The sequence below is a fragment of the Camarhynchus parvulus genome, chromosome Z (genome assembly GCF_901933205.1).
Source record: "Camarhynchus parvulus chromosome Z, STF_HiC, whole genome shotgun sequence".
NCBI classification, from domain to species: Eukaryota; Metazoa; Chordata; class Aves; order Passeriformes; family Thraupidae; genus Camarhynchus; species Camarhynchus parvulus.
In genome coordinates, this window is record NC_044601.1 from 12,081,245 (window position 1) to 12,146,991 (window position 65,747).

Sequence of the window (65,747 nt, forward strand, 5' to 3'; positions counted from 1 at the left end):
ACCCTGGGGAAACCTCATAGCACCTTCCACTATCTAAAGGAGGCCTACAGGAAAACTGGAGAGGGACTTTTGACAAGAGCCATGTGCTGGGACAAATGACAATGATTAAAGTGAAGAAAGGTGGATTTACGTCAGGTATTTGGAAGAAATTCCTGTGAGGGTGGTGAAGCACAGGCACAGGTTGCCCAGAGAACCTGTGGATGCCCCATCCCTGGATGTGTTCAAAGCCAGGCTGGATGGGTCTATGAACAATCAGCGGGGAGAAGAGATGACCTTTAAGGTCCTTTCCGACGCCAGCTATGCGGTGCTGCCGCTAGAGCGCACTGCCGGCCGCGCCGGGCGCACGGAGCGGGGCAGGCACCGCTGGGAACGGGGATCGGCCGGGTCGGGGCGGGCGCCGCTGGGAACGCGGATCGCTGGGAACGCGGATCGGCCGGCCCGGGCCCTGCGGGCGGAGTGGGGCTCGTCCTGCACAGAGAACGGTGCCCAGCTCCAAAGGCACGCACGAGAATTGCCCCTTCAGCCCGCTGTCCGAGTCTGGGCGAGCAAGCGGCCGTGCCCAGGGCCATGTGGTTAATACTGCACCGAAGCTCCGTTCTAGCGCTTTCGTGAGTTCCCAGGGAGAGGTCCGTAGCGGAGAGAGTTGACAAAAGTGTCATTATAAGGACTGCAAAGCGCAGATCGCGCTGTTTTCCACGCAAGCCTGGTTTCTTCATGTTTTCTGTGTCCTGTCAGTGAAAACCTCAGACTGTCTGAGGGAGACAGGCACAGCTCATGCTCAGCACCCCAAGTCCCTCTGGAGGCACTGAATTTCTGGGGGGCTTTGGTGAGTGGCTATTCCCCCTGCCTTATGTGAGCCCACAGCAGGAATACTGGATCCAGCTAGGGTAACCCAGTGCAAGAAAGTCATTCTTATATTGGAGCTCAGCTGAGGCCATCAAGGCAGGGAGCAGGACACAAGAGACAGGCTGAAGGAATGGGGGTTGTTCTCATAGAGAGCAGGTGAGCATGGGGTCTAACTTGCAGTCTGAAAGGGGGTTACAGAGAAGATGGAGCTGGGGTCTTCTCTGAAGGGCAGTAAGACAGAGAAGGAGACAAGGAGCTAAAGCTGTGCTGAGAGAAAGCCTGGTGGGAGATAAAGGAAAAACATTCTTTCCTTGAAAGTGGGGCAGCCCTGGAATGAGGACAAGAGGGGAATCATCTCATGTCTTGGAGAAGGTCAGCGCTTGACTAGGGAAAGCCCGAAGCAGTCTGGTCAGATTTAGCCATGTTCTGAGTAGGGGTTGGATTCAAGATCTCCAGGTGTCTCTCCTCACTTGACTTTTTCTACAGTTACATGATTTCCTGGCAGAACAGGAGAGTCAGGCCAGGTGGTGGAGCACTGATGAGCCTAGCTGGACACACAGCTCCGGTCTGTGGCGGCCCTGGCAGCATTATAAAAGTATTTATTTAAGCAGTGAACACAGGATGGGAAGGAGCGGAGCTAACAAGCCCTAAGCAGGAAGTGGTGGCCAGAGAGGGAGTGGGTATTTGCTGTCTCCAGGATTTAGTGCTTAAAGTCAATATTAGTAAATTAATTAGCAAATTTTTCTTATCGTGCAAGACCAGGCACTTATGGGATGGAATGGCTTTCGCTGACCTGTGGTGGCTTCTGGCTCTAAGTTCCTTGCCGACTTCTTTCTGCTGAGGCTTAGCTACGACTTCTTCTAAGGACAGGAAGATCCTTCCGGTTCAAAGCATCACCAATGAGCAACAGCCTGCCACAGATCACCCCTGACTTTCAGCAAATGTGGGGAGCCCCATATATTAGGAGTAATTTGAGAAGTGGAAAGCCAGGATGCACAAACCAAACTTCCCTTGTCCCATAGAGCTGGAAGCATATTTCCTGAAAGGATACTGAAAGGTAATCAGCATGTACAGAGGAGAGTCTGGCTCTCCAGGATATGATGTTAGGTTTCCTCTCTTTAGCGCTCATGTCATGGCTGTCAGCACTCAGGATGGCTTCCCGTGCTCTGCAGGAGGGGGTCAGGACCTGCAGCCCTGAGAAAAGCTCACAGGAGCATGTTCAGTCCAGCCCAGTTGACATTAACCGATTTCCTGCTGAATCTCACTAGCGAGTTCTTATGTCCACCATGTACCACAACACACCTTCATCTGTGTGCCACAAGGAGCAGGTCAGAGCATCCTGGAGGAGCCTCAGGCAGCCCTGCCAGTTTACAGCACAGCAAGATCACTGTGTCAGGCACTTACCTGGCTCCCTATGCTGGCCCCATAGCTCAGAAGCTATTTCCCTGCCCCCATATCCTTCTATTTGCCAGTAAGGAGGCTGCAGTCAGTTAAAGGTCTCTGGCCCCCCTCAGACTTCCCCTTCATGTCAGACCCAGACTATAGCTGTCATCATCCAGTTTTCACCCAGAGCGTGAAAATTTACTTTATTGGACTCTCTGTCAAGGCCATGGGTAAAGACATCTATCTTGGACTCAGGAAGGAGGGAAGAGAGGGAGAAGGTGACTTGTTGCACCTGCAAAACAGCAGCCTCCCTGTCCTAGATACAGCTGCCCTTGCCAGGCTGCCCCCAGCTCCATTCAGGCAGCAGAGCCTACCTCAGGGGTACACATGGACCACCACGAGTCCAGCCTCACACCTGAGCCCCTTCTGTATAAACAAGAGCTCTGTTATCTGTCCTCTCAACAGAGAAAGAACCAATGCATGGCCAGTTAAAGTGTTGATTAGGAGGGCTTTATCTTTCTCTTGTTCAGTTTGTGATAAGATTTGTTGTTTGCACAGGCACACCTTTCTTACTGTCTGCCAAAGATGACAAAGAGCAGCTCTAAGAGAGTGCGCAGTACCTGGGATGACTCCAGGACTTCCGAGCCACCAAAGGCATCTCCACAGGGATGGACAGAGGTGCTGGCTCTGGTTCCTGCACATCTCTACCTTCAGGGAGCTCTCCCAGCCCTCCCAGTGCAAAGGTAAGCACTGCTGCCCATGTGAGTTTCAAGAGTGAGTGTTGTCCCACGTTCATGGACACCTCACTCTGCCAGGTCTTCACCACCTCCTACAGCTCCACTTCACAATGAAGAAGGTGGAATGTGGTTGTGCTGTGCTCTCCTTGATTGATGTAAGCTGTAAGATGAGTCTAAAGCCCCCTAGAAGTTTCTTCTCCCCAAAATCTAAAGGGCTTTGGAAGCCAGGAGAGCCTAAATGTCTGCAGATGTAGAGTGGGCAGCTTGGCTGATTCCCCCTCCCTGTCAGCACTACAGAGGATTGGAGAGCGGGGAAGGGCCACTGGCTCATGCTGGTTTCTGCCATGGCACATATGGGGCTCCAGCAGGTGAAGGGTCTCCTGGCCTGCCTGGCAGCAGCCACAGCCCAGCCTTTCTGCAACACGGTGTGAGCACCACACTTGCAGGAGGGCCCCAGCACAGCTGTTGTGATGTTGCTCATCCACAACATGACCTCCAGCCTCTGGCTCCACTTCAGGCCAGTGCAGCCTCGGCTGCCTTCTCCAAGAGGCTTGGTTTAAGAGCAAACCTTAGAGACAGAAGTTCCTTCCATGCTGCAGGGGTTCCACAAGGCCTTCTTGTGGTATGTTAGATATTTGGGGTTGTGGGTGAGGTTTGAGTGGTTCATGGCAGAAGCTGAGAGATCTTGTTCAGCTGACACTGGTATCAGTGGCTCAAGGGGAGAGCAAAACCTCGAGTTAGCTGATATGCCTTTGGAGAACAAAACAGTGTCAGGATACCTGACAAGGGAAACCCATCCCTCCAGGAGCTGCCCTGGAAGGGGGAATGGAGATGGATTTGCTTTGGTATGGTGCTGCTGAATGCTTTCTGCTTTGACACCCACCAGGTGCTTTAGAGCTTCTGGCAGTGTATCTGTGGAGGTCAGGACTTCAGCACAGGGAGGCTGTGGAAGAGCTGGCAAGCACTTGCTCCTCATGTGATGTCCCTGGTACCAAAGCAGGGGTGGGATGTCAAGGGTGTCCATCGTGTCACTGCAGAGACTCTTACTGGTGTCACCAGTTAGATGTCACACAAGCTGTGACACAGAGCCTCGAGGGCTCTGGGACAGCAGCAGCAACATGTCCAGAGCCATAAGAAAATCCCCCAAATCAGGGGTGCTTGCAGGATCTGGCCAGCCTTGTGCTCTGGGAGACAGGCCCTTGGGAAGTCAGACAATGGCAATATGACCTCCACTTCTCCTCAAGAGGAGAAGGATCCCTTGTGTCAGGACATTACAGGAATATAAGAGAGCCTCTTCCCTTGCTGTGCACAGGAACAAGGATCACAAGACCCAAAACATGGGGAGAGACACAGGGCACCCAATTACCTCTGGCTTCAGGAGAAATCCTGTGTGAAGACTGGGGAGACAGGGAGACAATGACGGTGCAGAGTGTCTCCTGTCTTTGCCCCAAATGGCATTTTCTTGACAAAAGTGTGTAATTCAGCCAAGTTCCAGCCCAATGCACTCAGCTGTTTTCAACCTCTTTTGTTTGTCTTACAAGGTCAGAGTGAAGTTGCCCAGAAATTAAAAACAACAAATATTTCCAGCTTTAGGAAAGCAAGATGTTTATTGCAGATGAAAACAGGCTATGAGAAAAACTTTCAGACTAAAAATAATAGCTCAAAGGGTGGTGGGGTTTGTGAGGTGCAGTAAAAAAGCCCAAGCTGAGCTTCTCCAGCCAGCTAAAAATCACAATGAGTGTTAGCTTTGCAATGCCACTCACATTTATGCAAATAAGAAATTACTTTCAGAAACACAGGTGGATGCTGAACTGTACGACTGAAGTGTAATGTGGCAGAGCACTGGGAAGCCTTCCATGGGCCCAAGCAGAAGAGCCTGTTTGAAGAGAGAGCAGGAGGCTCATAAGCCACAGGCAACTCCCTAGGGGCTGCCTCTCTAGCCTGGAAGAAGCATAGAAAGCAGAGTGACAAGGAGAGTATGGGCTTTATGGCTCCCAAGAAAGCAGCTGCTCAAAATCACTGTGCCATACTTATTAAGTTTGTGAGGTAAGAGTAAAAATAAAAAATATCCCCAAATGATCAGAAAGTTAATACAGAATGCGTGGAATGTATTCGTTATCCTGGTGGTCATTTTCCAGAGGAGTATTCAACTCTTCTGCTATATCTGCTTCTGCTGGTTTCAGCACATCCTCTTCACCTGCAAGGCATGTAAGGGACAGATCATTTAGTACTGGGGGGCTCCCCTGTTACCCCTCTGTCCCATGTTAGAGCCTCTTTGGCCAGTCTCCTGCAATTGCCCAGAGACGGCATTAGGTGGATTGCCTGCTTTCCAAGGGCAGTCCCAGGTGTGGAGGGGAGTTGGAGAAGGTAAGGCACTGGTGGGTTTAAAGCCAGAGGCAATAACCACAACCCTGATGGTTGCCCATTTCAAGACCTCAGGGCTGGAGGCTGGACACCCACCCCAGAGCCCAGGATGCAGAATAGCTGTTTTCCAAGGCATGGTGGCATGACATGCCTTGCATCAACAGGCCTTTTCTTCCCCCCTGCACAGACATTGCTGGAAACGCCATAGCTGAGGGCCAGAAGCTTTAAATCTCCTCTGAAGCAGAAAATCCTTAGTTTTCCTGGTTTTGAAGCAACCTGCATCCTTGACCCAATGACTGCTAAAGTGAATGTACTCTACTCTTCCCATGCCAGATCTGGGAGCAACTCCTGCTGCAGTATCTGTAAATGGATTTTCTGAGCCCAGACACCAGCCTGCCATTCTGACCAGCTTAGTGCCCTCCATGCCTCAGTCCTGGCAGGTTTCAAAGGTGTAGTTGCCTGCAGACACCCACCCATTGTCCCAGTGCCCACTTTGCTCTCCCACCATCCCAGTGTCATCCCGGAAACTGGATGGACTGTGGACAGAGCATATCTTGACTTGGGCTCCCCCAACAAGCTCTGACCACAAAAAACCTCATCTTCTCTCCACAGAGAAGAGATCTTCACAGAGATATATCCCCCTGTGCTAATATGGCTCTTGGCAGAGCCACAGAAGTGTTCTTAGGACAAGGAGTTAGAAAGAACCAGGTCCCCATCCCAATGACTGACTAACTTGTTATCACTCCCCTGGACTCTGAGAGAGCTGTCTGTCCCGGCAGTCCCACAATCTCCCCACCCTTTCTCAGCTACCCAAGTTTTTGGGGTAGGGACCCATGCCCTGGAGATGCTGTAGGACTGTTGTTGATAAGGCGGGCACCCTTGGCCGACAGTCCTCAAGAGGCAGCACCGCAGTGCCCCCAGGCCAGCACGGGGCTGGCAGCTCTGCGGCAACTCACCAGCAGGGTCCAAGCTCCTGTCTGCCAGCTCCCCTTCCACTTCCACTGGTGGCATCCCACCGACCATGTTCTGGATGGTCAGCATAGGTGGCTGCTGTTGAAAGCCTGCTTCAGACAGTGCTGGCTCCAAGGGCACTGGCTCCGAGTGCACTGGCTCAGCCTTCTCCTCTGGGTCTGGCTGGGGCTCCACTGCCGGCTCTGACTCCAGGACATTCTTCACCACTGTCTGATGGCCCCGTCCTCTTTTGGCTCTTCTGGCTCTCCTTTGCTGTTCATTCTTATAGTCTCTGCCAGGGGATTTCACAGGGATGAATAGGACGAAGGACTTTCCCTTCTGCCCTAAGGCAGTTTGCTGGGTCCTGTGTTGTGAATGTGACCCAGTTCATCCTGCAGATGCTGCAATTCTTCAGCCCCTCCTCCTGAGCCCTGCACAGCAGCCTTCTGCAGCTGCACCAGTGGGCAGGAGCTTGGGCAGCAAATTCTTCCTCAGCCTCACATTATGATTGAGGTTGGCTTGCTACCCCCCACCCATCTCTCCCCCCAGTGCCTGTGTAGACCTTGAGCAGCTACTGGCTGCAGGTCACCTTTCCTCATTGAAGACTGATGGCTCTGTCCTTGGGTGAAGATGGAGGGGCTGGGCCATATCTGGGCTCAGGTTAAGTGCACCACAAAAGCACTATGACAGAAAAAGCAAGATTTACCTCATAACCCACTGAGCTGAATCTTTCTCCAGGGCTTCTGCTTTTCTTTTCCTGAGCAACTCCCGGTCTCTCAAGCGACGGGTTATGATGACATCTACAAGGATAAAACGAGTGCCAGTGTGACATTCTGATCCCTCCCTGCCTGGTACTAGAGCACTGATGCGAGAGACCATGCTCTTTTTTTGTCCCAAAGGGGTCTTAATGTGAAACCCCTTGAGCACTGTACTTCCAGCACAGCCTCAGTGGGGAGGATTTGATGACACAGCACCCAAAACTCCCAGGGTCCTAGTCTGACAATTACTCTAGATTTCCAGTTACAATTCCTTGGGGTGACCCATGTCCAATCTACTCCCCTACTGTAGGGATCTGGAGTGTGGTGCATTTGATCAGGCATCAGTACAGACTGCAAGATAATTCTTCATGTTTTCTCCATTGTTACGTTTTGTCCTAGAGAGCTGGAACTGTCACCACAGACATTAAGATGTTTATCTAAAAACCTAGGAGAAAGCCTTGACCCACAGAACAGACAGTCCTTCAAAACAGGAACAGCTCTGTCGGGGCAAGGATGAGCCAGAGGGCACAGCCTTACCCACACAGATGCTCATGTGCATTGGGCTGAGACCTCGTGGGGAGATGGTGATGCAACCAGAGACCAAGACAGGGCTAGTACACACTGCTGGGGTTGAGAAAAATGGTCCCAAACACCACACAAACAGCCTCAAGCTGGTCTGCAGCTGTGAGGAAGACCATGGCAGGGCCTAAGAAAGACTAACTGATTTGAGAAAGCTCCAATGCTGGCTTTATTATTTGGGCAAGATGTGCAGGTTGCATAGAGCCAGCAGCAGAGAGGAGCACTCCCCAGATCCCAGTCACCACGCCTTCCTTGGCCAAGGTAAGCGGTGTCCATTTCACTGGTTGCAAAGGGCTCCAAATGGCTTCCTGAGGCAAAGACCAGCCTAAAAAATGGTCTGAACTTCACTTCTCCACGTCTTTGTCCTAAAAGACAGCAATCCCTGATGATTTCTAGTGCAGACTAGCTGCGGTAGTAAAAACTTGTCTCAAATCAAGCAGCATGCTACCCGATTCCAGAAGACACAGGGAGCAACACTACTGCCCTGAGGCCTTGAGGGAGAGGGAATTCTTCCCAAAGGTACACTGAAGAGAACAAAAGAACTGATTTTCGTAGTTTCAACAAAACCCACACAAGTGGAAAAGCAAGACTATGACCTGTGCTCCTTCCAGATGTTATCGGATCTAGCTCCTTTCACAAAAAGCCTTGGCTGACACTAAAGTAGTGAAATCAGTGAAAAATTGTCATTTTGTCATTCTCTTGATCAGATGGTAAAAGTGTCAATGTGAGAAAGACCTCTGAGGCTGAACTGGGATTACAGGTCTTTTATCCCAGGTATTTATTTAATGCCAGAAAAACTGTAGTCCAGGACAGGACAATGTGAAACTGACAGCAGAAGCCAGTCTCTGCCCAAAGTAGGCTTTTACACATGACACGTCTGATAATTAATAATAATCTTACAGAAATTCATCTTGGAGAGTATTTATGTTGGTCTATGCTTCAATGTCCTCACCAAAGCACAGTCAACTTTAAAATTACATCTGACTGCCCAGGACACTGTCCAAGGAAGCTGAGAATAACTCCAAGACAAGTGGGAGGTTGTTCCCTGATATGAGGCAGTAACACAGACAGTAGGGCTCAGCCAGCAGGAGATGACTCTGCCATCCACTTAGAAAAAGGCAGTAAACTCCCTGGGAAGATCAGGTTACAAGTTGCAGTAGCAGGATCTGCACAGGGCCTTGGTTCAGCTACTGAAGTACATAATCCCTTGCACATCCCATCTGCAGCCAAGGCAATTTTATTTTCCTTTCAAAATATCTTGTGAGCTGTAAAAGCAATTTTAGCTGCTTGCAGTCAGTCTCCTTCCCAGTCCATTCTAAGAAAACACCCCAAATTTACTTCTAACTGGTCCATGAAAGCACTCCCACAACAGCTCCAAAGCTGTCACCTGCCAGCCCCAAGTAGGGAAGACCACAGTAAAACATATGCATCCTGATGAAAATATATTTACTAGAGGGCACAAATAAACAGAAATTAAATTAAAAGAGAAAAGAAAATCAAGCTATAAGAACAATGAGGCAGTACTGCCAGTCTGTAAAGAGAAAATCTACTGATGCTCTCTGAAGGACTTTATTTGAAAAGCCTTTTGTCATGGTTTGACACTGGCACAATGCCAGTGCCCCATGAAAATATACTTTTTTGGTGTTTGCTGTGAGATGTGACTAGGAAATAAGCAAAGCAGGCCTCTAGCTTAGAAAAAAAAAGGTTTATTAACTAAACTACAAAAGGAAAAAAAAAACCACACACACACACACACACACACACACACACACACACACACTTGGAAAATGAAAACTCTACAAAAACATTTCTTCTTCTCCCTACTACATTTCTAATACATCTTCTAAATTTCAAGTCTCCATCTATCACTCTGTAAATACTCAATTCCAGTCCATCAAGAGGAGAGGAGTCTTTCTTGGGGCCATGGTGACCTCTTCCTTGCATGCCCAGCGCTCTCACTACTGTGCATGGATCAGAGCTGCTTCGAGGGTTATCCTTTTAAGGGTGCTTTGACCAGTTCCAAAAAAAGCACAGTTTTCTCTCACTCTCGGGACCTCTTGTCCCCCCCATACTTGTCTACCCCCTGGGGCCGGGGGGTCTCCAAACTGAACCCTCTCAGTTCTGCGCCATCACCTCCCCCCTGGATGCAGCCTCTGTGTCGCGAGGAAGCACGGTTCTGTCCATGGCTGTACCAAAAAGAGTCCAGCAACCAGCTACTCCATCATCTCCTTCCAGCCTCTTCTTTACTCTCCCAGCCTCACTCACTGCTCCGACTGTCATTCACTTGCCCATTTCCTCTTTATCATTCACTCCATCTCCCCTCCAGGAAAGGTCCAAATGCTCTGTGAGGTCTTCATCATCCAGAAAGGGGTTAACAAACTCCTGCACTCGGCCAGGCTCCTTCCCTGCTGCACTCCCCCGTTCCCACTCCTTCTTCGCAGCCGATATCACTTCAAGGCCACAGGCCCGTACCGGCTTTCTCTCTCTCGTCTTCTGGCTGGGGGGGGGGCTGCCCAAATCCTCTCGGGGCCTCTCTCCCTCTGTCTCTCCTGGGGGGGGCTGCCCAACGCCTCCTGGTGCCCCCACCACCCTTCCATCTTGAGGGGTCAGGCCTACCTCTGCCGGGCCGCAGGTTTCTTCTCCCCCGCCCAGCTCGAAGCCGGGCAGGGGAGGCCTTGCCTCTTTGCTGGCCGGAAATCAAAGAGAGAGCCCAAGGGAGTGCTCTGCTTCTAACCCCTGTGTTCTCAGAGCCGCATCCACCCTCAGTGGCCAAGCCTGGTGTCAGTTTTAGAATCTGAACACCTATTAGCCTCTGGCCACTCCATTCCCAGAAAACCTGCTTCCTGTAAACCCACAACACCTTTATATGTGCTTTGGGATCTGGGATAACATGTAAAAAGACACGCATTCGCAGTTAAATGTGCATCCTCTACCCCCAAGCATAGACTAATAATTATTAGTTCCTTTCTGAGAAACATTTGGTAACAAAAATCATGCTCTCCTCTCTCCAAAAACTGAGGTTAGAAATGTTGTCATCATTACCTGGCACAGCATACTCCACACAGGCTGCAGAGGGTGGCAGGGAAGAGTCCGAAGAAGCATGGTCTTTGCCTAAACTCTCCATTGCTCTTTGCAGTTTTAATTAGAAAGCAGCTTAGTTCCCTGGAAACAGCATCTGGAGATACTGGTGCAGCATAAGGAGAGCTTGAAAAAAATGCAGACTGCCCGCCCCAAACCTCTTATCTGGCCAGGCCACTAGGAGCGTAATAATATTCTCCTTATCGGAGTGCAAAGGTGTGTGAGTCTCTGTCCGGAATCTACTGTGTGGATTGCAAAATATGTTAGTGCTTTTATACTGCAAATTATTCCACTTCAGATAGGAAATTTACACTCACTGCTGCTAAACTGGGACTCCAAAGCTCTCCTTTGTAGTGGACATGGCAGGGCAGGATGTGGCACTGCCTCACTGCTGCTTTCCAGAATGAGATGCAGGGATGTGTTGTTAGTCCTTAGGGACCCCTTGAGAAATGGGATACATGCTGTCTGAAGGTGTTTGCATAGGATGCTTGCAGTGCTGCTAGGAAGGCACATCCTCCAGCTCCCCTCACAGCAGGACTGGTTGCTTCACAAGGTCAGGATGGCTGTGTTGTCATATTCTTTGGAAACCCCTAAGGATGGAGACTGTCACAGTCATGTTACCTGTCCAAGAGCTGCACCAGCTTCCTGGGATCCAGACAGAATAATAAATCCGTGCCAGCCTGGCTGTGCATGTTGAGAACTTCCTAATGGTTGTTTGGCCCAGTCCCTGGTGGATCAGGACTATGAACAAACCACTTACTTCACTGATGAAGCAGGATGGCAATGGGCAGCCCCAGTAAAACCAATGGGAAGACCCAGCTGTTCCCTTGCCCCCATAGGATGATTTCCTTGAGTGGCTGTTCCTAGCTGCTGGTAGCCCCTTGCAGCCCCAGCCCTGCCTGGCCTGCAGGCTCCTGCAGGGACATCTGCAGGGCCAGCATTGCTGCAAAGGGGGAGCTGCTGCCTGCTACAACGGCTTCAATGCTGAGAACCTGTTCTTTGCTCTGTGGGAATGGCCAGGCCCCTAGATCAGTGCGTGTGAGATGAGGGGGTAATCTTGGCCTTTCCTGAAAACTGTCTTCATAGTTTCTTATGCCAGGGTAGCACAGAAAAGCTCAAGCTTATATTGTGTGTAACAACTCTGATGGACTAGAGATACCTCTTTAGCCAGTTTCTAGTGCACTCAGCTGCTATCAGCACTTTTGTCCATGAGACACTCAACCACTTACACGCTGGTTAGGTGCTAGTGCCCCTAATCCCTTCCCTCCCTGCCCACCATGAATTCAGAAGTGGTTCAAAGGCTGGTAGAAGGACTCGACGATGTGTCTACCCCCAGGTCCTCTGGGACCCGGCTGCCTTTCATGGCAGGGATGATCCCACCTCCTCAAGCAGTCTGAGGACTTGTCCTGAGTAAAGCAGCTCCTCAGGGATGAGCAGATCTGGCTGCCTCCAATCTTCGCCAGCCTCTTTTATTTTTAGTGTACATCGTGTACTCTCAGCAGGATCTCTCTCTAGGTCCCTGGAAGCTCCAGAGCTTGAAACTTCATGCATATAGATTTCTTAAGATGTAACCTTGGAGGTCTGTGGTCATCTCTGCTGCCATTCTTCTTATCCCCTGAGTTACCACTTTAGGGCTCCTGCCCTGTGTCCACTGCAGATTACATGGTACCTCCAGAGAGGTGGGGTAGTCTAACAGCCCCAAAAGAAGCAACAGGGTGGTGGCAGCAGAGCAGATATGGGAAGGCTCTGATATGGGAGGGTGGGCCAGGAGCATGGATGGCATAAAGAGATGTGGGGCTACCAAGTCATTCACAGAATAGTTTCTTGTAGCTCAGTCATAAATGAAGACAAGGTGTGCCAAGCTGGTGAGGGTGTCCATGTTCCAGCACTGTCTGAAGATGCAAAGCACTAGAGACACCCTGGTCATGCAGACATCTGGGAACTGTACCCTGGCAGGACACTTCACTATGCAAAGGCATTGCTTTTTGAGGGGCAAACATATCAGACCTTGAACACTGTTTCTGGTTTTGTGTCCCTCATTACAAAAAACACATTATCACAGAACCACACAATATGCTAAGCTGGAAAGGACACAGCAGGATCATTGAGTACAACTCTTGTTCCTGCTCAGAGCACCACAAAGTCACACCATGCACCTGAGAGCATTGTCCAAATGCTTCTTGAACTCTGACACAGCACACTTGGTGCTGTGACCACTTCCTTGGGGAGCCTGTTTCAGTGCCCAAACACCCTCAGGGTGGAGAACCTTTTCCTGATATCCAGCCTAAACCTCCCCTGACTCAGCTTCAGGCCATTCCATCAGATCCTGGCCACAAGAGTGAAGAGATCAGTGCCTGCTGCTCCTCTTCCCCTCACAAGGAAGCTGTTACTGCAGTGAGGTCTCCCCTCAGTCTCCTCCAGGCTGAACAGACAAAGTGACTTCAGCCGCTCCTCATACGGCTTCACCTCAAGGCCCTGCACCATCTTTGTTGTCCTCCTTTGAAACTTTCTAAGAGCTCAATGTCTTTCTTATACCCAAAACTGCATTCAGAACTGCCCCCAGCACTCAAGTTGAGGCTGCCCCAGAGCAGAGCAGAGCAGGACAATCCCCTCCCTTGCCTGGCTGTGATGCGGTGCCTGATGCACTCCAGGACACGGGTGGCCCTCCTGCCAGCCAGGGCACTGCTGACTCGTGTTCAACTTGCCACTGACCAGGTCCTTTTCCGCAGAGCTGCTCTCTAGCCTCTCATTCCCCAGACTATACACACATCCAGGGCTGCCCCATCCCAGGTGGAGAAACTGAAGTGCTTGGAGCATGTTCAAAGAAGAGCAAAGAAGCTGGCAAAGAGTCTAGAAAACAAGTCCTCTGAGGAGTGACTGAAGGAGTGAGGGTGTTGAGCTTGAAGAAAAGGAACCTGAGGGGACACTTTATTGCTCTCTACAGCTTCCTAATAGGAGATTATAGATGGTAGGGGTCCATCTCTTCTCCCACGTAACAAGTAATAGGACAAGAGGAAATGATCCCAAATTGCTCTGGGGTAGGTTTAGGTTGGATGTCAGGCTGCCCAGGGCAGTGGTGGAGTCACTGTTCGTGGAGGTATTTAAAAGATGTATAGGCATGGTACTTAGGGACATGGTTTCCTGCAGGACATGGCAGTTAATGGTCGAATTCCATGGTCTTAAGGGTCTTTTTCAAACTAAATAATGCTATGACTCTGTATTCTGGGCTGCCTGCAGCTGGTGTGAAGCATGGAAGGAAGGGTGGAAATCCCAGTGTGTTTCAGTGCTTTGCAGGAACTGGGCGCATGCTCAGGCTGTGGCTAACTCAGCTTCTCACACCAACCATCTACGTGGTCACCCTAAAGCCTGGTGAGGGCTGATAAGTGACTCTTGACTCAGCAAAACATTACCATAAGGCACTGCAGAGCCAGTACTGCAACTGTTCCTCCATTTCGTCTCTCCATTTTTTGAAGGGAGCATTTGTGAAAGAAAGAGTCACTGTGCCCCCAGGTTCTTCAGAGGTGTTTAATGGAATAGATGGACTTCAAAATCTTACAGAGCTGGCACTTGCATGTCTCAGGAGGGAAATCTCTACAAGACACTTGTCCCTTGAGTGTAAATTGCTTTAAATGCCAAGGAAGCAATTTCAGTATCCCACAGAAAAGTTTGGTAATGGTTAGCAATGTGGAAATTCGAGGCCCCACCACCTACTTTCAAGTTGTCTGTGCTCTAAAATAGAGGGACTGAGATGTGGCCAAAGCTGCACCCCCTTTCCTGCAGAGCAATTTGTGCAAGTGGGTTAAATTTTATGGCCAGTCTTGGTTACATGAACTGTTACAACTGAACACTTTACAGTGCGCCAAGTGCTACTTCCCTCTCCTTTCTCTCCACATTTCAGTTCAGCTAGCCCTGGGCCATTTTCACTGGTGTGTCCAGCTTTCTCAGTTCCTGAGTCCCTGGAAGACTTCAACTGAGTGTTCAGCAACCTCAGCATCGCCAGTGTCACAGACTCCTCCAATGCCATTGGAGCTGCTCAGAAGGGAAACATCACCAGCCTTGGGTACATCTCACCATGCCGCCACACAGCTTTCAACACAAAATATCCTGGGAGAGTTCTGTCCAAGGGACTCCTAGGGCTGGATCCTGCCATTGGCTGGACTGCTTTCACTGTAGACACCACACCAGGCTTTGGATCTATGTGTAAGTCAAAGGTCTTTGTGAGCCTCAAGGGTATCTGTTTGCCCTGTCTGGCAAGGCTACTGCAAAGCACTGTCCAGATACCTACATATCCCTCCCTGCAGTCATAGATGCAGCCCTGGTCAACATGGGCAGCTGGGGGAGCTGTGCTGCTGCCACTTTTACAGGGTGTCAGGGCACTTCTTCCAGTTTTGTCCCACAGGACAATGACAGAGAAGCAACTTGCAGGCTTGTCCTTCACTCCCTGACTTGAGGAAACTTGTCTGGTTGCAACACACTGCTCTGGGAGCACTGTGGGCTTCTCATTGCTCTGTGTGACAAACTATGGAGCCTGTGAAAGAAGATAATCCCTTTCTTTCTCTGCCTTGACTGAAGCATGAAAAGATGAGAAACAGACAGATAAATTGAATGGGAAAAGCGTATGCAAAAGTGCAAATTCATATGCATACTCTCTGGCACAGCTCAGGGCATTGCAGGCATCTGTCCACCAGCTGCCTCCTGAGTCTCACCTGACCTTGGCAGATGCAGATCTGTTGGGTTTTATAGTCAGGTTCTCTGCACCAGGCTGGTTTTGCACAGGCCCTGAGGTCTGTGGCAGTGTTCCATCACTGCCTTCACCTTTCCCGTGGTCTGCCACTTGTTTTTGAGCCATGTGAAATAAACAGCCAAATCCACAAGCCCCTGGGGAGGACAAGTATCTCTGAATTTGCTGTGTGTAGAATCAACACTGACCCTGTCCTGTGGCTGCCCATGCTTTGACCTTGCAGGTCTGGCCTATTAGTCTGTACTTTAGTTCTGCAATTTCTGAATAAGCACTCCACTTTGTGCTAGAGGCATGTGGTTTCCCTCTTCAGAAGAGCTTCCGGATAGTCTATGTTGTTTTTTCCTAGCCTCTGCACATAAATAGTCATGGCTCTCAGGGCATACACAGGGCTGCAGCCACTCTGCTGGTACAGCTCAAGCCATGGTGTGGGGCTGAGATCCTGCCCACCCCAGGGGAGAATGAGCCCCAGTTATGCTAAGCTGGGCATAGCCTTCCATCAGCCCTGGCAGAAAACTGGGATAGAGCTGCCCAAATAAATCCTGCCTGTGGCTGACTTGGCAGCAGCAGGAGCAGAAAACCTCAGGACTGAAGTGAGGAAGAGATCTGTGCTGCTCACTGTGGATGTGTTTTAGCCCTACCAAAGCCTTTCCCTATGGTGCAGAGGAGACAACAAGGTCTGCAGAGAACTGGCAACACAGAGTAGCACACAGCCAGACCACCTCTTCCATGCTATTTGGGGACTGGAATGGGACAAACAGCCTTGCAGAGCCTTGGGACAAATGAACAGGTAATAGCAGCAGCCACGGATAGGTGTCCCGTCCTCTGCAGAAGTAGAAAGGATTCAGGAAAGGAAAACAGGGAAAATCAAAGCTCTGGACAACCCGGAACAATTAGCAAGGCTAGAACTTTTCAGCCTGGGAGAGAACTTTCTAAAGAGAATAAAGATTTTGATGATAGCAGCTGCCTCTGGGACAGAAAATAGTGGATACAATCCGACTGAGCACAGCTGTTTTATGCTCCTCAATACTATTTCCAGCTGCAGCATTAAATCTGTCAGCAATGGCTTTGTTGTGCATTGTGGTGCTTTGGGTGTCCCACCTGGTGGCTCCGGCAAGGTGCAGAACTGGGTGAGAGGGTGAATTCCAGCTGACCAAGCACAATAGTCATAGTAGACACTGGCACATCTCCCAGACTCTGAGGATGGTCACTGACTTTGGGGAGCTCACTTGACCACATGGTAGACCCCAGACTCCTATCAGATGCCTGCAAATGAAAGCTGTATGGGATACTAGTATAGCAGCAAGTCAGAGCAACAAGACCTCCTATGGGTGAGCACAGACCTGTCCTTGGAAGGTTTCAACTCACCCTGAAACACTCTTCAAAGCTGATTCAGAAATCTCGGCTGGTAATTCTGTACAAATACAACATCTTGTGCGGGACTGAAATGACCTCAGGAGGCAAGCCCTGCATCAGCCCTCTGATCTCTGCCACTGTAAGCAAAGGGGGCCCTTGCCTGCCCAAGTTGGATGGCCTTGTTGCAGGTTTTTTACGTGCCAGGTGCTAGAAGTGGGAGATGAAAGAGCAGAGGAAGCCCCAAGGCCTGCTGATTCACGCTGACACTATTACCTTGGTGGGACTGAGCCCTGCCACAATCTCAAAGACGGCCCTGACACCAGGAGCCACCTACACCTGAAAATTCTTCATTTTGGGGTTTTTCTCAAGTGCTGGAGCAGACATCTGGGATCCCTGGTGTTCACCATCTCTTCTCAGGCTCTTTCCGTGCTCCCATGTGTTATCTGAGCTGATTGCTCTATGGAAGGCCTTAGATAAAAAGCAGAATAACATCTAACATGAGAAGTGCAGATGTTACTATTTTCAATTTACATCAGCTCTGGAACCAGTGAAACATTTTACTAGGGAGCCATGAAGTCATCTTCTCCCATGCCAGAGAAACTTTATTTTCCCTTCACTAAATTGACTCCTACAGAGAAAACACTGTGCTTGTTCAGCATCTTCTTCATCAGGATGGGTGCATTTCTTGCTACTCCCCATGACCTTTCTTGCAGGAGTGTGGGTGAGATAATACTCTGTGCAGTGCATCCCAGTTTCTTATGTGGATTTGAAATTTTTGTTTTGACTGTGCACTTTTAGTAGCCCTTGGTGGGAACTGGCTTATGCTGTTTTCCTCCAGCCATGCATAAAAAAAGTGCTGTTGAAATAAGATTGTGCATGCCATTTTATTATTCACCATAGTGCACACTTAAGTGTGCAATTTGCACAGAGCACACAGGATCAATTAATCACCTGTTTTTAGGCTCAGAAAAGTTATCAGAAAGCTCAGGTATCTTGACACTCCCCATCTTTCAAAATCCGGATGTCTTGCCTGGTTTTCCTAGAGTAATATAGGAAAAAAGAGTAAGAGCTCAAAATAAAACATTCCATGAGTCACACTTTGGCTGCATTTCATCAAATGGAATGGAGCTGACTATTACAAAATTGACCTGCTAATTCTCCTGTCTAAAGAGCTGAGGTGACTGCAACATCCTGGCTCATGGATGTGCCCTCCCAGGGCCTGTGGTACTGGTGGTGCACCTGCAGCTTGACCTGCTCACAGCAGGGCTGTCCCTAGCATGAGGTTATGGTGGCCATGGCTCTATCTGAGCCCCAGCCACCATCCCCAAGAATGGAGACCCCCCTCACAACCCTGTAGTGCACCACCAATTGGCTGGTGCCTGTGTCAAATTTTCACCCTCCTGGGGCTGCTGTTTGCCCCATGTTGTATTGCCTGCGCCAAGACGACTGCGAGTCCATCCCGTCTGCAACTGTAGACTGCTGCTGGATACCCCCAGGCATCCCCTTCCTCAGTCTGGCTGGGTACAGCTCCTGTGCACTTCCTTGCAGCTTCTCTTGATGAGCTGGCCATCCCTCCCCTCCTGCAGCCCAGCACACGGTTTGTTACTTGCCATGCAAGTGCAGCCTGCCATGGCTTTTCCCAGGCTCTGGGGAGCCTGAATGACTGTACTTCACAAGCACCTAGTTTCAGACAGCCAAAATTAGACCCAGGAGGTCCCTGCCAAGGGCATGAGCTTACATTTTTTCCACACAGAGCTGGCATTCATTGGCATAGGTGTTGCCATCGGTCCCACAGATGGGCAAGTACAGGAGGGGGCAGGCCTGCAGGTGAGCCAGGTCTTCACACACCGGCTGGAAAGGAGAAACCACAGCACACATTTCAGTGCCAGCAGCACCCATTTCTTCCCCCCAGAACACTCAGGCAGCAGCAAGTGCCACTGGCAACCTGATTCCCTCTGTCTCAGAGTAGTGCATGCCCACAGAGGAGCAGGGGCTGCTGAATCCCTCAGTGGGACTCGTGGCCTGGGCTTTGGTGTGGGTTTGGTGCTGGAACACCAGTTGCCATGAGGCTGGGGATGATTTCTGGGAACAGTCTTTCTCCCAGGCACAGCAGGCATGCCCATCTCAAGCCATGAACAAAGAAAAACAGAAGCCTCTTACCCTTCTCAGGCCACCCCCTTCATTCAGCTCTGCCCCTGAAAGAGAGTGGAGACCCATGAACGTGGCATTACCCATGCCTGATGGCAGAAGCACGAGATATTGACAGAGGATCAGATCCAAACCAAAGGGAAGGCAGGGTTGTGCAGAGCCCATTCAGGACTGAATCAACTCTGTGGGTTTCATGGGGGGGGGGGGGGTCGGTTTGCTGATGCATGCCACTCCCACTCCTCCCTGACAGCTGCACAGTACACAGCTTCCATCCACAGCTGAGCTGGCTGGGACAAAGCTGTGAATGGCTGTTCCCACCCCCTAAACCCTCTCCCAACAGCCCTCTCTCCCAGTTTCTGGGTCAGAAGCTCCAAGGAGCATCCAACACATCTCAGGAAATGGGAAACCATGCAATGCAGCATGTGGCATGGGGTATCCTCAGAGGGATGAGGCTCGGTGATATTGCACAGCTGGACAGCTGCCACCTCTAGGGAGAGTAGCATTTGGTGGGTTCCTTTTTGTCAGGCAAGCAGAGCAGTAGCAACAGTTCACAGCCCACCTGTCCTGTCCACAAATGTCCTAGGACCATGAAGGCTCACACACAGGCAGCTGCAGCACCACCACTACCTGCATGTAGGTAGCTATAAACAGGTGCTTCCCTCGTAAATACGCTGAGCACATACTGTTCTTGCATAGCCTTGCCAGTTTGCATGGAGGCAGGAACTGCAGCAGCTGTGGACTCTCCCAGATCACTCCCAAGGGCAATACACTTGATGAACCAGCCTGTAACCCTTGCCATAAACTGCTAAAAAGGAAGGCATGGTATGTTTGCTCCAATCCTTCTTCCTTACCATGCTGTCACTGTTTGTTTGCCCTAACCTCACCTCCTCCCCAAACCAGAATTTCTGGATCTTTCTGCCCTGTCACGCATTTCCCTCCATCCCATTATACATCTGCCATTGCCAACCCATCCCCGATGAGCCAGCCTCCAGCAGCAGAGCAAATTTACCTCCGGCAGCAACCAGAGTTGCCATTGCTGCCAGCAGCAGCAGCAGCTCTCTCCCAGACATGGCTAGTTCACGCAGACCTGCTCACACACCTCACTCTGCTCGTGGCTGCCTTTTATAGAGAGGAGGGCACAGCCTTATCTCTGGAATGCTGGGAAAAGCAGTGTTTTGCTCCTGCTGGGAGCAGCTGGACTGTACACCCTAAGGGATCACTTAGGCACTCTCACACATAAGATAAACTTTCCCCTGAAGCTTCCCACTTGTCAGCTTCAGGTGGCAGCATTGGAGGCTGCTTTACAATCCCTTTGCACTGTAGTCAGGTGCTGTGGTTTGACACTGACCCAACGCCAGGCAGCCACAGAAATCACTCATTCACCCTCCCCTGCCGCAGCTGGGCAGTGGAGAGAAAAATTACATGAAGGCTTCATGAGTTGAAATAAAGACTGGCAGAAAACACTCCAAGGGCAAAAGAGGCTCGCCTTAGAGGTACAAACTGAATTTATTACTAACAAAATCAGAGGAGGATAAAGAGAAGTAAAATAAGCCCTTAAAAACACCTTTCTTTCTCCACCACCCTTCCCTCCTTCCCACTGACAGCACGGGAGACAGGGCGTGGGGATTTTGGTCAATTCATCACCCGAGGTCTTCTTCTGCTGCTCTGCGAGAGGAGCCCATCCCTTGTGAGACCATGGGGTCCCTTTCCACGGGAGACAGTTCTCTGTGAACTTCTCCAGCATGGCTCCAGTCTCACAAGCAGCAGTCCCCCCAAAACTGCTGCAATGTGAGTCCCTCCCACAGACAAACAGTGCTCCCAAAACTGCTGCGGTGTGGGTCACTCTTCCACAGGGTGCAGTCCTCCAAGGACAGGCTGCTCCAGCCTGGGGCCAGGGCCCCTCTCTCCACAGGTCTCCCACAGGGTCACAGCCTCCTCCAGGCATCCACCTGCTCCAGCATGGGCATCTCCATGGGGTGCAGGTGGATCTCTGCATCCCTGTGAATCCCCATGGGCTGCAGGGGCACAGCTGCTTCACCATGGGCTGCACAACGGCCTGCAGGGGAATCTCAGCTCCAGTGCTGGAACCCCTCCTGCTCCTCCTTCTGCACTCACCCTGGTGTCTCCATGTTGCTTCCCTCACATGTACTCACCTCCTCTTCTTCTCTGGCTGGAATTAACACTGCATGCCACATTTTGTTTTGATTTTCTTATTAAATCTGTTATCACAGAGGTGTTACCAACCTCTCTACTTGGCCCAGCCTTGGCCACTGGCATGTCCATCCTCAGAGCCATCAGGGATTGGCTCTGCTGGACATGATGGAAGTTTTCAGCATCTTCTCACCGAAGCCACCTCTGTCGTCCCCCACTATCAAAAACCAGGCTATGCAAAACCAACACTTCAGGGTTGGGCAATGCTGCTCTTCTCTGCTTACCCCAGCCAGCTACTTCTGATTGTATCTCACCTAAAGCATCCCTTCAGCCTTGCAGCTGCTGTTCTTCATATGTGACAGGTATCTGCACTTGAGTTGTGAGACTAGACATAGAAAAGCCAGGAAATTCAGGCTGATTAGAGTGGTGGCACTGTGGCATTGTCCCATGAGACCCAGCCAGGTGGATACTCAGCTGCCTGACGCACTGGTCAGGATCTCAAACACAATGGGAGGCCTGTCACTGTGCTGCAGCAAGTCCACACAGTCGCTGGGTGGGATGGGATGGGATGAGACAGGATGGGGGTGCAGAGCGTCTGGAGGGTACAAAATTCAGCTGCCTGGGGGCAGGGAGCTGCAGGTGCCGTTGCTGCCTATGCTCAAAGGAGCCACATAGTCAGAGGTGGTTTAATCTAACGTAACTCCACTCACCACCTTGGCTGGAGCCGAGATTGCCAGAGCAAAATTATCTTTATCATAAGATTCAGTGTGTTGGAAGGGGGCAGTGTGCATGGATGCCCAGATTAAAAACACAGAGGTGGCATACAGAGCAGGGAGAGGACAGGGAGGCTGGAGATGATCCTCAGTGGCAAGAAACACTGTCTTTTCAACAAGAATCATGACTCTAGAATATCCCAGCTGCTTTCCCTGCAAGACTGGATGCTTTATGTCAGGGTGAGCATTCTTATCTGCTCTTTCTCAGAAGCTTTATTTTCTACATCTGTCCCCACTTTCCTTTGGTGAAAAAAAAATCAGTTGGTGAAGGGTGAGGGATGGAAAAGAGGACCAGTGATCATAAAGTTAATGCAAGACCAATGTTGACTAAAAACTCCTTTGGGTCAGACTTATTGAAATGAGGTCTGGACCAGAAGGGACAGAGAGCCACCTTCCCCATGGGAGCAGATGGGAGTTATCATGTGCACAAAGGGTGAGCAGGGGGGAGGTGCCCTACAGAAACCACTGGCAGGCTGGGAGAGCTCCAGGTGCACAGAGCACACACATTTGCGCTCGCTCAGGATCTGACTACAACTGTGCTTAGGATGTTTTTCCCCCAGAGGAAGATACACGCTGGCCCTCTCTGTCTGAGTCAAAAGGGGACAGCTTGAGCATCCCTTGTGGCCACAGAGCTATGGGCCCTTCCAGAGGCTGCTGGCATCCTTCTACTGGAGATCCGTTCGTGCAACTCAGCAGGGCTGTGACCAGGACTTGGGAAGTGGCAACGTAACCAGCTCAGGGTTCCCCTTTCAGAGTCATTCCTCCACTCTGCCAAGGCATCTGCACACATGTTTTATATTCCCTCTTCACAGAGTTGACACAGTTCAATAACCTTTGGCTTTCATTACTATTCCACTTTGGAAATCCCTCAACTAAAGTAAATATTTAACTGCATTAGCAGTTGTTCCCAAGGCACATGGGGTCCTGTTAGTCTTGTTTAGTCTAGTACAAGGGAGGCCAAGGGGGATCTGATAGCAGCCTACAACTGCTGGAAGGGAAGATGATGTAGCCAATCTCTTTTTGGTGGAGCCAGATGACAGAATAAAAAGCAATTGTCACAAAGTGCAGCCTTGAGATGATCAGGTCAGGAGTCAGGAAATAAGCCTTACCCCAAAGGCTTTACAACGCAAACCAGCAGAGAGGTGGGACATCTCCATCTCAGCAGGACGTGTACCTGACCAAGCCTCACTGTGCTCAAGGTTTGTTGGGTGAGCCCTGAAGGACCCTGCCACCAGCAGGTTGGGTCCATGGGAAAAGCAGCTGTTGGTCTCCAGCGCACATGGATGTATGTCTATAGATTCACATCTGGCAAGTCTGATCCTAGCCAGCACTCAACAATATGAGCAACACAGAGCCCCCTCCTGCAAACTGCTCACCCACCAACACACTTCGCAGCTCCAGATGAGGGCTATCTTGGGCCTCTAAAGTCTTCTCCAAAGTTTTTACTACCAAGAAAAACATCCAAATGCTGATTGTAATGCCTCTGGTGCCACATCCACTGCCTCTGATTCCAAGAATGGCCTGGTTCTCTGGTCATGCCAGCAGCAGCACAGGAGCAGCAGGCTGGGGCTTTGCTGCTGGGACACGTTGTGTGCTCCAGATCTCTCCCCTTGGATAGAGGGTGACAGGAAATGTCTGCTTCCCCTCTGTGCTGGAAGCACCAAGGTCAATTGGGTGATACAAGCCTTGATCTTCCTCCACCTCATTCCTCAATGATATTCAAATTCCAGCGCCTTCACAAAGCATATTAAAATGATATGCTAAGACATGACAAAGGGTAAATGACCTCTTGCAAACTGTTTTTGTCCTTTCAAGCTTTTCTGCCAAGCACAAACTTGCAACTCTTAATGAAAGTCCCTGACTACTGTACCCCTCAAAGAAGAGGTGGGGAAATTCTTCCTCAGGTGGGGCAGGAGGTTTTCTGGTGGGTGCTTCCCTCACATTGGAATTGGCTGTGGAGCTCCAGCTGGCTCTGCATTTTCTCCCTGTATCTACACCAGCAAGATGGTGATGTGGAAGGCTTCAAGACATAGGACGAGGAGATGTGGAGGCTCTGGGCTTGCCTGAGGAGCTGGAGACCTAGTGTCACCACCAGCAAGACACACAAACTCTGCTGGAGACAGTGGCAACAAGTAAGGAGACTTCTGATTCTGAAACCAATCTTAGGTCTGCTCCCTTGCAGCGCTGTCCCTGCCTCTGTGCTTGTGCCCACCAGTGGTACCCACATCCATGCGCTCATCCCGGATTGCTGATCACCCCGTAAACCCTTATCACACCTGTGCCCTTCGAGGGGGCTGCAGCTCTGTTTGCAGGCCTCCCCCCCGAGTGGGCACAGGCGGCAGCCGGCCAGGCCGCATTGCGCCACAGCGCTCTTGCCCCATGCCTGCCTGCGGCCTTATCGCCGGGTGGCCTTGGTGTCGTCACCGCTCCACCAGCACCTGCCCCGTTTCCTTGCTGTTGTCTGTTGTCTTTCCTGGATTTCATGGCTGTTCTCGGCCTTCCCACGTTCTGCACCTATACTGATATTTTAACTCCTGCTCTGCTGCTCCTCCCAGGGCTTTGGCGTACCCGCAGACACCGTGGTCCCACAAGTACTGCAGTGCCCTGAGAGAAGAGTGCTGCCTTGCTTGTGCAGCACAAACCAGAGTCCACCATCCACCCTCCTGCTGCACAATGGGCCAAGGCAAAAAGTGGAGGGCAAGTGCCACCCTCATTTTCATCTTTAGCTCACTCCCTGCGTCTAGATGGCTTTTATAGAGAGGATAACAGTCTCTGTTCTGTTCCTCTGACCACTCTGAGGTCTCCAGACAAGTAGGAGAGAGAAGGAGCAATTTGTTCTCCTTTGTATGGAAAAAAAAAAGCCAAAAAAACCAAAAAAAATCCACCCAAACAAAAAAAAACCAAAAAAGCCCAACCCCCACAAACAAACCAACCAAACAAACAAAACCCAAACAAACCAAATCAAAACCAAAACCCAAACCCAAAACTAACACCAGAGATGCAAGTGATCACCAGAGGTTTGCCCTTGGATATACTGTGGATCCAAAACTCGACACCTGAAATCTCACTCTGTAACTGGGGAAGGAACCAGCCATCATCACTTCCCAGCAATTTTTCCAGACTTTCAGGATCCAGAATACATCTTTGGCCACCTTCTTCCTTTTTATTACTGTGAGTAAATCCTGTGGTATGTCAGGCAGGTATGTCAGTAGTGTTCATTATCTTTTTTTTATAGAAGAATTGCCCTGTGACACTTTCAGCTGGGAGAACACAAGATTGTGAGTACACAGACCAATCCTGACTGCTGGCACTCTCACCAGATGCTGTTTGAACCATAAATCTGGCATCAATCTGGAGAAGACTAGAGCTTCCTGCCTGGCAAGGCTGTTAGAGTGGACCTCAGAAGTGCAACAGCCTAAGGGAGTATCCATTGCACGCTTTTTTCCCCATCTGCAGCTTACAGCTGTAGCTGGGCAGAAGTTGCTGCAACTTGCCCTGATCCATGGGCACCCACTTCTCTTCTCCCTTGTGTTGACCACTGCCTGTTCAGATCTCTGTTCTGCAAGACATGCTCTGAATGCACCCACAGTCTGCAAATGCTCTGCAGCTCCTTGGCAGCTTAAGAATGGCTTTGACCTGCATTTTTCCACACGCTTGCACTTGAGGGCTCAGTGACCAAATTCCAAGTGCAGCAGATAAAACAGCAGAAAACCACAGATTTACTTTTTGCCCAGTAAATGCTTGGCCCGAGGCCCAGCAAGCCCCAGTGCTGGTGTCAGGGATGGGATGAGGCTGTGTGACTGGGCAGGCTAGGCAGAGCTCCCTTGCTGCTGCAGTACTGCCCCTCCTGCTCTGAGCTGACACAGATAACCTGGGTGCTGCCAGCAGCGGTAGGTGTGCTGTCTCCACCACACTGATGTTCAGTCTTGTTTATCTGAGAACTCACACCCACCGTAATATACAAAACAAACAAACAAACAAACAAACAACAAAAAATTAAATTTTTGTCTCTTTTTCCCCAGAGTTTGTTTCTGAATGAATAAATCTGTACTGGGCCCCAGTTTTTTATACCTTCTAAGAACAGTGTTTCTAATTCCATTTTGTGTGGGACTGAATGCTGTCATCAGCCTGCATTTAGCACCATGCTGGAGAAAAAGGGGTAGTACATATGCCAGCTCCCCCCTTCAAAGTGACAGCTGCTCTTGGTGAGTTTTTGAGGAGGTGGCCCCTTGACTTCTGCGAGAGAGGCCTGGTCTTCCCAGTCTGCCAGTTGCTGAAGTCCCTGAAGGTACCCCAGAGAGAATCAATGTAATAAGGGACACAACAAGGATGCAGTAGTGTAAGAGAATTGGGGAAGTCTTTCTTTTTCTCCTTGCATTTTGAAGGGATACTGTTCTGTGATGCTGCATTTCCATAGATCTTCAGCAGCAGGGTCACCCAGCCATGCCTGGCCACCTTTCCACATTGCCACTGGTTGACATTCATATGTCTCCACTCTCTCCTACACATCTGCAGGCACAGCATCCTTCTGAAGAAAAAACGGGGAATAAAATACTCTCTAGTGTTCTGTCTATCCAGTGAATGTGCAGCCACACAAACTGCTCAGCACTTCCCCATTAGTTAAGTTGCCAGAGAAGGAAGATGCAGGTTTACACATTGACTCTAAGAGCAGAAATGTGTCCTTAATGTTGCCTGATACTTCTGACTTCAGAGCCCACCTACTGTGCAGGTGTTATTTTTTTCCAAATGACCTATTTACTACTTGGGTATGTATGAATTAACACCAGGAGGGAGCCACAAAAAATACCACTGAACAGAAGGGCACCAGTCACCCTCAGTGAAACCCATTCTGTTTCTTGGAACACATTCCTGCAGCATTTGCTTTCATTTCTCTTAAAAGCCGTAGACAGAACTTGGTAGCCTCCAAGATATCTCATTTGCATTGAGACAGCAATATCCTCTGTAAACTCATGGAAGTTCTGTTTTCTACTCCAACACTGCGATTATCTAGATGTGTACTGGCAGATCAGAGCAGAACTAGAAGAACTGAAAGCAACTTACTCTTAAGTAGCCAGATGCTAATGAAAAGCTTTTCCTTTGGGAACTGCCAGGTAAAATCAGGTCAACAGTGGGAAAAACCCTACCTTTGAGTATAACTGCCATCCCAGATTCTCCTGCAGAAAATACACTGCCCAAGGGTCCAGCCAGCTCCTGGTGCCTCTGGACAGATGTTATTCTTGCTGCTGTCAGTCCAGGGATACAAAGCAGTGACTAGAAAAGAAATACACTGCTGATAGGCACAAGGGCTGAGTACCCTTATAACAAGTGGATTTGTGTGATTGATTTATTAAATTGCTTTGACAAATAATCAGGCATTATGTTAGGCACTTCAGCAGGAACCCCCCAAACCAACAGAAGATGAGCAAGGAACTGGGAAAGTGCAGCAGTAACCAAATGTGGTCTGGCTTTAGAGCCAGGTTTTGGCAAGGTCCATTAACCTTTAACCTTATTCTAGTGATTAGAAAAAGTTGTGTATGACAACAAAAACCCCAAAACAGATAAAGAAAACTATCAAATTAAAAGCTACCAAAGACTGAAACTGAGAAATGGTGTGAGACTTTCTTCACTTAGATGAATGCAGCTGCATGTACAGAACAAATCTTCTTGCCTGGTGATGAGCTTCTCTGCAGAGGAAGCTATTTTTCGTCCCTTGTTCTCCTCAACCTACACAGAAAAAAAGCTTTGCAGGCACCTCCTTTTGCTCTGGCAGGCCTGACTCTATGCCTTGTGCAGAAAATTTCTGTCACTTCACCTCTGAGGCAAGCACACAAAATGGGGCCTGAGATATAGGACACAGCTTAGCACCATGTGGTTAAAAAGATGCAGAGCTTACAGGACTGGATACAACTGAGAGGAAAGAGGGAATAAGCCTGGTGTGGCTGGGTAAAGAGGTACAAGCTCGTGTATTTTTCCTGTCACAACTGTGGGACACCCTCAGTCCATGACAGGACCAGCCAGCACCATTCAGGAGGTAAGGAAATTGGGATTAGGAATTGGTCTGTGTCCACATTTGCTGTATCAGGGCTGCCTGGGACCCTTCCCACTGTGCAAAACCAACCACAAAGACAGTTCAGTGCTGGTAGCAAAACTGTGCAAAAGGACTTCCAGGTTTGTAAGATGATTCAAGTTTCTTTGTTCAAGTGTTCAAGTCTTTATTTCAAGTAATGATCATTGCAAATTGTAGACAAAGCTTGTGGCCTGGTTTCTCATGAAACTTTTTCCCATGGAGACAGTGCTGCTCCTGATTTGACTTTTCTGGGCTCTCAGCAAAAGGCAGCTAGATGTTGCAATTGGATCTCCAGAGCTTTCTGCCTTTCTTCGCTTGTTCCTTTGCTGCTACCTGTCCATCCAGATGAAGTCATCCCTTCCCAATCCTCCTCCTAAGCCAGCGCCCGGGCAGAAGAGCTCCTCAGCTCACACAGGAGCAAGCAGGGGGATCCCGGGAGCAGGGGCTGTGCTGTGACACTCAGGCTCATGTCCCCGCAGCAGGGTGACCTGCAGGCGGCCCGGAGCCATGCCCTGCCTCGGGGCCCTGCCCTGCCCCGCGGAAGTACACTGCTCTGCCCTGCTGCCACGGCAGCGCTAGGAAAGAGCCGAGGAATGTGCCTGAAGGGTGCCGGGCAGGGATGCTGCCCGCCCATCACACAGCATCCACACATCACTGACCCGGAGTCAGTGGTAGAGGGAAAGGCACTGGGGACAGCCCTGGGCTTCTGCAGGCCTCAAAGAGAGCAACAGAATAAAAAGCATAGAACGATTTGGGCTGAAAGGAACCTGTAAAAGATTATCTAGTCCAACCCCCGGCTTGAAGAGGGGGAACATTCACTTGGCCAGGTTGCTCTAAGTGCCATACAAGCTGAGCACTTTCACAAATGGGGCATCCACAACTTCTCTGGGCAGCCCGTTACAGTGTCACACCACCCTCACTGAAAAAAAAAAGTTATGTCCTCATGAACAGTCTAAATCTACACTCAATTTGATAGCCTTGTCCCTTTTCCTGTTATTATAGGCTCTGATAAAAAAAATCTGTCCCCATCTCTCTTGTAAAGCCCCCTTTAACTATCAAAAGGCTGCTCCCTAGAGCCTTCTCTTCTCCAGGCTGAAAAACCCCAACACTCCGAGCCTGTCTTCATAAGAGAGGTGCTCCAGCACTCTCATCTTCTCCGTGGCCTCCTCAGGACTACTCTCTACACAGGTCCACATCTTTCTTCTGGGGACCCCAGAGCTGGACACAGCACTCAAGGTGGGGCCTCCCCAGAGCAGAGTAGAACCACCTCCCTCAACCTGTTGGCCACAATTCTTTTTATGCAGCCCGGGATACAATTGGCTTTCTGGGCTGCAAGCACACTGAAATAAATAAAGACAGAACAAATTACCAATATCATTAATCTGGGTTACTGCAGTTTTATACTAAGGAAAGCTATACCTTATGGAAAGATATCAGATCACTTTAATAGCTCCTGTAAATCCAAGAAACAAGGATGTCCAAGAGGGTGTGTGTCCTCCAGCCCACACTGCTGGAGAGGGACCATGTTTCTGTCCTGCTGGCAGCCCTGGAAGCAGCCTTTCTGTGGATAGAGCTGGGCTGGATTTTCTGGGGTGCTGCACAGTGCCTGGGCTCCCTGCCAGTGCCCAGGAGCATGGTGCCAGCAGAGGACACCTGTGACCCAGGGTGCCCTGGCACAGACCCCCACACACCCACAGCTCTACTGCCACCCACCACTCGGCAAAAGCCCTCTCCATCTCGCCAGGTCCCAAATCCTGACAGTATCTTCTGACCTCTCCTCTTGCCTCCTTCTTGCCCAAGCCGTGCTGATCCCAGGTACCACTTTCATGCCCTGGGGATGTGCACTGCATACTTTTTATTCTTTTGAGTGACCCAGGGCTGTGAGCCTCAGTCTAGCACAATCCAGGTCTGCTCACACATGTGGGGCCTGCTCTTGTCCCATAGATGCTCTGGGCTGCCACAACCACACTGAAGAGCAGAGTCACAAGCCCAAACTCCCACTCTTCCTGGTGGAGCTGACGTGATGCACGCTGAGCTTGGAATAAGCAGACAGGAGGGCTGCTAGGGGCTGTGCCCTCCCTGGCCAGAAAGGGTCCTGTGAGGTTTGACTCAGAAGGGCTAGAACAGCTACTGCACCTCCACTGTCCCGGCCACCTTCAACTCCACAGGAGCACACACGCAGATGGGCCGTGCTTTGCTGTGGGGCACTGCATTTTCATGTAGACACGTCCCTGCAGGGCTGGTGGTGACCACGCACTGCTCTTCAGCTGAGGAGTGCTTGCCCAGTGGAAATACATGGTGCTACTGCTCTGGTGAAAATACTGACCCCAGCACATGAGCTGGCTGACTGAGAACCTCCCATCTGATTAATATTCACATTGTTTCCTGGATTCTGCCGTGCTCCTTGAGAACTTTGCTTTTCTTCCAGGAATATGGGGCTTGTAACTTTCTTCCTCCTCATACTTTTATGCCTAACTACAAATGCCTAACTACCTAACTACCACATTACCAGTGAACTTTCACTCTGTTGCACCCTGATGGCTTGTTTCAGCAGGTATCCTAGATGTTTACAATCTCTTCCAACTGCCAAGTTTGATTAGAATCAGACTTACAAGTCATTAGGCATGATGGATGGACAGATGTATTCACGTGTAGCAACATATTATAGTCAAGCAGTAATTTTTTTGTAGTGAGAAAAAGACTGAAAATTAACTTTTCCAAAAAAGAACATCACAATAAGATGAGGTCGAAGTGGACTGTGGTGTGGCTGGAAAAGTGAGATCTCCAAGGACTCCTTACAGGTTGGGCTGGAGTGTAGACTGCAACGGTGAAAAGCCGGAGAGGGCTGGCATGCAGTGTGAGCAACCAGACCTTGCACAAACACATGCTCATTTTTACTTCTCCTGTAAGGCCTATATTTCTCTTTCCTCACTCATGGCTTCATTAGGACACCTTACCTCTATGTAAAAAATAGGTGTGCAGTTACCTGCTTGGATCTGTAAGTCTGTATTTACCATCATTGCACGCTTGAGTGGTGCAGAGTGTGAATGATCCCTTCCAGCAACAGGGCCTTCTTTAATCACAAAGCCTTTCTCTACTTCCAAACGTATGTTGAGACCAAGCAAGATAGTGGTCCCATGGAAAAAAATGGCAATGTTTTTATAGGATTCACATAAAACATGGCAGGCATTCATGGTGGGGAGCTACAGTGGACCCATGGAAAAATGTGTTAGACATTTCCTAACTCTGGTGTTTTTACTGAACACTATGCTGTCACTTTTGCTATTGCTGGACAAGTTTGAAAGATGGCATATATGATAGTGTCACGGGAAATCAAACTGACAATGTCTTGAGTCACAACTGAGGTCTGGTTCACAATGCACCACTTTCCCTACAAGTGCTCATCTCAAAACTGAAAGAAAGGAAAGACAAATTTCAGTAGCACAAGCCCAGGTAATTTCTGACAGTAGAGAAACATGGAAACTCTGTACTGACCTACTAGTCATGAAGAATGGATTTTCAGATGGCTCACATTGTGGGTTGCCTTTTACCAATTGATCCATAAAAGATGTCTGAAGAGCCTGAAGGTTTTGAAAGATAGGTTTACTCACTGAAGAAGGCAATTATTGAGGTGATGCTTGTTTGAGTGTTGACTGAGAATATCAGTGCCATCAGTGATGGTGTCATTATAGCATCATGGACACTGGCATTGCCATCGTGTTGCTCACAACATCAGGTTTAAACAAAGCACAAGGCGACTATTGGACTAACTTGCAGAATGTCTCAGGAAGAACTGAGAAACATCTAAGTGAACAGAAAAGAGGAAGCAGATATCTCTGGTCATGCACTTTGGCAGCAGGATGGCTCATTCTCGTCACTCTGGCAGCCCACCAGGCAGCACCAGAGGCCGCTGAAATCAGCAGATCCATGAGGACAGCAGGAGTAGCGCAGGCACTCATGGGGCTCTGTGTGTGTGTGTGTGTGTGTGTGTGTGTGTGTGTGTGTGTGTATGTGTTACAAAGTAGTTTTTACCCATGAGAAGAATGAGATTCACTTTCTCCCTGCAGTTACTTTGCTTTCGTGACAGCAAATGAGCAGCGGCATTAAGGGCTACTAGCAGTTATTTATTGCACTTTAAAACCACTTGAGTGTCGCACGGTGTACGTGAAGCACCCTGAAGCCCAGACACATGCAAGTCTGCCAGACCACGAACAGGATTTTGCCTGGCCAGCTGTCAGTCTCACCCTGTGAGTCACCAATGTCCCACTGATTACATTCCAGTCAGCTGCCAGTGAAATGCCTGCAGCGCCCAGGGGAACAGCAAGGTTAGTACTGTCTCCCTGACTGTCCCCTGCTCCTGCGGTAGGGAACACTATAAGACCTCCCCCACCATCTCTGCTGGCCGAGACAGGATAGGTTTCTTCCTGTAGAACCAAGGCAGTTTCTTTCCAGGCTCAAGGACTCACTAGTTATAAGAAACACATGTAACTAACTTTGAGGGATCTGGAATTTGCCCAGACCTGCTTGAACAGGCACTACTACTGGCTTGATGATGGACGTGAGGAAAATCTTTCCTCAGAGAAGTGGATCAGTTCTGGGACAGGGCACTAGAGAGGTGTAGATTGCCATGCTGGCCAGCTTTTAAGACACAGTGGGACAAAACCACAGCTGACTTCATGTGTTGCTGGTAATTGTCATGTTCCAAGCAGGATGTCTGACTGGAGACCTCCAGAAGACCCTGCCACTGGCACTGCTAGGATGTTGTGATATATTTAACAAAAAGCTAGCAATGATTTAAATGCAGGAAATGAGCTGAAACAAGCTCCACCGAGCTGACAGAAAAGCTACAGTTTATGCAGATAAAAGCGAAGACAGCGCGTAGCCCTCCAAGGGGCACGAATACAAACATACCCCTCGCTGCCCCGCAGCAGCTGGCTGCTGCCGCTTACACCCTCTGCCACAGGCGAGCGCTTCTGGGGGCTGCTACAGCGACTGTTCCAGCCCGCTGCCAGCGGGCGCCGTGTAGGGGAGCCAGCCACGGCGGGCTGCGCTCACAAGCGCCGGCCGGAGCGGGCCCGGGGGACCCGGGCGGGAGGCCGGGGACGGGAGGGAGATGCCCAAGCCGGGTCCCGCTGGGGGTCCCGCCGGGGCTCCCGGCAGAGGCGGGCGGGACGAGGGGCTCGGGGCCGCCCCCGGCGGGCGGAGCCGCCGCCGCCCCCGCCCCGTCCCCGTCCCCCGTCGGCGGTGCGGCGCGGGGCGGGCGGCGCTCCCCGCCAGCGCAGCGGCATGAAGGAGCCGTCGCTGCCCGGCACCTCGCTGCAGCGGGCCTGCCGCCTCCTCGTCGCCTTCTGTGCCCTCCACCTCTCGGCCACGCTGCTCTACTATCTGGCTGGCAGCGCCCTGGGGCCGCCGGGCAGCCCCGAGCCGCCGCCTCGCCGCCCGCAGCCCGCCAACCTCTCGCTGCCGCTCTCCCGCCCGTCGCCGCCCGCCGCCCGGGCCTCGGTCCCCGCCCGCCGAGCCGCCGCCGGGCCCTGCCCCGAGCCCTCCCCGCTGCTCGGTGAGTGCCGTCCCGGCGGGGTTTCTGGGGACGGGCGGCGGCCCCGCCGCCCGGGGGTGCCCGACGCCGCCCGAACGGCGGGGGAAGGAGGCGCGGGCGGCCGCCGCCGGGTCCCGGTGCCCCGTGGGTGCATCGCCCCGGGAGCGGGCGCGGTCTGACAGCGGCGGAGGGGGATTGTGGGAGAATCCCCGGGGAGCCGGTGCGCAGGGGAGCGCGGCGCGGATGCTGCCCAGGCACGGCGGCGGCGAGCGGAGCTCCTGAGCGCTCGGGAAGCGCTCCCACCCCGCCCGGCTAGGTTTCTTTCTGGTTGTCCTCGGGGTTGGGTAATTTCCTCTCGGAACTCTACCCAAAATGCTGCTCTTGCGCAATGCCAAGCTCAGGACGGCTTTTTGCGCTGTGCAGGCTTTTCGCAGCCTTTCTCTGTCCGCGGACCTGCTGAATGAGCGGCACGGGTTTAAAATGAGCTCCGAGGCAGGGTCATGAGTACAGTTGTTATGTATCCCAGCGGCGCTTTCCACTGGACATATTTGGTCCTGTGATGCAGTACCGTGATACGTGGCAGCCTAGCATGTGTTTTATCTGCACTGGAGCTGTGCTCCCCATAGGCCTTTTCCACGACCGCTTGGGTGCTGGCATGCTGGCAGGATCTCGGCGGGTTTGCAGCCTGCTGGTGGTCTCGTTTTTACTGTGTGATGACCTGGAGCTGTTTTGATCTGCTGGCTTTGTCACAAGGCAGAGCTGGGGACAAGGGGAATTTCAGATTTTTTTTGTACCTTTAAAAGGCTCTCCCACCCAACTTGTTGCTTGTAACTGCTGGCCTGCTGGCATCCCAGGTTGATAGTAGCCTGGCCACACTTTGGGCCCTTGAGCCTGGGGGTAATCTCCCTCATCCACCAAGTGTGCCGTTTCAGCGTCGGTACCTCTGTTAGCAGAGATCACATCGTGGGAAGAGACTTCAGAGAAGCTACCTGTGGTTTTCCGTTTATGGAACCGACAAGAAAATTCATAGTTTCTCTGGTGCTTGCTGGTCAGCTCTTTATGGATCGGTGCATCTGAATTACAAACAACTGTTTTGTTATTTTAGGAAGGTGGTTTTGAGGTCACTAAAAGAAACTGTCCTGTGCTTTGTGTTGGTGTTTTTGATTTGTGTCTTTCGCTTTTTTCCCCTACATCACTTATGCTGAAAGTGGCTGTGCAAGCCTGTCCTCAGAGAGTGGATGTGGGAACCCTTTATGAATATGGCTTTGCTTTGAATGGTCTCCAGTTAGTCTGATCCTGTCAGGAGTGAGTCATGTGCTTTGGAAATGCCTGGAGTTTAAAGAAATGCTCTTAGTGACCCCAAGATTCAAAGTGTTATTGGAGTTAGTTGCTGAAGGATCATTTAAGATGTTTTAAATCATCTTTGTAACATCTTCAGTGCCGTTCACTGAATCTGCCAAAGGCCATATGAGGCAGTGGTTACAGATTGTCAAGAGAGCAACAGGGCCACTGAAGAAGTAGCTCTTTACGATAGAGAAGGCAAATGTTTTCTAGCTGTGTTACTTCAGTATTTGTGGGGTGGTGCAGTCACATGCAGCCTGGCACCGTCAAGGCGTCAAGATTTATAGCCAGCATGTAGGTGAGAAACTGTTTGTTTTTTTTTTTTTTTTCCTCTGTTCTTTTCAGATTTTGATAGCAAACAGCATTAGTTAAACAATTGTATTGTGCCTCTCACTTTGGTCAGAGCTGAGTCTGCCCTGATCAGCATCTCATGTGTCTCTAAGGCCACCGTGAGGAATAGAGGGTGTGCACTTTGTGGGCACCTCTCACATATAATTTCCCCACCCAGAACTCAGAAATACTCCTTTTTGAGCTCAAAACTCACTTATCAATATAAACATAAAAAGCAGGAATCGTCCTGTGATTCCTGTATTCCCAAAAGCATGGGGAAGTGCTCTGATGGGAACATGGAAACAGGTAGCTCCAAAACCTCCATTTCCTCAACAAACCAACATTTATTGTAACATACATGATTCTGGGTTTTTTAATTTCCTGCCTGCCCTTCCTCCATCGTTGCTGGGAAGCATGTGATGACTCACACAGGATATGTGTGACTGAACTGCTCAGGCTTTTTGAATGGTAAAATAGCCAGGTACTCATTTCAGAGGCCCACAAGTTTTCTTCCTAGCAGTCTTTAGAGAGTGGTTTACAATCCCTGCTGTCTGGCTCTGCAACAAATGCATTAGCTGAATGAGGTTTAATCTCTTACCAGAAGCTGCCAAATTTTAAATGTGCTTTTATGGTTCACTTGCTATTATTTATAATTGAAAAGAACAAATCAGGACTGGGGTAATACTATAATTCAGCCTCAAGCTGAAAGTCCATAAAGGCTATGCAATTCTCTAATACAAGGTAATATAAGCATTTTGGATTTTTGCTTCAGTTTAGAGCTGCATGCTAATGAGTATCTTAAATGGGGTATCAGGAAGCAGAACCTACTTGCTGCAGTAAAATCTCAAGAATTCCGAGAAATTCTGGTTTCTCTGAGAAGCTCAAAAGCAAGTAAATCCAGGTATTTCCTGCAGGTGTCCATTTCCCAAATTGTTATATTCTTTAGGAGATGCACAGCAGTATTGTGGTATTGGTTTTGGTTGGGGTTTTTTTAATAAAAATTTGCTCTCTAGAAGTAGTGTTGGCCTAAGCATTTTCAAACCAGTCAAATGTGTTTCTTCTACCATTTCCATGTGGTTTTTTGGTATTTTGGTATTGGGGTAGTTACATGCCTGCTGGTTTAAGGACGGTATGCACAAGGGGTCAAATTCTTCAGCTGAAAGATCCCTTTCCAAAAGAGCTCATTTTAATGCAGTAGAAGTCTGCAAAGCTGAATTTCATAGACAGGCTTACTTATATTTCAGGGATATAATTTTCAAGTCCTGCCCCGGTGAGTGCATGTATTTATGGAGGGTATTTTAGAGTTCAGCTGTCTCCTTAGCCAATTCTAACCCCCATTTAGATACCAGGTGTGGCTGGAATCGCAAACATAAAAGATGTGCTCTTGCCCTTTTTGCCATGAGCGTCTTCTGGGAAAGTTCACCTAAGTGTGGTAAATATTGCAGTCATATGTCTGTCTCAATAGCTTTTCATGCCCAGATAGAACATTAGAAAATTGATAACTCTGTACACTAGTAATAAATGGATATTCACAAAACAAAAATGTGGTTAATGTATGAACCAGTGAATTGTCCAAAGGACAAACCACTAGAGATGTACTCATTTTCACTAAGGTTTAAAAATGGCTTTTTCCTGGGATACCATGGATTGGATTGGATTGGACCTTAAAGATCATTTAATCCTGACTCCCTAGTGTGGGCATGCACACTTTTACCTAGACCAGGTCATTCAGAAACCCATCCAACTTGGCCTTGAACAAACACTTCCAGAAATGAGGCATTCAAAACTTCCCTGGGCAACCCTTTCCAGTACCTCACCACTCTCACAGTAAAGATTTTTTTTCCTAAAATCTAATCTAAACCTCCTGCACTTCAAAGCCATTGCCCCTTGTCCTGTCACTATCTTGTCAAAAGTCCCTCTCCAGCTTTGTTTTCTCCCTAGAGTCTTATCCTCTCCAAGCTGAACAGTCCCAACTCTCTCAACCTGTCTTCATAGGGAAAGTGCTCCACTCCTCTAATCATCTGGACTCACTCCAGCAGTTCCATGTCCTCCCTGTGCTGGGCCCCCAGAGCTGGATGCAGGGTTCCAGGTGGGCTCTCACCAGAGCAGAGCAGAGGGGCAGAATCCCCTCCCTCCCCTGCTGCCCACACTGCTTTGCAGGCAGCCCAGGACACGTTTGGCTCTCTGGGCTGGGAGTGCCCATGGCTGGGTCATGTTCAGCTTCTTGTCAGCCAGCACTCCTAAGTCCTTCTGCTTGGGGATCTTGGACTTAGAAGGAAAAGAACTCTTTCTCCAAGATGTCAAAGAGTTCTGGATATAAACTGGTGCTTCCCACTTCCATGTTAGTGAGGCATGTTTTAAAAAAACAAGGATCAAAAGAAAATAACTCCTTTGGACAGCTGTCACTCAGGGAGGAGAGGACCTATTACAGAGGCTGTTTCTTCAATGCACTGCTTCTGATGCCTGTGTAGTCAGTATGAGCAGGTGCTCTAATCTCTTGGTGCTGAAGATAAGTGATGAGGGTTTTCTGATTCTTTGAGCCTGTAAAATCAGCAGTGATGATTATGGTCTGTATTAAAGAAGTGTTTAGAGGTTATGTACTGCCTGAGATGGAATTCATAAATAATATAGTTTGAGACCCTGTATATGTGGACATTTTGTGGGCAGAGGCAGAAGATGTTTTACTGCTGGCAGAATCCTAGCAGGACAAAATTGGGTCAAGAGGGTGAAAACCTAAGAGATGCTAAACCCACCATTTTTTTAGGATGACTTCTAGTGCTGACAGTGCTGAAGGGATTTGGTGGGTGTGGCATGCCTGGGGTCTGTCTGGTCATCCTGTCACATTGCCCACCTGCAGTCGTAGGCTCTCATCTTGCCATGGGGAGTTTCTGCCCCAGGAATTGGAGGCGTCTGAATCTGTGGGGCCACTTCCAATACCAGGCAGTGGAGATAACATTTGCTTTACGTATAGCATCTCCCTTTTCTCTCTCACCTGGACCTGCCTTTTTTAAACCTTTTTTATATAGCCAGTCTCTGCTCCTTCCTGCCTGCCTGGGTGCTGGAGAGATTGCATTGCTCACAGACACAGGCTGGGGCTGTGTCGTGTCCCTCTACTGCCTTTTGAAAAAGTAAAATAGAAACTCAGAGAAGAGCATGGAGAGGGCAGGGGGAGGGGGAGATAATACGTGAATCAGTTTGCTCAAATTTAGGCTTTCTTGGCTTCAAAAGAGGGTTTGAGAAACTGTTTAACATCTCCAAAGAATATGCTTAAGATGTTTGGCAGGGAGCAGATGTGTGATCCTGGCAACACCACCGACAGCTCACAGCTATCTATCTGTGTGGCAGGGAGCACATCGTACCTCTGAAGCATAGCCTTCCTTGGCAGGCAGGGAGCAGCTTCTGTGAGAAAAATATCACTAGCATCCTCTTATCTGGTCGAAGTGGAGGTCAAGGAGTGTTAATTAGGCTCGCAAAGTAACTTGGAAAGGTACTGTGCTATGCTGGAGAGCAGCTGTTTCAGGGACAAAGCACAACAGACAGAGGAGAAAAGGAAAGTTTTCTGTCTCATGCGTGTAGTGTTTTATAACATGCTTGTTTCTCTGCCAGCATTGATCTGAAGCAATAGCTAGTTTCTTTGGAGATTGGGCCAAGTTTGTGTTTGGAAAGAGACAGATAACTTGGAGCTTCCAAAACTGCACTTGGACGCAGAATTCAGTTAAGCTCTTTCACTTTCCTCCTCTGGTGTGGAGCATCCTAGTCTGACTTCATTCAGCAGATGGGGGACATTAGGGTTAGGGTTAGGGTTAGGGTTAGGGTCCTGTCTTGAGGGCCATCCCCACACTGAAGGGCAGGATGCTGGAGGTGCACAGTCCTCAGCAGGGAGGTGCTCTAGGTCTGATGGCCTCACATACAAGCAGGAGGTGCTGGGCTCCACAGCTCACCTCCTTTCCTCACCAGTGTACTCTCTGTACTACTCTCCAGACAGCCACTGCTCCGCTCCCTCCTGCGCACCCTTCTCTGCAGGATAGAAGGGGGTTTGGTGTTGGGGACAAACCCAGCCAGTCCACAGCAATACTGCAGTGAGGGGGACAAAGATTTGGGGTGCTGGGGCATGTGGATGGAGCAGTGTCAATGTTCAGCTTGCTCCTATTTCTCTGGGCTGGAGAAGGTCTTGTTGCTCAGCCTGTCCCCACTGGATCAGTGTTTTCTTTTGTGCAGCCCCTGCCTGCAAGGACAGATGCCTGGTGAGCCAGGCGTGGATTGCATTTACAGTGCAGGTGCTAATTTCACTGAGGAGTGGCCATGACCAGGGGCATGACCAAGCACAGCCTTTCCAGCAGGCTTCCAGCTGCTGCTGAGCTGCAGGGAGCTCGGGGCAGTCCCCAAGATTTTACACATTTGTCTGAAAGAGATTTGCTTTCGTCACCTCCCCCAACTGGGGTGTCACTGGATTTGCTTTGAGGGCAAAGAGACAAGTTACCTGCAAACCTGTCCTGCTGAATCTGGAAGTGGCCCTGTAAAGGCCTTTAAGGGATGAGTTCCCACAAATCTTTGTGCTCCAGGCAGCACCCATCTCTCCAGGCATACAATGCCCTCCTGCTGTCCTTGCCTCCTGCACTCCCTGATGCCAGCAGCAACCCATGCTTTTGGGGTGCACAAGCCCTGGCAGAGTTTCAGACAGACAGACACACCTCCACCCCACCTGGCACCCGATGGTCCCCCACCTATCTGGGGAGTGCACCCCAACCCTGGGGCAGTGCTGGAATCCAGGTGCACATGCCACAGGCAGGATGGGATGGGGCAAGGGAGAGGGGCTGCGGGGATTGCCTGATGATTTGGGGCTGCCCCTGGCAGAGACGTACCCAAGATGCCACTTGACCTGGGAGGGCTTCTGTCCACACATCCCATCCTGCTGCATAGTGGGGGGTTTGTGGCTGATGGCTGCTCAGCCTTTTTCTGATCCATGTTTGTTTGTTTGTTTGTAGTTTGCTGTCTGGAATTTAATTTTGTGGCGGGTGGGAAGAGCTAATGACATGCAGATTGCCTGGCTCAAAGGCAGACAGTTCAAAGCTGCCTCAGTGAGTGTGCACTGGATTCGAGCCACCAAGGAGGACTTTGCTTCTCTCCCAGAAGTACCCTCCATCAACAAGACTGTCTCCCCTTTTTTTATATTTTGTTCTAAAGATGCCACATGCTAGTGTCAGTGCTGGGGATTGGGTTAACAAATTTTTTTTCTGGCTGTAGTTGCTGAGTTCATCAGGCGGACCCAATGTTACCAGCACATGTGATGCATCCTCATTTTTTTCAGCCTGTTTTCCTTTGGGGTCCACAATTGCAGATGTGAGAGCCTGCCCAGGACAAGAGATGAGCCCATGTAGCAGGCTTCCCTTGCCTTGGCATAGCTAACATCTGTGGGGGTATGAAACTTCACAAGTGTAGATCAGCCAAATGAAATGCATACCAGCCTTTGGGAGGGCAGGTTCTTTGGGTTTTTTTGTGACTAGGATATTTCTAGAAAGACCCAAGGAGTTTTTTTCTTTAAACTTTCCTAGGGGAGCGATGGCTGGAGGCAGCAAGAGGCAGGGGCTGCCAGCCAGTTGGCCACTTTGACCAGTGAGCTGCATGTCAGGACACGGCTGCTTGGGACACCCGGGTGGGCAAGGGACATGAGGGCTGCCCTGTCCCCCATCGTGGGCCTGAGCCATGACTTGAGTTTGTCTGGTGCCATCTGAAAAGCTGCTGGCACAGCTCTGAAGTTTAGCTGATGGGAAATTATTTTAATTACCTTAAGAGGAAATTACTGCTTTGCCAAGCTGTGGGATGCAGCTGCCTGCCCGTCCTGGAGCTGCCGTGTGGGGCTGGGGTCCAGCCCTGCTTCACAGCCTGGGGTGGGGGAACTTGCTCTCACATTGTCTGGGGTGGAGCTGATATTGTTTTTCCCAGCCAAGGCAGGCTTGGTGTGGCTGACGGGCCCTTCCTTCCCTTTTCTGTTGGGGCCCTGCAAAGAGAGGGTTGTTTGGGTTTTTTTTTTCTCTCTTGCAAGCTCTGCTTCTCTTTTCCAGCTTTTCTTTCGCATAAGGATTGTCTGAGTGTGGCAGTGCGGGCATGCTCATGCATGAGTGATGCCCAGCTCTCAGCCAGGGTGGAAATGTTCTTTTTGGCTCTCTTCAGGGAGAGCCTTTTTCCAACTGCTGCTATCTGTTTTTGGTTTCATTTTCACTAAATTTCTGAGGTTGATGCCTGGCTTAAAGCATGCAGGTGGATTTTACTTGTTTTCCCAGTGAAGCTCTCTGGAGGGTGATTCAGATGGCTGGATCACTCTTCAGGCTGGATCACTCTTCAACTAGTCCAAGACTAGTTTCCCTCCTTCCTATTTCCTTCTCCCAGGGCCACATTGCCTTCCTGAAGAATAGGGTTCCCCCGGTCTGTCCTGCCTGAGTCTCCCAGGACTGCCCTTTGTGGCAGCAGCCCTGTTTTGTATCCCTGTTCCCACCTTCTTGGATGGAGTGTGGTGTCATCCCATTTGCAGCCCCTGCAGGGATGCACGAGTACACTTCTGGCCCTGCAAGGCATTGCTTCCTGAGTTTCCCCAACAGTTCTAGTATTGGGAAAGTGTTCCTTGGGGCCTCCCTACATCACTCCCTTTGGTCTAGGGAGGCTAGAGCAGTCTCTAGATTTATTATAACATCAGGCTGAGTGGATTCTGGGCTGCTTGTGTGAGGGTCCTCTCATTTTGGCTCAACAGGATGAGCACCAGGAGGGCTCATGCATTGGGAAGTCGGGATGGGGAAATCACTGGCACTGTGGGACAGGCTCTTGGGGCTCCAGCACTGAGCTGCCTCTGCTTTTTGCAAGCCTCACTTTTTGCTTTGTGCAAGAAGCTGCTTCCGGTTTGTGATGGCCCCTGGCTTTTCCTGTGCACCTTCCCTGTGAGCAGAAATGCTTCTGAGGGTCAGAGGTGACGGGCAGGAGTGGATTGGCTTTTTTTGGTGTATCTTTTTCTTACCCTGCCACTGCCAGCTAAAGCCTCCTTTAACAAACTCTGAAATGTTTTGATGTGATGCTGTGCTTTTGTGTTCTTTTGCAAGCTTCCCGCAGTTGCTTATTTATGTTTTTGAGATTTTCTTTTGATAAAAATACACAGTGGAGGCTCATGAATTTGCTCTGTTGGCGCTTTGTGATGCTGAACCCAACAGGATTTGCCTACAGATGCTGGGCTGCATGGGTGACCAGAGTTGTGAGTCCACACAGCGCTGTCACGCTGTCTGTTTTTAGAAGGGACTCTATATACAGTGACTCCTGTGTCAGGCAGTCAGCTTGAACAGAATCAGAAAAGATTCAGATGGAGTGAATCGAGCTGGAAAGTTTACCTAGTAAACATAGATAGGGACACCATTTTGACAGGTGGGACAGCACTTGCAGCAGACTTTGCACGTTTTCTTGGCATTGCAGATTACATCCTGAGTCAGCATCCTTGGGAAACAACAGCCCTAGGGCTGCTTGCTGTCCAGGTAGTCAAATTTCAGTGAAAATTATTTAAAATTAGTAGCTGGAACTGTGACTCTATAACCAGTTGGAAAGCCTGTGCGTTTGTGGATTTGGCTTTAGCCTTGTCCTGCTTGGGAAGCGAAATGGAAGTGTCAGTTTGCAGTGGGTGGTATGTTGCTGCTGCTTTGTGTCAGCCACGTGGCTTTACAAAGTCGAGTTTGTTTTAGTCATTCTGTATTTCAAAACAGCCTGTTCAGCTTTTTTTCTGGTTTTGTATTTGGTGAATGTATTAAGTGAGTAATTTGTGTCCAGCCTGTCTTAGAGGCGCCTGCCTTGCCACACATGGATGGCACTGGTGCCTGGGGGCTTCTCACTGACCTAGGTGTTGGCTGCATCCCTTAGGGCAGGATTTGTGAGAAGGTGTGCTGCCCTTAAAACTGATTCATTAAGCAGGAGGTTGGAGCAGTAGAGATCGTTTCTCATCAATGCCTTTCAAGACTATGAAACTGTTAAATCTCTGCCTTCTGCAGCTGTTTTTTACAATGAATATGCTTTCTGCTCCCATCATTTCCTTGCCAATGTTCCAGTCTCCGTAAGGCAAGCAAGAGTGAGTGCTGGCAAGATGAGTGGTCTATGTTTCGCCTTGGGGGGCTGCTGGATGCCAGCCAGCAAAATGCTGTTTGCAGTTCCAAATGCTTGTGGCTGTCCTTTCCCAGCTGGAGCTCACAAGTCACCAGTGGGAGATTTCCTCTGTAAGTTCACCTAAATGGCAGACTTTCATTTCCTCCTGCCTTACTCTGAGTGGGTCCAAGACATTGAAAGAACCTTTGTTTGTTAAACCAGAAAGCATTCTCCAGTCTGATGGGGCTCACAGTCGCTTCTTGGGAGCAGCAACTGGGAGAAGAGTCCAGTAACTGGGAACACAGAGACCAGCTTGTCCCAACAGGAACAGGCTTGTTTGATGGGACAGCAGCCACACCCAGTGCCTGGCAGTGGACTAGGCTGGCAGGGCCCTGCGAGGGGGTGTGCTGCTTCTGCCCCCCTGCTTCCTGCAGCATCCCAGCGGGTCCTGCTGCTGGCAACCAGGTGCAAGAAGGATGAGAAAATAAAGTTCCTGGGCACAGATGCCCAACAAAATCCCATTTGTTGGCCGTGGCCAGTTAGGCGAACCATGCCCAGTGCAATGCCCTCTGCTGTTTTAAAATCATGAAAGTGTAGCATTAGCACTAGCATCCTAGCTCTGAGTGCTAGTCTCCTAATGGAGGTGACACTCGTGGGCACAGGGACGGCTGGGGGAAGTGGGTTGGGGCCAGAGGCTGTTTTGGAAAAATGCTCCCCACTGTGGTGTGGAAGCAGCCCCCAAATTCAGCGGAAACATGAAATGTGATGTCTCCCCCTCCTGCCACCTCTGGCCTCATTGATATGATCCTGTCCTACAAGCACGAGGATGGCTGTGCCTGGCCTCTGATCCTGTCACCAATGAGCCCCAGTCCCAGTCATTCCACTGCGTGTTCCTTCCTGCCCCAGTTCCTCCAATTTTTGCCTCTTCCTCCTGCTGCAGAGCACATTCTGAGCTCTCCCTGCAAGCCACATTTAGGCTTCAGAGAGGCTTCAGCCCTGGCCCTGCAGCTGCAGGGCAGCATCCACAGGGCCCAGCTTGTACCATGGGGCAGAGAGGGTGCAGGACTGGGCGCAGGTGTCAGCAGTGCAGCTGGGAATTGCTGGGAGCGTGGGCAGACTGATCCCAGTGCCCCTGGAGTCTGAGAAATCACTGCCTTCTCCTCGTGCGAGAGGGAAAACTGGCCTGTTTAACCAGTGCAAAATACAGCGATCAGGAGATCTCTTTGCATCCTGCCACTGTGTTGGTGCTATGCAGCAAAGCTTCCCTGCTGCCCCTGGAGGTGCACTGAGCGCCTCTGCCAGCTTGGCCAGTCTCCTCCTTGTCCTCTCCAGTGTGAGTGAGCACAGGTTAGTGAAGCAGCACAACCAAACTACAGTTACTTCTTCTAAATGACCAGGGAATGAGCCATGAGTCTGTAGAATAATTTCTGCTTTTTTTAGCAGTCACATGTTTTGGAATGCACAAGGTTGATTGAGACGACCACTGCCTTTTTGAGCTCCATAAGTCACCTGTGCTCCTTCCCAAGGGGCTCCCCCAGGGCAGTGTGCCCCGCCTTCGGGGACCTGGGGGTCTCTGCAACAAATGTGAGGCAGTAGCGCTGGCGAGGTAGGATGCTCAAACACACCCAAATGGAGGAGAAGGGGAGGGCACAGCAGCCAAATCCTGAACGGGTGATCCTCAGACTGGTATTTATGGCTGATGCTTTATGCCTTATCAGGGGGCCCTCGGCAACCCCCCACTGCAGACTTTGTGCCAAGTGCAGGTTGTTGACTGGCTGGTGCTGGAAGCAGGACGTGGCAGCAGGAGAGGCCTTTCCTTGGGCTTCCTTGGTGAGTCATTCCATTGGTGCTGGAGCAGCTGGAAGCAAATAGAATGGCCAGCCTGGCTGTTCTGAAAGGGTTTCTCTGGTGCCACCTGGACTTCTCGCTTTTAACCTGGTTTTGACACATTGTTTCAATGGTTTCAAAAGTTGCCACTTTTGAAACTATCTACAGGAATTGCCAACCTGTATGCAAATCTGGATATGGGGATTTTTTATCATTTCTATTACAGAACTTCTAATAAATAAGTGGCATGTCTACAGAACACCAAAAATATCTCTAAGAAAAAAAAAGCAGGAAGGGGATTTTATTCACTTTGCATGTGACCATCCATAGGTGATTTTGTCGGTTGGAGAGCAGAACTATTTTTGAAGCACTTGACTCTTGGGCTGCCTGAGGTAGGTGAGAGCCCAGAGGGCAGTACTTCAGGCTGGTTTTGTGGTGCATGTGCCAGTGGGAACACAGCTCTTGGTTGGCCACACAGACTGTAGGATTTGCAGGTCTCGGTGTCAGTGACTCCTTTGGGTTCTGATACCAAGAGCACAGATTGTGGGTTTGCTCTGACTTGGTGGTGTGAGGTTGCTTTGGGTATGAAGGGTTCAAGCTTCAATACCTCCAGGCACTGATGGGATTGTGTTTGGAGCTCTGTTTCTTAGAAACCAAACTCAACCGAAACCCTAATGTGTGTAAAGGATGTATGCTCAGAGAAATAGATTGTGTGTGTTAATTTGCTTTGTGCTATGACCTCTTCCAGTTGGTGCACTGCGTGTGGAGTTCTCCCAGCCTGTAAACCTGGAGGAAGTGGCAAGAATAAACCCACAGGTCAGAGCAGGAGGTCGTTTTGCTCCGAAGGACTGTGTAGCGCTTCAGAAGGTAGCGATAATCATACCGTTCAGGAACCGAGAGGAGCACCTCAAGTACTGGCTCTATTACCTGCACCCAATTCTCCAAAGGCAGCAACTAGATTATGGAGTATATGTTATCAACCAGGTAAGATGCTGGAGACAAGCTTTTACGCAGCTGTCACAACAGTGCCTGTGGCCCTTAAAATAGAGGAATGGTTGCTTTACTTTGAAAAGCAGTAGGCTGGCAGGCAGTAATAAGGTTGCTTAAAAAAAGAAAAAGAAAAGGAAGAAAAATTTTGCTTCAATGCCTTTGGTGGAAAACCTGAGATTCCCACTTCTGCTAGTGCAATTCACTCTTAAGAGTTTCTGCCTAAAGAAACTCCTTGGTGAGGAGGAAAGAATTCCTAGTAGCACAACCCAATTAATTATCTCTTTCCAAATGTCCTTTTTTCCCCAACTGCTGCAGGAATGGCATGCAGAGATTTTTAAGGTGACAAGTTGGTATTAATGCCTAGTTTGGTAGTAGATGTGCCATAAGTGTGTAGGATTTCACTTTACTGAGCACTTTCTGTTCATGTTAGTGCACAAAGTCAGGATGGAGAAAACAAAGCTGTGACAGTGGGGCGGGTAAATTGTTGTCTTCAGGGGAATAGAAAAGAAACAAACAATCATGGAGAAGTTCTTGGAGTTTTGGGGGCTTTTTCTTTCTTGCTATCTGGTGGCCTTCAATCTGCCTTTTAAGAAAAGAAAAGCATAAAAATGCACATTTCACTCAAGACAAGCTGTCTTAATTTATAGCATAATGGTGTGTTATTAAGTGAGTGTTGTTCACCCTTGGAAAGGCTTAAAATGTGCAGGCATTTGTATAGGCTGCAGGGTGAAAGGGCAGATGCAATTCTGAGAGTCTCAGCAGAGACCACCTTCTGGACAATTTCACTGTAGTTTCTCTCTTGGATATGTATTTTTATCCTGTTTTCTCAGCTCAGTAAGAACTAAGATGAAATAACATGCTTCTTTAAGTGTTAACTCCTTAAATTTCTGCTTGGATCAGCTGGTGTGTTTGGGCATATCAAACACCATGAATATTTAAAATGGTCACCCAGGCGATTAATTTCATCACAGACTTGAAAGTAGGGGGAGACTTATGCCAAGAGAGAAAACTGATACTCCATTACTACAATTTCTCTTGCTTTGCTCATTTCCAGGGTGCCAGAGATCAGGACAAAAGGGATTTCTGGGGAATTAGCAGTAGTTCCGCAGCACAGCAGCCAAGATGGTTCGGTGTCTGCATCTGATTGCGCTTGTGGCCTGGCAGCCACACTGCTGAGGACACAAGGCATCTCTGCAGCATGCAGACTGGTGTGCTGTGTCCTAGAATTGAGCCCTGTAAGGAAACCCATCCTGTGGAAAGCAAAGGGAGCTGGTGCTTCTGTGGTGCAGCAGTGCAGGGCCAGCCTCAGCCCTCTGTGCTTCGGGCTGTGTTTCCTTGCCCATGTGAGTTGCTGGTGCCACAGGGCTGGCTGAGCCACAGACCCTGCTGGCCAGGGATGCAGGTGGTGCCTCCCTGCTCTGAGCATGGCTCGGAAGCAGGAGGGTGGTGTGGCATCCAGAGTGGTCCTGTGGTGGGGCTGCTGCTTTCCCAGGCAGGTGTAGTCAGCGCCAGCTGTGAAAGCTGTCTGCACGCGGTCTGGGGCATCGCTTGTGGGAGAGCAACCGCCCCCACTGTGAAGAGCTGGCTGTGCAGCTGGGGCTGGTGTTCCAGTGTGAGGAAGGCAGGGCTGGTGCCCCTAAAGGCAGGCAGTGTCTGAAGCCTGGTTGGAGTCCCTGCTGCTGCTGTGATGGTGCATGCTGGCTTGCATTGCCCTGTGTTGCTGGCTACTCCTCTTCTGTGGTCCTGTTCTCCAGCACTAGGGCTGTGTCCTTTCCAGTTAATTCTCACAGAAGTTTCTGAAGCAAATGCTTTTTCTCGGGTGGCCATAGTTTGAGTGAAATGCAGTACACAGAGTATATATGCCCTGGCCACATCCAGTAGATGTAGGTTGGCAAGTAAGACTACTTGATTTGTAAAATAAACGCTCTCCTTCTGCAGGCCTCTAATAAGCCGTGTGTAGAAGTAGAGTGGTCAGTGGTAGTAAAACCGCTGGATGCATCTCCCAAGGGTGAGTGGGAACACTGAATAGAGAGAGATACAGAAAATGTATTAATTATTCCAGAAGTACAGTAGGAAAACAGTCTTATTTCTCTGCTGTCTTGACAATTGCTTTTCTCTTTTTCTTGTCTGTCCTTCCCTTTGCATCTGCCCTCCTTTTTTTTTTATTTTATTTTTCCTTCTAGTGGGGAAATATTACCTTTACTTGTTAATCCTGTCTATATCAAAGCAATCACTGAAGCAAGGAGAATTACTGTGTGATCTGGTTCTTACACGCTGCCTACATGCTCTTCTGTGCTCCGCATCTCATAGAAAGAAAGAGGAGCGCTGAGCCCTGCTACTGCTGCACTGGTAATGTCAAACTTCTTCCTTTCAGCGCAATGTGTTTCTGTCACGAGTCCATTGTGTCTCCACCGTGCTGTTCTCGTGTGCCTGAATGCCTCTGAGTAGGACTTGGCTGAAGTCAGGGGGATGATGTTTGTAAAATGTCCAGTATGTAATGGGAACCGGTGGAAAATAATGTATTGTGTTTCACCTTGCACACTCCACCCCCAGAAAACCCAAACCCTGTGCGTTGGAGGATTTTTCGGGTAAATCTGAGAAGAGGACACACAGCTGGACACGCTCTGCCCAGGGCCCATTGATGCCCCACAAGTGACAAATTTGCAGTGTCTCCCTCAGCCTTGCTCACTCCCACTCTTATCTGTGTGTCCTCCCGCACCTGCGGCCATTGCCACGCAGATGCTCAGCTCTAGAAATTAATCTTCTCACTGTATTTCAGCCCATGCAAATGCCCATGCAGCCAGACTAAAGTTTGGGAAAGGGAAGACTTAGCCAATTCCCTGGAAACTGGGCAGTTCAACCATTTTTCCACTGGCCCCGGTCCTATTTGCAGTGTCTTGGTAGCAGTTTTCCAGAGAGGTGTGTGCATGTGTGTGTGAGGTGGTTGGGGCATCACTCTTACCTGTGTTACTTTGCAGGGGGTATCAGGTACGTGGGAAAAGGAGGGAATTGTGCTCAGCTGCTGCTTACCCTTGCAGTGGCAGGGGAGGCACGTTTCGACTGTGGCTGCTCTCTCCCACTGCCCAGTGTAATTGTGCTGAGGCCTCAAAACACCCTGTGACAGAGAAACACCAAAGCATCTCCTGATATCTCTCTATGGCTCTGGAAATTTGTTTCTACCTGGTCAAGTCCATGGGAGGAAGGACTTCCCCATGGATATGGCGAGTGTGGTTCAGGCTATCTCAGTGTATCCCTGACTTAGCTAGCAAGCTCCCACCGGCGGTGATGGCTCTCCTCGTTGGCCAGAAACATACAACACACATCCTCACCATTACCTCCATGAGATCTGATGAGCGTAGGATTCAGGAGACACAGATGCAGCCGCAATTCATCTGTGCTGTCTGCAGGAGGAATCACAAAGCTGCCTCCTGCATAGATGTGGGAGGCAGAGCAAAGTCAGGACATGTGGCTTCTTGCTGGATTGCAGCTCCTTTAGTTTGAGTAACGATTCCAAAAACCTCAATTTTTTTTCTGTCTAGCACTGAAAAAAAAGGAACCCTGCCTCCTTTGGCAGGTCTGGGTGAACAAGCCAGATTCAGCTGAGGTAAGGGATGGGAAGTAAAAAAGCCTGGATGTTCTTCTGCTCAGGCTGATCATTCACCTCCAGGTGCAAGCAGGAGTCCGTGTTAGACCTTGCAGGACTGAGGCGGCAGTTTGTTCTGGGAGTGACAGAGAGAGTTAATTCAGGAGCCAGAAGCAGGTGCTGGGCACCAGCACTGAACTCAGATGTGGGTTAAATTTCAGGACAAGAGAACATTGGGACAAAATTGTCAGGAAAAGAAAATAGCAAAAATGTGCTTGGATTACATATTTTCTGTCTGAAAGCCTAGGAGAGCATGGAGGCTATGTCTGGAGCTTGACTGCATTGTCTAACTAGCAGTCCTCTGTGTGCTGCCAGGGTAATGCTTCTCTGTCCAAGCAAGTCCAAACTAATCCATTTCTTTGTGACAAATAGCAGCATTCATGGGATGACAAGCCACTAGGCAGAGGTGAGGGATGGAGGTTTTTTCAGCAGTGCTTTACCTGCTTTCTCAAAGCTCACCGATGGGTACTGTGCTCTGTGCTGACCTGGAAGGAAGTTTACACAGCTCTGGTTTGTTGTTTGGTTGTTTTTCCAAAATGTCACGGATCAGTCAAAGATTGCAGCGTGCATGTGAGTTTTGAGAGATACTTGAATCTCAGATACTGCAAGCATGCCAGTGCTTCCACATTGCCTTAGGTAAAGAAACAGAGTTTCTGCAAAAAGCAAAACCTCTTGTCTTTTTTTTGTTCCAATATGTTGTGTTAAATCCCCACACACCTTCTGGGACAGAAAAGGAACCTCCTGCCTCAAAGCAGTTACAGTTGGTAACAGCCTTGCAAAGTTTGCTGCATGAGGTACATGCTCACCGTAAAGTTAGTAAAAAATGGCTTGGAGAGAGTTCTTTTTTTTTTTTCTTGTATAGGCTGTGATTCCCTTCTTCCTAGTCTTTTGGATGCCAGACTGTGAAGCTGCGGGGCCATTTGGGAGGAGAGTGGCAATGGCCACATGAAGTGTTTGCCCTGTGTCCTGCCCCTCTCTGTGCACAGTGTGGGCTCCAGTGTGAGCTCTGCCAGGGTCCCATGGGTGGGGTGACAGGAAGGGTTCTGCATGCTCTTAGTACGAAACTCTCTGTGCTTTGAGATTTTTTGGGGAGAGGTTTAAAAACAGCTCCTTGTAGCGCTGTTATCCCCATGTGTCATCCAGAGGAGTTAGAGTATGCCTGAGGGCACTGGTTAATTACAGCTAAGCCTCTGCTGGTAACAAAATTGGTGCCCTTTGCCTTGAATTTCATTAGGAAAAGAGCAGCCAAAGGGTATGAAATGAGTCCTCTCTCCTAGACTGGCCCCAGCAGTTGCTTTGACATGTGAACATACTGCACTTTGCACCAGCACCAGGATGAGTCCCCCTCAGAACCTTGGAGCCAAGTCTGGGTTTGGTGTCATGGGACCTGAGGAGTGCTGGGCAGCTAGGGCTGGCAGCAGCCTTTGCTGGGGAAAGAAAATCCTCCAATCTCATGACTTTAGCTGCTTCCTCTCCCCAGCCTCTTTGTTCCACTTGCCTTCATTTTCTGTACTTGAGTTTTCACTGCTCTTGCTTTATGCATGATGATGATCATCCACCCACCACCTTATTGTTGTGTGAACCCTTTTGTTTTGGGTGAGGATGCTGAGAATTTGCTCAGATCCTCTTCCATGAAAGCTTACTCCTCCCTGTGAAGTCATTTATGCCCAAGGCAGGTGAGTAATGCTTTTGAAAACTGGTTTGACACTTGCATTTTAAAACCTTCATTTGGAATATACTTGGGGCTGTTTCAAGAACCTGAATTGGTTCTTCAGCAGCAAATCTGTTAATTAGTCTGGATTAAATGGTTACCAAAATGATTGCTTATTAACCAGATAAGCTGTTACAATGAGTGTGGTGTTTCAAGCTGCTGCTCCTTGGGCACAGTATTTTATCCATCCTTGATTTGCATCCCATGTTGGGTGTGGGTAGTGCAGGGTGGGGGTACAGCTTGCACAGTGGGGGAGTCCTTTGTCTTAACACTGCTCAGAGAGCGTGGAGGACTAAAAGTGGAATGGATTTGGCAGTCTTGGTTTCCAGGCTGGCAAAACCCTTCAGTCTCTTTGAGTGATGCCCTATGAGTTTCTTTCTACCTGCTCTGTTGTCTTGTACAGGGTTTGGGTTTGAAGCTGCTGCTGCAGAGTGGGGTCTTCAATTGGAAATCCTTACTCTCAAACCACCATTATTCTTGGGCTTTTGGTACAATCTTCTAGCTAAAAAGCTAAAGTACTCAGCAATTTGTGAGCCTGTACTTGTCCTCAAATCCACATGTGCTTTTAAAATGTTTTTGCCTGAAGAAGGCTGGACAGATTCTCCTCAGGTGCTTCATTACCTGGGGAGGAAAGTAGAGATTTTCCTGCCCTGTTTTTTGCCAGTCCCTTCATTACCTGTGCTTGCCCTGGGATAAATATGCCCTGCTGTAGTGTCAACTCTTTTCAAGTCCTTCCCATCATGGTGACAGCCTTCCTGATTGCATTTTTCCCCATCTGTCAAGGCCCCCAGGACAGATAGACAGTGGTGAAGAGCACCAAAGAAGGGGATGTACCACTGCAGCGGTGGCAGCATCCACCTCTCGAGCTGCAGCCCTTTTGGGAAGCAGCTCGTGCTGGCCTGCCATGCAGTAACCAAGGCTGTGTCACAGCCATGTACCAAACCTGCTGCCCAGGGCCCAGGGAGCAGCCTGCTCCTCTGCCTTCGTGGCTGCTCAGGGCTTGGCAGAGGGTCAGAGGTGAGCAGCAAAGCGTAAGCGTTTGGCTCCTGGTGCCATCTCGTGCTTTGCAAATCAGGTCTGACGTGCTGCTCAGCAGTGGCTATGCCACAGTCTCACAGCCATGTTGTGGCAGAGCTTAGGAGGAGGGTGCTGAAATTCTGGCCACAGCAGGGTTTTGGTCCATGGTCCTTGTCATGGCTGTAAGTTAAAGCACTGCCCATGTTTCTCTCTGTAGCAAGAGTCCCTTCTTCCAGAGGAGCTCATCTCTTTTTGCTTTTCTCTGCTGCTCCAGGAAGCCCCACCTGCTTGCCCTGTATAAGAAAATTCAATCCTTAAATGCCTGTGCATGGAGTGGGACATAGGAACTGCTTACCATTGGATCAAACCTGCCCTCTTGGGGACTCCCACCAAGAGATGGGAGCTAAGCTGGGTCCAGCCTTTCCTCAGCCATTTTTCCTGCCCCCATGGTTTGCAGCTGTCCCAAGTGCCATTGTCCCACAGGCAGCATTTGGGGTCTGCTGCAAACATGCCATGGATGCTGCAAGGGCACTGCTAGGGCTCGAGCTCAGTTTGTCATCAGGGCATGTCAGCCCTCTGCAGCAACACTGGCATCTGGCAACAGGTAAGAAACTGCTGATGTCAACTGTCAAATTTAAGTCACTTAACTATTTTTATTTGTTTTTAAATTAGGATGGAGAAGAAGAATTTAACCGCGCTAAACTGCTGAATATTGGATTTGCAGAGGCCTTGAAGGAGTATGACTATGATTGCTTTGTGTTTAGTGATGTAGACCTCATCCCAATGGATGACAGGAACACCTACAAATGTTACAGCCAGCCACGGCACCTCTCTGTATCCATGGATAAATTTGGATTTCGGTGAGACGCCTTTTGGAGTGGCATCTGTTTCCTAATAGCACTGCCAGCCTAGCAGGGCAGGCGCAGTGTTACACATGCCCGCCCACCACTGAAAGCATGGGAAAGCATCTCTCCCAAAAGCCTGTCTTAACCTGCAGGGCCCTGCAGGGAGCGGGTGGCTGCAGGGGAAGAAGGTGGAGAAATGCAGCTGAGCACTTTATTAAAATTCACAGCTTCTGGAAGGTGAAACGAAGGGTGAGGAAGAGCTAAGCAGCCTTCGTTTTGCAGATGCCCACATATCACTTCTTGTGTTTCAGTCTAGGAGCTGGAAGACAGCTAGTGTTTCCACCCAGTCTGAAAAGTGAGACACTCTCACACACTGAGAATTATGTGCAGCTTTAAAAAGACTGCATCAGACACTATTTTAAGAGCAAGACAAAATTTTTTGGCTGTTTGGTTTTATGCCAATGAGAGACCTGCCCTGGTACATGAGAGCAGCACAGAGTGAAACTTCTTGCAGCATATATTTGGGTTTAGCAAACTGTTCTGAACAAAAACGTGTCTTGCTTTTCCTTTCAGTTTTGGTTGGTTTTTTTTTTTCCCCTGTCCGAAATCCCCAAGGAGGGGTTTAAAAGCTCATCTATAAAGTGAAGACTGGTCCTGACCCTGTGGTGGCCAGTAGTGCTAAAGCTATAGCAGCGGAGGTGTTGGCAGGGTCTCTGCATGTCTCAACTCCAGACCCAAGCCCTGCTCCAAGCAGGACTGCCACTAGCACTGCAGCAGCTGCAGTTGTTTCATGCACAGAGGTGAAGCTTAAAACAGAAATGCATGGCCCTGGGGATTTCTCTGCTTGTTAAAGCAAAGACAAGTCTGTGCTACATCCTGGTGATCCCTGTGTGGACCCTCTCCTTATGCTCTGGGTCTGAATTTCATCTGTCCCCAGTCTCCTGGTGAATTGTCCCATTTCAGGCGGGAGCTGCTTGGCTTTCTGTGTGCAAGGTCACACTGCCAGCTCAGTTTTGGGCTACACGCTTTCTTTTGGGGCACTGAGGAGTGTGAAGGTGAGCAGTAGAGCTGCACAAGGAGAAGGCTGTGTGGCATATCCAGTGTCTGTCTGAGCTCTTGCCAGTCCTGTGGCATTCATGTCACCTTCGGTGAGGTGATATGCATTTCAGCCTGTCCTTTGAGGACAGTGTACTGCTTAGTAAAAGGCTGCAGCTACTTCCAGTTGCAAAATACTTCTCAGATATATTTGGGACTGAGCCCACCAGTTCCCTCTCCCTCAGCTGAGTCTAGAGTACCACAACACATGGCTGCTTCCTGTGGCAGGAAGGTGCCTTGCAGTGGGTGTGGGCTGGGTGAAGGGCAGCAGCAAGCCCTTTTCAGGCAGGCAGGCTGCCTCTTGGCTAACAGCTCTTCTCCTCTAATGTGCTCTTTTCTCTATTTCCAGGTTGCCTTACAATCAGTATTTTGGAGGTGTATCTGCCCTGAGCAAAGAGCAGTTCACAAAGATCAATGGGTTCCCAAACAATTACTGGGGCTGGGGTGGTGAAGATGATGACATTTATAACAGGTAAATAATTCTTCCTCCTTGGCATCCTGGGGTGCATTCAGGGTGGGGATGAACACAGCTCTGCTGGTCTCACCTGGGTGTGGGGGGACATGGAGTGTCTCCAGGCAGATGTGTGGGCATTCTACTGGCTCAGTGAGAGCATGTTCCTGCTGGGTGCTGACACCCCATTTCTCAGCTCCCAAGGTGCAGTGGGGAAGGGCTCTAGTTGGAAAAGTCACACCCCTCCCCCTGCCATTGTTCATTCTCCCTATAGCCTCACCTATAGCATCCACACCAGTGCACTGGCTGGGGCAGTGTGCTTCTGGGTCTCCCTGTACTGGCTCAAAGAAGGGAATTCAGGACATGCAGCTGAAGGTGGATGAGACTTTGAACAACCTTGCCCAATGCAACCCAAGATTTGTTTGGGTCTGCAGCCTTGTAGCAGATCCCTTTGTTCCCAGGAGAGTTCCACCTGTCAGGCTGCCTGTATAATGCTGTGAGCCATGTGAGCTTGACTGGAAGGAGGCTGAGCAAGGCTCAGAAGTCCAGGAGAGGATGAAGGTGTTCTCACAGGGCAGGCTAGAAGACCAGGGCAAAGGATGAAAGTGCTACCTTTCAGCTTCACATACCCACAGCATTCACTGAGAGAAATCATCATGAGGGGCTTGTATTTGGAGGCCTTCGTCATGTTTCTCAGTATCAAAACCACTCTGTTATCTTTTCTCTGGGGTTTCTGAATTCTTCTAGACTTCAGAAAAGGTATTTTAAAAAAAATTGTACCTTCCTGAGGTTTTGCACTTCTGTTCAAAAAAAAAAGAAAGGGACAGCTTTCCAGTAGGGCATTCAGAGCAAGGTGGCAGTCCTTTCTTTTTGGGGCACTCGGGTTTTGAGGAACAGAAGATGCTACAAAGAAGTGAAAAGAGAGGCAAACAAGAAATCAAATATTTTTTGTCACTGATATCCATGAAAAAACTCAGCAGGTGCTTTATAGAGAGCATGCGAACAAAGACAGGCTGCCCCTCACCCAGTAGGTCCCAGCTGGTGCCACTGTGACTCTGACCATGTGTCTCCTTTATGCTGCTTCACCACCATTCACTTTGGTTTCCCCCAACACTGCAGCTTTCATATCACAAGAAATAAGTGCTCCTCTGGCTCCCATCCAGATGGGTTAAAAACTAGATGGCTCCCACTCAAATTCAAGTCTATAGCCTGGACCAGGGTTAATGTGGGTGTTGGGTGTTGTTTGGAGGAGATGGAGGTGTAAGTGAGGGTGCGGTGAGCTATCTTGATGTTGGCAGGGGGAGGTCTCTACTCTGTATGATAGATTGTGTGGAGAAGGACTGGCTTTCCTTCCTTGTGTTGGCAAGCTTGGGAGTGCATTAGTAACATCCCCCCTCAAAAAAAACCAAAAAACAGTAGGTAAAACCAGTGTTTGTTTGTGGAAGGTGTGGCAGAGCATCCCACATCCTTTGGTGTTTAATGTACTCGCTTTCTGCAGGCTGGTGTTTAAAGGCATGGGGATATCCCGTCCGGATGCAGTCATTGGGAAGTGCAGAATGATCCGGCATTCCCGGGACAGGAAGAACGAACCCAACCCCGAGAGGTGTGTCTCACCCTTCCCCACAGCAGGTTTAGGGGTGCCTCCTGCCCTTGCTGCTCCAACTGCTTGGCTTTCTCTTTGCCAGGCACAAAGGTCCAGTGTGGAAAGGCTGCAGCCATCTCCTTGCTGACTGAGCTCTCTGCTCCTGCTCTGTCAGCTGCCACCTTCCCCTTGACAGTTTATTTGTTTATACACCTTTTCCCCAACATTGCACTGTGGCACGAAGGCCTCTCCTCTCTTTTTTTATTTTTTAAATGCAGAAAATTAGATTCTAAGCAATTGTTTCCAGCTTGTCTTCAGGGTATAAACCTCTGCTCTAGTGCAGAACTGGAAAAGGACCTGTGTGATTTAAAAGCTTGGCTGCTTCTTCCTAGCTAAAATTTGACCCCATAGGAATGCATTGGCCCATTGCTCAGGCTGGCCAAATGTGGGAGTTTATGGCACTGATACTCAGGTTTTTCTTGAAACACCTGCGATGCTGCCTGAGAGGCATGCAAAGATCAGATTGTTTAAACATTTTTCATTTCTTTCCTTGTTGTCTCCACCCTCTCCCCCACTTTTTTTCTTCCCCTCCTGCAGGTTTGACCGAATTGCTCACACACGGGAGACAATGAATTCTGATGGCTTAAATACACTATCCTACAAGGTGTTAAGAACTGACAAGTACCCTCTGTACACAAAGATCACAGTGGATATTGGCTCCCCCAATAGCTAACATCAGAGACACAACAGAGACTTGCCTATATTGCCCAGGGTATCTGGCCTCACCCATGCATTATATGTGCTGGTTTTATAAGAGTTGCAGTGAACAAAAAAAAAAAAAAAAAGGCCTCTTTTGGCATGCCAAAGTGTCTTCAAATTGGTTGGACAAGTGCTTTTTAAATTTTTTTTTTAAATTTCAAACTTGACTTTACACAACTTTCTAGCTCTCCGTTGTTTTGTAAGTCTAGAAGCTTGTACATACGAGTTGTAAATAGTTACTTAGCCAAAAATGTTGAATCTGATCTATTTGCTGCAGTACTCCCCATGTCGAATTAATTGTTGAACTCAACATTTTCTGATTATGACTGTCATATATCAACAGTTACTGCCCATGATATTTGGTATTTTGAATGAGGTGTGTGCAGGCATTCTTTTTAATTCATTGCTGTTTTTACTTTATGAAGGACTGTAAAATGCTGCTAAAATTGTCCAAGTTTACGCTTTGCATTAGATTTTTTTTAAATGGAGACAGCAAAATACAACTTTTTTCTCAGAGTGACCAAAACAAACATCTCCTCTATGTGCAGAGCAGGTGTTGAACAATCAAGTCTGGATTCAATGAATGTCATTATTTCTTTTAGTCTCAAAGGAGGCTTTGAGTGAGTTGAGACAGTTTGCCAGAATTTGTGGGTAAGCTCCCTGCATAGGGTGGGAATCTATACAGATGACCTCTCTAAAATCTGTTGGCTTCAGATAACCTTACTTCTGGATATGACAGAGATTATTTGCTTCAGCACAACACCACCTGGGATTTTTTTTGGGGGGTGGAGGGGTTCAGAGAGGTGTTTGTGGTGTTGATTTGTCTTTTGGGGTTTTTTTTTCCATGAAATAAAGATTAATTTCATTGCACAAATAAATTATGGCCTTAACATTTGCTAACAATTGTTAACAGTGGTAGGAAGTTACCACACTATTTAAGTATTGTCTGGAGCTTCCTAAAACCAAAACTTTCTCTTGCAAGGTTGTGCATAAAACTTGAAATCTTTTACTACTTTTGTTGTTGTTGTAACATTTTAGTAACTTTTAAAAGTAATTTGTGTATCATAAGCAGTATATTTAATACCAGATTAAAGTAGGGTGCAGCGTAATAGGATGTGATTCAAAGCCTCCTTTATCTTTAGACTAGTAGGCTTTTCATGTGCGTCATTATGTATAAGCCATGTATTTTGTTTGCTCTGTGTATTTGTCTATTAAATCTCCTGCGGTGCTGAGATATTCACAGCAGGGCCGACATCCAAATGATATTTCTTTTCCTAAAGCCTGTTTGCAATGTGTGTCCTCCCTTCTGATTGTCTTAGGCTTGAGGGGCATGCACATTCTGCAGTACTATTTTCTGTCAGTGCACCAGGGCACCACCTGTACAGACCCTGCTTCTCCTCCCCTTGACTGTGTGTGAAAGCCTCAAGCGCTGACACCCAGGGAGCTGGTTTATGTGATTTAAAGCTCTTCACCAGAGCTCAGAACTGAATTCCTTCTGGTGAGTACTTCGCCGCCAGCTCTGACCACAGCAATTTGCACTTCCTTGGCCTGTGCTGAAGGTTGTTAAAATCAGGGACACTTCTTGTTGTATTGGGGATCAACTTCAGCACTGCCTTTTTTTTTTTTTTTTTCCCCCCCTTTGTTTGGTTTAGTTTGGTTTTTTGTTACATTTTTGAGACCTGAAGGTTTTGCTGAGCCCTTGCACTGCAGGGGTGGGATCCTGCAGGGGCCAGGGAACAGTGCATTTCTTCTTAGGCCAGCAGTGGCTCACAGGACGCAGAGGGACTTTAATTGCTAGATGCCTTTTCAGTCTCACTTTGGAGCCTCTTCACCTCCTTTGGTTCAACGCTCTTTCTGGCTAGACTTGCTGCTCCAGTCATTGTGGGAGCTGTGGCAAGATGGCCTTGCATGGAGCAGGAGCAAAGTGTAAGGAAGGAGGCTTGTGGTTAAGAACTTATCCCTTGTGCTTATCATTGAATATTAAAAAACCTCCCAAACAATACAATAATCCTTATGGCAGATCAGGCTCCAGGTCTTAAAGATGCAAGAGAGTACCAGAAGATGTGTTTTACAGAAATCAGGTAAAAGGTCTCGCTGTAAAACATTGGCATGGGTGTAGTCTGTAGCAGTAATGGAGACACAGGAGAGAATAGTTTTAAGTTTTTTTTTTTCAAAGCTGCCTTAGAAAGGAGGGCTCCACTTCCACAGGTAGCAGCAGATAACCAAAAATTTATCAAAGCTTCACTTGAAAATGCCATGTCTTTGCAGAGAGCACCTCAATTTTGTGCTGAGCCTTTTGTAAGTCAGAGTTGGGACCTTCAGCTGTAATGTCTATCTGCTATCAGGTGGGTGGGGGAGATGCTGGCAGCATTCCTTGCAGTGAGATTCTTTGGTGGTTAGAAAAAAGTTAGTGCAACAACGCATTGTTTGGCTGTATGCTGAAATTATTCAATGTCATGGAGGTGGGATGAGCGCTTGTTTCTGGCTGTTGGGATCAAAGGTTTCTACAACATGTGCCTTGAAAGAGAGAAGAAATGGAAACTGGAAAATCAGGAAACCTGAAAACCCTTTTCAGCAGAGAGATTCTAGTAGTGCAAGAAGCTGCTGCATAGTTTCTCTTCCACTGCTAAAGCCACAAGCCATGTAAAGAACTGAAACCACTTTTTGTAGCTTATGTTGCCCTTTGGTGCTGACCTGTGATTTCTAGATCTCATTGTCTCTTTGTAAACTCTGTATCAGTCAAACTCATTAAATGCTCTTGACTCGACCTGGCCATGAAATTTCTCTCCCGGGGATTTTCAGGGGCCACATCTACAAACACTCATGTTGCACCGAAGCCAGTTCCGACTGTGTCCTATGGTGGGTGGTGTTTTTTCCTCTCCCCTACTGGTGAAAACACTCAGAGTGATACTGATTGTAACTAATGGTTGAAACCCAGAAAAACAGCTTCAATGGAAACGCTAATGCTTGGATTCTTTGGGATGACTGACTGCTTGTTAGCATGAGGGAGGGTCCTGATATGCTGCTTTCCCCCAGGACGCTACATGTATACTGGACTGCCTTTGGTTTTCCTGTAGATGGTTTTGCTTTTGCATTCTTATCATTTATGTATCAAGGGATGTGTAATCCAATGTGCCTTCTTTACTATTGATGTCAAATAAAAATATTTTCAGTTACAACATTTGGCAGCATTGCTCTGGGTTACTCCTCTGTCTTGGTGGGTTTCTGGCTCATGGGGTGGACTAGACTGTGCATTAATCTCCTTGCATTAACTTTCTCCAGCTTTTCCTCTCTCTGGCTACTCCCTGAATTAATTTCTCTGTGGTGCAAATTTTCTGCCTGTTAGAGACACAGACCTAACAGTCCCCAGATGACACCAGAAAACTGTAAGGTGGTTCCTAAATCTGGGTAGGGGGACAGCATGCAATCCATCCTGAAACCAGGCAGAAGATGCAAACTGTCACTCAGGCCGTGACTGCTTAGGCAAACAGGCCACTGCTTGCTCCCTGAGTGCTTGTGGGTTTGGATAGAGTGTGGAAATGGAGGAGTAATTCCTGGGAAACGGAAGTAAACATTTGCCTGTGTTCCTTGGCAATTTCTCACAAAAACAGTTTCTGTGGAAGAGATCTTTCTGGCCAGACTGTGGCTAAGGCTTGGCATGAGGTCCCCAGTGCTCTCCAGGGAAAGGTGGGCTTGTTTCCAGCTGAGACCAAGTACGAGCCTCTGGGCCCAGGCTGGCACAGGTGGCAGGACATCCCCAAGCTCCTGCAGTTGTTTGCAGGCATGCTCTGAAGACCATATTGACTGAGGGGTCTGGAAGAGAGCAGTGCCTGCCTCTGCCTGCTTTGTCCCTTCACAAGGGCCTCTAAGGGCTTTGGGGACAATGCAAGACCATCAGTACAAGGAACTTGCTAGCAAACCGGGGTGCTGCAGCAGGCCTGGTGGTTCCTGTTGCATCTTCTATTGACTCTCAAACCCTGAAATGTTGCAAGGAATCATGGGTGTTACCTTTTTATGCTTCCAAGTTTGGCATCTACAGGCAGAAAAATAGTCTAAGAGCAATCTTCCACTTCCTCCTGCAGATGGGAGGAGTATTCTGTGGGGAGAATTCTTCTGCCTTCAGACTATTGAGCTATTCCTCCTCTCTACACCCTGAGTGGGTGAGGCTCAGTGGCTGGAAGAAACCATGTGTGGAAATTTTGTCCCTTGCTGAAAGCAGCAGCTGAGAAGCGTCGCCAGGATTTCACCCTTCTCCCCACTAGTTACCAAGGCTTCTCTGGACTAGATCAGCTTGTGGCTGGTAAAGGATCCCATGACTCTTGCAAATATGGTAAGACCATATTTGCTCAGAGAACTTTCTCCAGAGCTTGCTTCCTGCTTTAGCAAAGCTTTCTCCACCTCATGCTCCACCTGCCAAGAGCCAGGATAAGGGAGCAAAGTTTTCTTACATTTATCCCATGTTTACCCTGCTACACTTTACTGTTCTCCAGCCCACAGGGGGAAAAAAGAGCCAAAAACCCATGATAAAAAAGAAGCTGTTGTTAAAAGGAAGGGAAGTTCTAAGCTGGAGTTTGCTAAACCTTTTCACCCTCTTGGAAGGAGTCTGAAGTAGGCGTGTTTGTCCTTTGTTCTTGCTTTGTGTCTTAGCACAGCACTGCTCATTGCTGGGTCTGTTCTTATTTGACTACATCCAATGTGCAGGATGTCTACATACTCAGGGACAATGCACTCATATGACACTTATATTTTCTGTCAATGCAAGGCAGCAACCCCACTCCTGGAGCCTGTTTGCCTTATCCATCCACTGCTCTAAATATAACTACCAGCAAGGAAGATGACTGCACAAAAATCTCTGTAGTCAGTGGAGATTTGACTTCCCAAGTCTGCACTAGACCTTGTAATGATGAGCTGAGTGGGGAAAATAAAGGGTTTGGGTTAAATCCAAAGGTTGGACCAGTAGACTTTTTCCTGATTACCTTCCTGCCTCTCACATGCATGAAAATTATTTCCAAGAATTCTTGCTTCATGATTTTTCCATGGATGGAGGTATTGCTCATAATAATTTTGTAATTACATTTTGTAATTACTACACAAGGATGGAGGTACTACTGCTGTTTCACGTATCTTTCTCCTTGCCCTCCCTAAAGGTGGGCATCATATTGGGTTTTTCATTCAGCCTTTTCCCACTTGCCATGATATTCCACCATGGCTGACAGCAGCTTCATTGACATGAAATGATAACTCATCTGGGTTAGTGTCATCTATTCTATTCTTTAAGCAGTCCTTAAGCCTCACGTTTGGTCTTCCCACCTACTTCCAAAACCAAGCTGGTGAATGCAGAGATCTGGGACCTGGCTTTGCCTCTGAAGATGCTACAAAAGTCCATTGATCAATGTGGCTTTTTCAATATTGCCCAGTACCACAGTGTTTCCCCCATCTGTCAGTGGCTCTGCATTTCCCCCAACTTCTAGAATACTTGTAGGGTATTACTTTCTACACTTTCTAGAATACTTGTACTATCTTTAATGATCCTTTCTAGTCTGAGTTGTAGGTGGAACTTGGCCATGCTCAATTCCACCTCTAAGTACACAAGCAAGCAATATTTACTACATTCTTTTGCTATCATATTTCCCATTCTCACATGCTGCTTTGTTGTTGTTTTTGTTGGTGTTTTTTGCTTGTTTGTTTGTTTTGTTTTTATTATTTTGCTAAAAGAAATGCTCTTCTTAGTCAAGCAGGACTTCCAGTGAAATTCCCAATTTTCTTGCAGAAGGGAAGGCTTGGGCTATAAAGGATGGACACTCTGAAAAAACCCTTCCCAAGGAAGTTGATGCAGTCCTGGGACAGCATACAGAGGTGACACCTTGGGAGGTTTCAAGGGTTGATCGGTGGTCCCTGGGCTGTAATAAACCAGCAGCTGCAATAAACCAAACTGCAATAAACCGGCCCTCAGGAGCTCTAAGCCAGAGCCAGCAGAGCAGCAGGAGTGCCATCCCTGTGTGAAGAGACACTGCTGCACTAAGGTCATGGACAATGACAACAAGCCTGGAGAAGCCTGCAGAGCACTTCCAAGGAAAGAGCAGGGAGTTGCACGGCTGCCTGTGATTTCCAAACCTGCTTTACACCATATTTTACTAATCAGAACTTGGCAAAGTGTTTACACTGTGACCATCTGCCGTGCTGCAGGAGAGAAAGGGGGGAGCTGTGAAACTTTCTAAGGTTGTGTCCAACTCCTCTAGAGCTGGCAAACCTGTTAAGCCCATGTCTGGGAGCATGTGGAGGTGCTGCAGACTGTTGGCACGCAGAAAGTCACATTAAGAGCTCACTGACCACAGGGTTTTTTTACATCCTCCAACTTTCTCTCAGAAGGGAGAGAAACAACTTAGTCAAAAAATGCAAAACATTGGTAGATTCCTATGTGAAAAAGAGTTTGAAAAGTCATCCCTCCAGCAACACCCCACCTAGGCAATGCCTCCGTTTTCTTTCCAAAAATACAGCTGGAACAGAAACAATTTTTTTTTTTTTTAATGGGGGAAAAAATCATAGCCACTGTATCTCTCTCCCATGGGATTTAGTGACCCCTGTAAGGGAAATGTGTTGACAAGTCTTCACAGGGAAGAGCACCACTAATGAAGGGGTCTGGGGGCTGAGGTCATAGCACTCCAGAGCAGAATGTGTTCCAGCAATGTGGGAGAAGTTGTCTCTGCAGCATTACTATTTTCCCCATTTCCAGAAATACTGTCAGATACATTCACCCAAGGAAGAGTGAGATGTGCCAGAGAATAGACCAGGACTGGAAAAAATCTGTATTGAAGGGAAAAGAGATCATTCTTCTGCTTGTGGTCCAAATTTCTTTGTCTTTCTGACTGTAGTACGACCAGAGCTGATGTGTTCCTACAGAGGAGGCAGTGGTATGGTCAGCCCTGGCACTGGGGTCTTCATGAATTTAATGCATCCACTCATCAATCATCAGTGCCTGGGGATGTGCTTGACACAAGGAAGTGCAAAGGCTGTGTAAGACATCAGTGGCACAGGTGAGGTGGTGTGTGTGGGTGAAAAAAGTCCACAGGGGCAGCCTCAGAATGTCACAGAAGCATGGAATGACTGGGGTTGAAAGGGACCTTTAAAGACCATCTAGTTCTAACTTCCCTGGCATGGGCAGGGACACCTTCCCCTAGAGCAGATTGCTCAAAGCCCCATCCAACCTGACTCTGAGCACTTCCAGGACTGGGGCATCCATGTCTCTCCAGTTTTGAGAGATGTCATGTGAGACTATGTCAAACTCTTTGCACAAGTTCAGGTAGATAACATCTGATGTTCTGCAGAATGGACAAGTCTTGCTCATTTCAGGTGGAAAACACTGACTTTCTGCCTGTGTCTCTAAAACTTGCTTTCTCACCCAGCTGCTAGAAATTTGCCTCACATATTTACCAGGCCTGGTTGGTTTTCCAAACATAGGTCTAAGCAGGAGTCCTACAAGGAAACACAAAGCTAAGGGGACAAGTTGGATGTCTCTGAAGCAACAGGAGGATGAAGACTACATCTTTCACTTCTACTGGACAAATCCCTGAGTGATGATGAAAAATGAATTTAGATTTACACTGGCTTTGAGTAAAGGAATTGAGCAAGAGCCCTCAAGAGATTTTTCCCTGCTGTAATCATTCTAAACCACCATCATACCCTTAGAAAACACAGAGTCAGCAATTGACTGTGTTTTGGTTACCTCTAACTTACACAAACATTGTGGTACTTCTCAGCAAGAATCCTGGAGAAACAAGGTCTCAGCACACCTTGTTGATGTAGCAAGGATTGCCCAGACAATATAGAAATGGGAATGGAAACTGGGATTTCTCAGATCTACTCAGCAGCCCTCCAAGTTGTGACCCCACTGCAATGAGAATTTCTGGTGGACAAGATGACATCTGATTGCAGTGGTGGTGAGGGCCTTTGACACATAAAGGGCTGCTGAATATCAGAGTCAGTGTTGGCTACTGCAAGCAGCAAGGTTGTGACTGGCTGATGTAGCTCTCTGCCTGAGAGTGCTCTCCGCAAAATTAGCTGCTTTGAAAATCAGCATGCCTTAACCACTGCCACTGGCCCACCTGTGAAGCATTTTGCTAGGGAGTGCTCTGTCCCACAGGTGCTAATTATAATACTGCCCAAAATCATGACGAGACACATTGACACATATGTATTAAACCCATTGAGAACTGGAGCATTAGACGGGCACAAAAACCTAGGCTCAGATGCACTCATGGCACCATGCACCCACTACTGCCAGCTGAAAAGGCTTCTGCAACCAGGCAGACGATGAGACAATCCATCCTTGGAGATGTTCAAATGCCATCTAAACATGTCCTGGGTGATTGGCTCTGTGTGGCCTTGCTTGAGCACAGGACTTGGACCAGATGATCTCCAAAGCTCCCTTCCAACCTCAGCTGCACATGGTCCCCAGGAGAGCTGAGATGTGTGGAGCAAAGCTGTCCACAGCCCCACAGCTGTGGCACAGAAGGCCCCAGAATCACACCACATTCAGCATCCTGGCACTTCCTTAAGGTGTCTGAGCTTCTAGGCAGTTCCCA

General features: G+C 48.9%; 3 protein-coding genes across 3 annotated transcripts; 1 reads left to right on the top strand and 2 right to left on the bottom strand.

Annotated features, from left to right (window-relative positions):
* Positions 1-4,594: 4,594 nt before the first annotated feature.
* HEMGN (hemogen) lies at positions 4,595-10,807 on the bottom strand. Its single transcript, XM_030969023.1, has 4 exons — positions 10,661-10,807; positions 6,988-7,081; positions 6,287-6,573; positions 4,595-5,163 (listed from the first exon to the last, which is right to left on the bottom strand). Exons 1-4 carry the CDS (start codon positions 10,740-10,742, stop codon positions 5,054-5,056), a joined length of 573 nt encoding a protein of 190 aa, XP_030824883.1. The 5' UTR covers positions 10,743-10,807; the 3' UTR covers positions 4,595-5,053.
* Positions 10,808-17,774: 6,967 nt separating this feature from the next.
* SPINK4 (serine peptidase inhibitor, Kazal type 4) lies at positions 17,775-20,008 on the bottom strand. Its single transcript, XM_030969332.1, has 4 exons — positions 19,948-20,008; positions 18,951-18,985; positions 18,529-18,641; positions 17,775-17,829 (listed from the first exon to the last, which is right to left on the bottom strand). Exons 1-4 carry the CDS (start codon positions 20,006-20,008, stop codon positions 17,775-17,777), a joined length of 264 nt encoding a protein of 87 aa, XP_030825192.1.
* Positions 20,009-33,162: 13,154 nt separating this feature from the next.
* Positions 33,163-59,561, top strand: B4GALT1 (beta-1,4-galactosyltransferase 1). Its single transcript, XM_030968953.1, has 6 exons — positions 33,163-33,486; positions 45,821-46,056; positions 53,106-53,293; positions 54,723-54,845; positions 56,323-56,427; positions 57,004-59,561. Exons 1-6 carry the CDS (start codon positions 33,216-33,218, stop codon positions 57,137-57,139), a joined length of 1,059 nt encoding a protein of 352 aa, XP_030824813.1. The 5' UTR covers positions 33,163-33,215; the 3' UTR covers positions 57,140-59,561.
* The last annotated feature ends 6,186 nt before the right edge of the window (positions 59,562-65,747 follow it).

Bases quoted from the DNA above. Each gene is read 5' to 3' on its own strand.
- HEMGN (XM_030969023.1), bottom strand. From the start codon at position 10,742: ATGGAGAGTTTAGGCAAAGACCATGCTTCTTCGGACTCTTCCCTGCCA. The intron at 7,082-10,660 runs GTAATGATGACA...TTATCCTTGTAG, and splicing joins TGTGGAGTATGCTGTGCCAG to ATGTCATCATAACCCGTCGC. The intron at 6,574-6,987 runs GTAAATCTTGCT...ATCCCCTGGCAG, and splicing joins TCAGCTCAGTGGGTTATGAG to AGACTATAAGAATGAACAGC.
- SPINK4 (XM_030969332.1), bottom strand. From the start codon at position 20,008: ATGTCTGGGAGAGAGCTGCTGCTGCTGCTGGCAGCAATGGCAACTCTG. The intron at 18,986-19,947 runs GTAAATTTGCTC...ACTCTCTTTCAG, and splicing joins AACTCTGGTTGCTGCCGGAG to GGGCAGAGCTGAATGAAGGG. The intron at 18,642-18,950 runs GTAAGAGGCTTC...TCTCCTTTCCAG, and splicing joins AAGGGGGTGGCCTGAGAAGG to CCGGTGTGTGAAGACCTGGC.
- B4GALT1 (XM_030968953.1), top strand. From the start codon at position 33,216: ATGAAGGAGCCGTCGCTGCCCGGCACCTCGCTGCAGCGGGCCTGCCGC. The intron at 46,057-53,105 runs GTAAGATGCTGG...TTTTTAAATTAG, and splicing joins GAGTATATGTTATCAACCAG to GATGGAGAAGAAGAATTTAA. The intron at 54,846-56,322 runs GTAAATAATTCT...CGCTTTCTGCAG, and splicing joins GATGATGACATTTATAACAG to GCTGGTGTTTAAAGGCATGG.